The sequence below is a fragment of the Kogia breviceps genome, chromosome 6 (assembly GCF_026419965.1).
Source record: "Kogia breviceps isolate mKogBre1 chromosome 6, mKogBre1 haplotype 1, whole genome shotgun sequence".
NCBI lineage: Eukaryota > Metazoa > Chordata > Mammalia > Artiodactyla > Physeteridae > Kogia > Kogia breviceps.
Window position 1 is genome coordinate 42,388,728 of NC_081315.1, and position 72,089 is coordinate 42,460,816.

The window sequence follows — 72,089 nt, forward strand, 5'->3', positions numbered from 1 at the left end:
CATCTATAAAATCAGACAAATAATAGTGTTAGATGTGCAGAATAGATTTCTAAATTTAAGGAGGTGCCTGTCCTATGCTAAATACATTGTAAGATTTTATGCTATTATTATGCTATACCACAATGCCAAGAGTTCTATGTAATGCACAGACAAAATTTTACCAATAATGGAAATAAAAAAGAACATAAATATCCACAATTTCAATATTCCAACAAAATGGGATATTTCTACTTTTTCATGTTTTTCCAGTTCTTCTTTACATCATGGAGAATTTTGATAGTATTACAATCTAAAGCTTTATAGTTATATAGCTTAACGTTATATTAGAAGCATTTTCTATATTTCCTCCTAATAGCCATACCTGTGTTTAATGGATATAACATTTCACCCAGTATAATACAGTCAAAATATTTCATCATTGTTTGAAATTCAGGTTTTACATATATGTAATGAGATTATCATAGTGTGGGAGACAAAAAAACTCAGTGAATGTTAACCATTAATTTTATTATATTATCACTATTAATAATACATTGTACTTATTAAAATAATAATAAATATATTTATTTTTCATTTCTTCATATTATTGCCTTATATAAACTAATAAGACTGTGATTATTATGTCAAATAATAACATTTTTAAGAAGCCTGATATACATTGCCACACTGTTTTTTAGAAGAGTTTTACTCATTCAGATGTCAAAAGGAATATATGTGTGTATGTTTCATATAACTCCCAGAATTGGGTTTAACATTGATTTATCATGAATTTTAATTTTTGATAATTTATAAATAAAATATGATAATATTTTATTGTACCTACACTCAGAAATTATTAAACTTGCTTTTAAAAAATAATTAATAGACTTTATTTCTTAGATTTTAGGTTTACATGAAACTTGAACAGAAAACACAGAAAGTTCTAATATAGTTCCTACCTTACCAACAGTTTCCCCTATTTTTAACATCTTGCATTGGTGTGGTACATTCGTCATAGCTGAGGAACCAATATTGATGCATTATTATTGAGTCCATGATTTATATTACTGTTCACTCATTTTGTTGTACAGTTCTGTGGGTTTTGCTAAATGCAATGGTAAGTATCTACCATTATCTTACCTTACAGAATAGTTGCACTGTCCTAAAAATTTAATGTTCCACTTCCCTTCCCTCCCCCCAACCCCTGCCCACCAGTGATATTTTACTGTCCCATATGTATTTATATATATGGCTCTCTTCTTTGGGTTATTATTTTTGTTTTTGTCTTATGGTATTTCATATGTAGTTTCCTCAATGATATTGTTATTTTTAAACAACTTAATATAAAAAGTATATACTGTAAAATTCACCCATTTAAGTGTACAATTAAGTGATTTTTAGTAAATTTAGCAAGTTGTGCAGCCATCACCAACATTCAGTTTTAGAACATTTCAACAACCCAAATGCTTGTTTACAATGAAACTTGCCTGGCCTTTCCCACTCCAGGCAACCATTATCTGTCTCTTTAGATTTGCCTTTTCCAGACATTTCATATGAATTTAATTATACAATATATGTTATTTCATATCTGGCTTCTTTCATTTGGTATGATATCTCAGAGGTTTGCCCTTTGTCCATGTGGCAACATGTATGACTATTCCATTTATTTTTATTGCTGAATAGTATTTCCTTGTATAGATATCCATTCACCATTTGGATTGTTGTTTTTTTCTATTATGGCAAATGCTGTTATGACTATTTAATTATTTTTACACAAGTTTTTGTACAGTGAAGATTAAATTGGGTTTTGGTAAAATAAATAAGAACCACAGTAAGACAACTTTAAAAAATGGTGATTGTATATAATAAGTTATGATTTGTTCAGGTATTTATTCATGGGCTGGATGTCTACTATATGACTATGATGCTACTCAAACACGTTTATTAACTATGCAAGTTTATAGGTAAAAAAAATGTGCTATTTTGGTAGGAATCAAGAAAATGATGAGAAAAATTTCCTTTCCTTAAAAGTTGTTGATAGAAGTTTACAAATCATAAGAAGCAATATTTTGTAAACTTTCCATACTCACCTTGTGAGAATATACACTTACCAATTGCTGGAAGGCAGCATTTCTTATATTACCTAATCCATCAAAACAAGGTGGGAGAGATAAAAGGAATAGAGAAATATTTTCTTGTTTATGTCATTTGAATGGAAGAGAAGTTGAGGAGGCTAGTTAAGGTGCTGAGACTTTTAATGATACTTATGTTATTGAACACTATACATGTGAAAATATATATTTCAGATATAGTCTAAAATTTTTATTCCATTTTTCTTATAACCTTTAGTCTTTTGTGTGGAAAGCATCAACAATAAAACTGTACTTTAAAGGAATGAAATAGCATACATAGTATTTTTCCATACAAAAAATATTATTACATATGTTTATGTTGTTGCAAAATAAAAACCAACACACACACAAACAAAAAATCTTCATACTACTGAAATATCCTAGTGGAGTATTGCAGAAAACATAAAATATTAATAGCTCTTATTTTTGTTTTCAATTTCAGAGACCATCTTTGTTCTGGGAATTTATGAGCTTTTATATTAATTACTTTCCAGGTAATTTTCATAACTACTCTTTAAAAGGACTCAAAAAAGACCAATTACATTGTGAACTTTTAAGAAATATTTCTTCACTAATACAGTTCATGACTTTGTGATCGTTAAGTGTGAAGTAAATATCACTCATGGTATCTAAGACCCGAATAACTGTGGAGGTTTGTATGCTGTTATTACCCCGTATATATAGTTGTTTGCCCTCAATTTCAACTAGCTAAGAAATTAAAAGTACATCTTTAGGTAGATACTCGTTCCTACACACAACTTCTACACTTAAACATAGTTTAAGAGCCCAGATGGAATATGTTCTAATGTGTGGAAGCATAACCTCCAAATATCAGTGGCTTCAAGTACATATTTTCTTTCTGCTCTTGCTAGATGGCTTAGAAGTCTGCACTACACACTCATGGATCCTGGCAAAAATGCTCTGACATCTTAATTTGTGCCTGAGGTGTCCATACAGAAGGGGGAGTGAGAATTGGAAATGTCCTCACAGTCACACTTCATGGCCATAACTTTCTAGGTGGCCACAAACAAATTCAAATGGTGGGGAAGTTGAATCCTTTATGTACACAGAAACAGAGGGAAACTGAATAATGATGAATATCATTAATTTTATTCCTCCTAATTGACAAACTATACCTTTATTTTCTACAATTGGATTTGTGTGATATTATTAAGAGAAAAAAATAAGAAATTGATGACTTCATGCTTGTCAAGTCACTCCAAGTGGTAAACAAAATTTAATTGTGCTGCCATTTGTAGCCACCTCATTTACTAAATTCTCATTCTCTCAACTTATGCTTTAGTATTTACTACATAGTGACTGAAATTTATTAGCAAGTATGACAAGCACAAAACTTATGCCAACTATTTCTAATCACCCTTTGCAATTAAAGTGGATTTTGAAACAAATATAACATATGTTCTAAAAATCACGTGTTAAAAAGCATGATGTATTCATTAAGTCCTTTCTTCAGTCTTCAACAATATATTAGCAAGTATCTATTCTAGTAACTATATTGTAAGATGCTGACAAAACAAAGATGTGAAGAAATCAGATGTTATCTTTGTCACTAATGGACTACATGAGTGAGGGAAAGGTTGGAATTAATCAAATAACCACACATTGAATGCAGTGGAATGGAGACCAGAAGAGACCTCCTGAAGAAATATTTGTTAGTATCTAGTGTATGATGAGAAATTAACCAGAGAAAGAAGGTGGGAGAAAGATTTTCTTTGACCCTGTTGCAGAAATAAATACTATGAATTTAATAAAAATGGAAAAAACCATTGTGGGTGGAGGGTAGAGAGCAAAAGGATTTTGGAGCTTAAGCTAAGTTGAAAATGGTTAGAATGGAAAAGTGATTGGATTCCAAAGACTTGGTAATAATTGAACTGGGGGCTAAAAGCCAAGAATCATTCCTAGGTGTAGTGGAAAGTGAATTGGTCTTAGATTCAGATAGACTTTGCTCCACGATTTTCTAGGTCTTTTACCCTAAACAAATGTACCAACCTCTGGAGCACCAATTTTCTCATGGACGTGACAGTGATGACATTTACCTTATATGACTATTGTTAACATGACAGAGAATGTCTGATGTGCGCAGCCCATTCCAGACTGAGTTAATTTGAGATCTCCAAAATACAGGCACCAAAGTGAGATATGACTTACAAGAAATGTATGGAGGAAGATATTGGTGAATGATAAAGGGGAGCGAGATAATAAAGACAGAGAGAGACTGCAGACTATGATGTCTAACACATATGCAGGAGAAAGGGAAAAAAGGAGAACTGAGTAGAAAGAATCTCAGACTACAATGCAGTTCCAAGAAACATTCAGCCAGATTGTTGGTAGTCCTGGAGCCAATGTTTCCCCGTAGAGGAGTCCATGACTTGTGGGAATAGACTTGCATTAGCACCTTCACAGTAGCTGTGGTCTTATCTCAAATATGAGGATGAATCCACAGAAGCAGGAGCTTGGACGTCATTCAAGCATGGTATCTACAACAGGAGATTTGAATTACTCTTTTCATGGCTGTCACTATCCATTCCTTGCCCCACATAGATTTAATTTACTCCACAAGTTTAGGGAGTTGCTTCTCTATGGTTCCCATGAGCTTCTCTTTTGAAGGAGAAGTCTAGAAGACTAAGGTCTGTAGGACAAAATACTCCTCTCTTTGCTAAAGTTGGTCACAAGGCCCCAACTGGTACTCATTTATCTCTCCTTCATTATCTGTTTCTAAATCTTTCACACCTTAACCCTTAGCTATCTCCTTGGCAGAATTTGATGGCTTACATGGTCCTGTGACTCAAACCTTCATTACTTAAGTGTCTGAGCTGTTGGAAATATGTGTTTTTCAAACCAATGTTGCTGCACATGTCTTTTCACAGTTCCAGTTGGGTAAGGCAATATGAAGAGGTACCCATGGGAATCACATGGGTTCCATATTTATTCTTTGTTGTCCCCATTGTGTAAAATTATTCACACCTTCTCCTTGTGATCAAGGTCCATTACTCTTGTCATGATGGAAACTCTTCCTACTTGTCCCTGGACACAAGGACTCTAAAGTGTTTTAGCAACAGCTATAGATTGCAGTCTACTGGAGCATTTGCTGTGTTCCCTGGCAAAAGTACATTCTTCTGGGGACCAGGAGTTTCAACCATGTAAAGTTGAGAGCAAGAAGTACACACCCCTCTGTAGGTCATTATGAGTGACGGTAAGTGGAGCCACTTCTGCTTCCACTCATTGGTTGCTGGACGCACGTATATTTGTACTTTGTGGATAACATCATAGGCAAGTCTCTAAGTTAATGCATCACACTGTATCCAGAAGTATGTCATCCCATTCTTTCAGAAAGTTGTCTCTGAGTTGGCACTTTAGCTGTGCCATTCTGGTTCTCTGTAAAGCCAACCATTTCTGGATGGTACAATATTTTATTCTACTGACAGATACCATGATCCAACGGTCGTGGATGCACTCACCTTCTTCAGCATGAAGTATTATCTGACCAGATGCTACGTTTTGTTCATTACATCCTGTGGAGCAGACATCTCATAAGGCCACAAACAGTGCTGCTGGTTAAGGATCTGTGGGCAGGAAAGGGAAAGGCATTCAATACACAGAATAGTCATCCATTCTCTGTATATTAACTGTTGGCCCTCCTAGTACAGAATGTGTCCTACAATAGCCCTATTTTCTGCCACCATGACCACTTTGCTCATGTGCTCACTGTGCCAGTCCAGAGTAAAAAATTGTGATGGCTTGCTAGTATTTATGAGTCAAGTCGTTTTGCTAACTTCATTATTCAATGGCTCTTGTTTTCTGAGTGATTCTTGGTGGCCATCAACGTATGACAAAAATGTTTACTCTTTGTGCCCAATGCTAATGTCCATCTACATACTTCAGTCCTAGACATCCTTATTGTCAGTATTCCATGCTTTTTGCTTTCAGGCCCTGATCTGACAATCAAGCAATTGACCATTGCCCAAGAATCTATATCTATATCTATATCTATATCTATATCTATATCTATATCTATCTATATCTATCTATATCTATATCATCTTTATCTATCATGTCCTCTCATTGAAATACTTCTCATCCTAAATAAAGTAAATGAACAATGCAATGCTTGCAGCTCCACCTACTGGGAAGATTACCATTCTCCATTATCTTTTTAAAAAAAAATAATTAATTTAATTAATTTTTTTCGGCACTGGGTGTTCGTTGCTGCATGAGGGCTTTCTCCAGTTGTGGCAAACGGGGGCTACTCTTCGCTGCGGTGCTCTGGCTTCTCAGTGTGGTGGCTTCTCTTGTTGCAGAGCACAGGCTCTAGGCGTGCGGGCTTCAGTAGTCATGGTTCACGGGCTTTATAGCGCAGGTTCAGTAGTTGTGGCGTATGAGCTTAGTTGCTCTGCGGTATGTTGGATCTTCCCGGACCAGGGATCTAACCCATGTCCCCTGCATTGGCAGGTGGATTCCCAACCACTACACCACCAGGGAAGTCCCTCCATTATCTTTCAAGAGTACTATTCTTTTTTAAATTTGCACCCACATAGCAAGCTACACCATCTGTAACCAATTTTGTTCATTTCTCTCTCCTTTGGCTGTTTATACTGAGATACTACTAACTGCAGTAGTCCTCACTTATTCTTCAGATCCCTCCACCTCTACAGAGACCAAATTGAAAAATAAATGTAGGTATGATAAGTTTTAGTATCTGTGCATCATTGACATCTTTAGTCATAACACTAAATTCCACCATCTTTCTCCTTCCAGGATACTTCACTATTTTGGATTTGCTGTCTCAGCCAATGTGTGAGGGGGTACAGTTTCAGAGGTTTCTATGTGGGCTTACCTGCTATGATAGCTTTTACCCATAGGCCAATAACCAAGGTGGTTACTTACTCCAACTGCCAAGTGTATCAATTCCACTTATTCACTAAAGACTGGAGAAATATCCATTAGGTGGGTCCCTGGATGCAGCAGGCCTAAACACCATGCTTTATATATCATGTCAAGGTGCCTGCCAATTGTACATCTAATTGGGAATGTAATAAATTTAAGAACTTTCATTAAATGAGGTCATTCGTGCCTGACAAATTGTAGGCTCTCAAAAATTATTGGCTTTTTTTCCTGTGAGTAGAAATTTAGTTAATATGCCATTTCAGTAGGAGGATAATTTGATGTTTTGGGGCTTCAGTTGTCATACCCTCTGTCCTTTAGTGTTTGTAATGTCTGGGTATTGTCTTTTGCCCACTGTAAAGTCACTTGGGTATGGGTAAATGACCATAGGTCCCTTTGGGGGAGACTAGAGGGATTATTTTACTATTTGCTTGCAGTTGTGTTGCAGGGCCTTTCCTCCTAGGGGCCCAGATACTTCTTCAGTCAGAATTTTTGACATAAAAATGGGCCTGGTCTAGGTACTTAGCAAGGGATTATGACTTTTCATTGACAGAACTGCCTTCATCCTCCTGAAATTCTATTTGTGCATTGTTCTGGTTGTAGATGCTAAACTCCACACTTGCTGGCTGGCCATCTATTTTGTCCCCACTGACACCATGCTCTATTTTCCATTTACACAATTCACTGTGTATCAAGCTTCCCTGAATATCCCTCTACCATGCTGATATTTAAGGTAAATACAGACTCCTGGTTTTGACAAGTTAGAACTGTCAATTCTGCCCCCTGGCTTCTATTCCTTTAGGGCTATATTAATCCCTATCAATATCATCAGGGTTCTCTGGCTGCTCTCTTAACCTCAGGATTAACTTGCATAGTCACCATTGAACTTCTGAGTGATGCTAGTACTCCACTAATCTGTGGATTCTTGTAGTCTTGATGAATAGATTGTCCTCTGGGATCTCCTGTGAAAGATTATCTTCAGTGAGTCTTCTGTCCTCATATTCTACATCTATCTCAGCATTTCTACGACTCTCAGTTCTTTATTTATTACTCTACCACCTGCCATGACAACTGATTATACTTCGTTCAGTATTGCCTATCACTTTCTCCACACTTCTATGGGCCACTCCAACAGCGACTTTGCCCTACTTATTGGGGTTCTTATCTGTCGAAGTCTGGTATCCCAAGAAAATGCCTTCTAATCAATGACTTCTTGTGTATCCAATCTTACATTCTAGTCTAGGAAATCCAGTATACACTAAATCAGTCTCAGGGATACCCTTGGCTCCTTATTTAGTCATAAGGAGCTCTTTTGGTATATAATTTCTTCCTTCCCTTATCAGGCCCTGCAAGTTCACAGCTGATTTTTCCTGGGATTTAGCCTTAGTCAGCCTGGAAACTAAGAGAGGAGCTGGAGACAACTCCTGAGCTGAGCGCTTGGTGACTTTGGGAGAAAGTCTTCCGTAGTTTCTTGCAGGATGGGGGTAATGCTGGAAGAAGTGGGAAGGCCATGTCTGTGAGCCTGTGGATTTAAAAGTCTCTTTCTCCTAGAGTGTCTCATCCAGTATTACTAGGGCCCAGGTTTTAACACTAAGGGTCTGACTTTAGCATAATAACATACTTCGGTTGGAGATCGTCACATGAGCTCTGTGATTCTATCTGGTGCTCAGCCTGCTGCTCAGCTGTGTCTACTTATCCATTCGGGGAGAAAAGTGCCTCTTTGTAAGTTACTAATGAGACCCCTATGACTTTCATAGGTAGCCTTTAACAGCTTGTTAATGACCTTCAGTTTCTCATTATTCCTCTGCAACGTGTTATCACAACTCATCTGTAACCCTGAGATAACTACTATCCCTATAGGCATTGCTCCCCCTTGTGATATTGTGATTAATAATAAGAAATATATATTTGGTCTTCATCCCAGTTTCTAGCAGAGTTCCTAAAACCACTGGAATTCCCTAAGTGCTGAGAACTATGGAGGTATCTTTTGTTATGTTAATGAGGTGACTTTTGGGCTCCACCTAAGCATGTGGACAGTTTGCCAGAGGAGCCAACCACATGATTAGAGGACTGGAACTTTCAGTACCAACCTCTTGACCTCCAGAAAGGCGAGAAGGGCTGGCAATTGAGTTTGATCAGCAGTGGCCAATGATTTAATCAGCCACACCTATGTAATGAAGCCTCCATAAAAACCCAAAAGGATGGGTTTTGTAGAGCTTCCGGGTTGGTAAACATGTGAAGACTTGGGGAGAGTCATGCACTTGGAGAGAGAGGACATGGAAGCTCCGAGGCCCTTTCCCATACCCTGCCCTATGCACCTCTTCCACCTGGCTGTTATCCAGTAAGTAAAATGTTTCTCTGTGTTATGTGAGCTGCTCTAGCAATTTAATCAAACCAAGCAGGGGGGTTTGGGGAACTCTGCAATTTATAGCTAATCAGTCAGAAACACGTGCTTACGACTGGCATCTGAAGTGCAGGCAGTCTTGTGGGACTGAGCCCTTAACCTGTGGAATGTGACACTATTTCCAGGTAGATAGTGTCAGAATTGAATTGTGGGGCACCGAGTTGATGGCAGAGAATTGTTTGGTGGCATGGAGAAATCCCCCACATCCACACACATTGGAAAGTGGGGTCAGAACCCATTTACCCCCATATCTTTAAAATCTGGCATCATTGTACCTACAAGGCAATTTCCCTTTGGTATCCTTGGATATCCCTGGAATATCTTTGCAGTTCACCAACAGCGAAATCTTTAGTAATTAGAACATCACCAGCTGGGACCTTGCCAACTTTTTGTTATCCTGCCTGTTTTCTCAGATCACTACTGGCAATGCTTCTGTTTGTAGGGTTCCTCTGAGAAACATATGCCAAGACAGAATTAGATATATGAGTGAATTATTGCAGAAAATGCAGGTTAAAAATAAAAAGGAGGGAAATGAAGAAGGTGCAGAGAACCTTTAGCTGGAAAGATGCTGAAAAAGAGCAGGGAAAAGTAGGAGGTTTGAAGAGGAATAGTCTCAGACTTTGCAGCGCACATTCAAGAAAGATTTGGCAAGGTCAACTGGGAGTCCTAGAGCCAAAGTCGCTCATCACAGAAGTCCTGCATGTCAAAGCAATGGTCTTCATTTGCACCCCCAGAGTGTTCACATATTGGCTGGAAGCAGTCCACGACAGGCATTCCCTGGGAGTGATTGTGGTGGGAATCTAGAGGGACAGCAGATGGATTCCTCAGCCAATTATGCAGGGCATCTAAGTGGGGCATTTTCCAGTCTGCCACAGAGTCTCTCAATGCACAATAGATATTAAGTTCTTAAAATTAAGCATTCTCAGGTGCAGCAATTTATGAGGTCCTTTGGAAGCAAAATTAGCATATTGACCCACGGGTATATAGTAATTTAAGTAAGCCTCAATGGTGAAGTGGAGTTCAGCTTTTGACATGTTTAATCAGTACAACTGCTTCAAATATTTTGATCAAAAGCCTATTCATGACTATATACAATAGTAAGAAAACATTTATTGTTATAAAATGTTGGTACTGTTGAGTAGAAAATCACATAGGTCCTTTAGCAAAACAATTGAATTTGCAACTGTGCACATACCTGACTGAGGTCAAATATCAAATAGTTCTTAGTGGTACTTATTTACGTGAATAAACACTATTCAGTGACTCAGAAATTAATGTGACAACCCATTTTTTTCTTAGAAATATCTCATACTCTGTACTTAAAACACACATTTCCATTAAAAAATATATATATAAACTTCTGGCGTTAATGGATCACATATTTCTTTTGGTCTATAATCCATAGCAGTAGTGGATAGACATTAACTACTGTGGCCCAACTTTGAGGATAATTATATAATAGAGACCAAAGGATTTCTTCCTCAATGACTTGTGTGGCCATTTTAGTTGGCTAATAAATAGTTGTAAATCATAATCATCCTGCTGATCACTCAGAGGCTGACCCTTCCTGGTTTAATTAAGGCATAATCAAAACCATCATCATAAGTCATATATTCAGCACCATTATATATGGTTTAGATACTACAAAAGCTTCTAATCACTTCCTTTCCTCTCTGACATATCTCTTACAATGCTCCATATTGCAGCCATATTTTTAAATTAGAATCTGATTATGCTCCATCTATTCTTAAAATATTTGAGATTCCTAGTCTCGTGTGATGAAGGCTAAAGTTCTTGTCATTGCCTTCATGGTCTGATGCTGTGTGCTTCTGCCTGTTTCTCTAGGTTCATCTCACTCCACTTTGTCTCTCCTTCCCTATGCATCAATTGCACTGGTCTTCTTTTTGTTCCTACAAAATGTGTCAGGCAGTGTTCTGCAATCCAACACGGTCCACCCTCTCTGGTACATCCGTATAGAGCAGGAAGCATGCTTGCTTTGTGGAATCAATTTGTCACTGGTCATTATTGTCCTACAAGGAATTAGGTTAGTTTCTTTATTTATCTCAACCTTTCCACAAATAATACATTTAGGCTATAGTGAACCAAAAAGACTGAATCTTTTATTTCAATTACTGGGAGGCAATTATAAAGTAGAAAGAAAACTAAGCCTGGCAGGGGAAGCTGTGGTTTTAATCTCTGCCTCTCCCTCTTCCTAACTGTGTGTGACTGAATCCTTTGTTTCTTCAATTGCACATTTACTAAAAATAAAAGTTTACAGAGTTGTAAAGGTGAAATGGTTTCTTTTAACATAATTTGTAAATTATTAATAGAGTTCAAAAAGCTCTTGTTATCCTATTATTCAGGATAGGACCGGCATTCAGTAAGTATGTATTGAAATGATCTAAATGTTCCATTCAAATGCACTCATGTAGAAAAATGATCGACCTGATTAAAATAACCAGAAATTTCACTTTATGTTACACATAAGGCATTCTTTGATTTAGCCTATAAATCAGATGGTTATGTGCACTGTGGTTTCATTGCACAAATATTTAAAAGACAGCAGTTATTTAAATAATTATACTTCAATCTAATATTTAAGCATATTATTTTATTATAAAATATCTAAAGTATAAGAATAATGAACAGAATCTTTCTGAATTTTCCTGTGACAGGCATTCTGTATTTTGCTCTATTTCCTTCTGGTTATTTTCCTTTAATGTGTATGAGTATGTACAGTATTCATACATTATTTTGGAATTATTCTGTGTATTTCAATCCATTATCTCTAAAAAAAGAATCCTTTTTGTATGAACCATATTGTGCCACCACATTCTGAAGACACTCAAATGCATTTCCTCTATGTCCTCTGAAATTTTGAAGATGAGATTATGATATTTCAAATAATATCACCTAAATATAGGGTGACATGTCAGAGTATCATCCTCTCTAGCTGCAGTTGTTGCCTGGCATTGTATCTTTCCAAAAGTAGTCTGTTAGGAATAAGATTAAATCATCAATAGCCTAATATAATTTCCTGATAATCTTACTTCCCCCATGACGATGGCATACTGGATTTCCTGGAAAAAAATCCATTGCTCTACATGACAAAGATTGAACATTTTGAACTTGTTTTGTGATAAATGCAGCTGTCGTGTTCTATTCAATAGTTCTTTGATTCAGTTATATTTTCAAGAGTGTGTTCTGCTAAGAGGATCAGAATTTTCATTTCTTTAGAGAATAACTTCCCCCCAGGAGATTCAGGTGGCCTACTCTTTGTCTGAGAACCACCTAGCAAATTGGTTCCTGACATCATTTTGTAAATACCTTACTTTTCTCACCAAATCATGTTAATTCATTCGAGTGGAGCTAAGTCTTCTCACCTACTTCTGTACATCCTAAAGAAAGGTATGTCAATAGAAAAATGGGTTGTCAATCATAAGTGGTAAAAATAGGTGCTATGTGCGTGCCTTTCTTTTTTATAGAAAATATAAGAACATTTTAAAACAAAGCTAAAACATGCTGGTATCTAGAATGAGTTGGGCCTCCTTCTGCTTTCATTCATGTATATCTTGACTTCATCAGGAATAATAGACACATAAATAAAAACAGAATTTGGTCCAGTGATTTTAAAATCACTTTAAACCCTCTGATCTCCCTTCAAGAAGCAGAGTTAATTCACTTTTCTTCCTATCATCACACATGAATCATTTTAAAAAAATGTTTGCATTCCTCAACAATGTCCAGAGGAGGGACCAGTTTATACACTGCTGGCTCTCATTCCACGCTAACAGCCAGTGACCTCATCTAGGTTTTAGGTTAAGTGCAGTGGATAGCTTTATCTGCTGGTATCAGGGGTGATTGCTCTAAGAATAAGAAAACAAAGCCAGGATTCTGTGAATGCTGCCTACGATTCACAGCAGGTAGTCAACCAACTGATATGAACATTGCCTTTTCTCACATGGTAACAACATTTAACAGTGAGCAAATGGGAATGCAGAGATTCTTTTTCCACTGTATGAAACCTATATTTATAGCATTAACGTTTGGTGCAGCCAAACCTTTTGAAAAAAGGCGATGCCATCAAACAAATCTGAACTGACTGGAAAAATTAAACCTTAGGAAACAGTGCAGTCCTGTCTTTCCTGGTTTAAACTTTTGAGAATCAGAATAACTTGTTAAGGGTAATTTTTTGGTTAGAGTAGAGTGATAACAATTTTAACATCCTAATTCCTAAAACAACATTTGGTAAGTATTTTAGTAGAATCCCTAAACATCATCCGGTCCTTGGCAAAACTATTGTGGACAGTGGTCATAAAATATTTCCTGGAACCATAATAACAGTATAAAAATATCAATTAAAATATGCCAGCAAGGAAATAGTTAAGACTTTGATCTTTTGTGGGTTTTCTGTATAGAAATTAAAAGCCATTATTTAATTTTACTCCTTGTAACAACATTTAAAACACAGCTGTGAAATACAAAGTGCTTACCTTAGGAAACTTCTTTTTTCTTTCTCTTTCTGTGCATCTGAAATCCAAATTAGATCCACTTCATTGATTAAAAATATTGCTTCTAGTGATTTGCCAAAAACGGTTTCTGAAATTTAAATGAGGTTAAGTATTTTGTAGCAGACTGCCATAATAATTTTCCAAAGCACTAAAATTAGTTATCAGAATTAATGATACATAAAATTCATTTTATGATTTTACTTACATTACCTTGTATCTCTCTTTTTTTCTATTTTCAAATGAACTCCTGTAACTCTCTAATGTGCATCTATACTACCCAACAACCTTGGCTGTGGCAGAGAGGACAATGGGATTCAATATTTTTTTTTAAATATGTTCTCGTTTGTGTTCAGAAATTGTGTGGAACATATACAGGAAATAGACTTGATAGCCCCCTATCTCTGCAAATATGAAACCCCCCCTTAAGTGGCAGTTACCCTGTAAGTGGCTTTCTCTGGGGCTATCAATGATGGAGTAACTGGCATTACCTGCTGAGTGAATGGAGCAGCTGCCACTTGAAAAATCAAGGCATGGACCCCTGTAGTTTAATGACTCTCTCCATGCAACTGCTGAGGACATAGGTTTCCCTTCTCTCCTTGTTAGACTGTGATGACAAGTAAAATCTTTTTTACTTAAACTATTCAGTCCATCATTCATTCTGTCATTTAGCCAATCAGTTCTTTCCTAATTAAGCAGGTACAGAGAACCAGCTGTGTATAGGCACAGTGCCATGGATTAAAGCTACAGAAACAGAGAGCTGGTCTCTGTTTTCATGGATCATGTCTTATGAGGAGACAGACACATGACCCATAAGGAAGGAATTAAGTTCTACAGTAGCACAAATTAAGAAGTTAATAAGTCTACTTAAAGTGTTCACTGAGGACATCCCTCCAAGATTCATGAAAGAGTAGATTTTAGATGCCTAGTGGCTTTGGCATTCACTCATTGCTGAGAATGTATAACAGAAAAAAAATTTTAAATCCAGTTGATAATTGTTCAAAACTACCTTAACACATTCAACTTCCTTACTAAAGATTCCATCTAGGTCAAGTGACTGTAGCTCCAGAATGTGTAATTTTATTTTGCCTGAGCTGAGTAGCCTATCATGAACATCTGAGAATGATCCAGGATCATCATGTATCTATTCTAAAGACAACAAGCCAAAGAGCAATCAAAGCAGCACATCTGTCCTGCGTTTTCAATCCATCCTCCACCACTGCTGTGCTGACCTTTCAAGTCTATCTCCTTTTTAACCTGCCATTCCTTTTAGCACTTTACATCTCATTTCAACCTTCTCATTCTGTTTCAATACCCCCAAAATTATATAGAGCGGTGATTCTTAATGTTATTATACCATTAATATCGACACCTAAAGATCTTTTGAAGTGCATATTCAGAGTATGTCTGGAGATTATCCATCTTAAGCGAATTCCCAGATAATAATGATTCACATGCTGCCACAGTTCAAGTGGCAAATATGCATCCAGTTTATACTCATTTTGCCCATCATACATAAATAGAACACTTTATTTTTATTTGGTTGGAATGGTGAAGATTTCTATGCATATTTTTCAGGCTTCTGGTAGAGAATGTTTTAAATGTACAATGGGAATGATATGAAAATGATGTGTGTTTACTATAGTAAAAATAGTTCATAGCAAACTGTGGGCAAAATACATTGAGATAAAATGAGCGTCATGTATACAAGTGAATGAATGTTTTTAAATCTCTATCAGTAGGTCACTAATTCCTTAGCTAAGAGTAAGACTCTGATGTAACAGAGACAGTGTTTTGTAACACTGTATGTAACAGACAATGTTTTGGTGATAGAAACCTGGATAGGAAAAAGGCCAAGAATATGATAAAAAATATAATGTGCTTCTAGGGATGACAGATTGATATTTCTACATATAGATAGATGAATATTTAATCTGATGGTCATGAAAATATTGCTTTTCTATGGGAGCAGAGAGATAGATGGGTAGAATATATGTCATAAACATTAAACTTTAAATATTAAAATGGGGGGTTTTTGAGGACTCATTTGAATACTTCATCATTTTGCCTAAATGGGTGAATAAGCATTGTGCATACCTCACATTAGTAATCAGAGAATAGTGTAACTCACACATTCATTCAAGGTATAAATCCTATAATGATAAAAGTATGTAGATTTTATTATTTAAATTGCCTGATTCTACAATGCTTGTCTTAGGTGATGTAGACTATGCTACAGTCAATTTTTTTTTTTTTTGACAGAATGATACAGCTTCTATTAAATCCTAGGGGGCAGTGGCCATGTCTGACACAGCTATGTATTCTTAGTACTTATCCCTGTAACCGAAGCCTTGGAGGTTATAGAATATGTTGTTCATAGATGGATGAATGAATGAGCTATTTCCATAAACATTGTAGGTTAGAACTTGTGACATAATGAAGCCTCTAAATATGACTAAAGAATGAGTGTTGCTTTTAGAATACATAGTCTAGGAGGAAAATGTTTCTCTTTGTTCAGGGTCTGGCTGGACAAACTTTTAAAGATATTCCTAAATAAAATATGTCAGTTATTCTTTTACTCATTAAATGTCTTAATTGGAAACACATTAAAATTATACCTTGGGACAAGCACACATTCATTATATTTTACTAATTTTCTCCTGAAATATTGTACAATTATGAATCCTTAAATATAACATACATACATTTTGATAGACTACAGAAATGTAGAATAACATAACTAATTAAATATTTTAAATTTTTTTTTGTATTCAAATACAGTGAAAATGAAGTACACAATAATTTTAATGAGCTGTAATTCTATCCAAAGTAATAATTACTTTTGGTGGAAATGTTTTTCAATTAAGATTTTTATGGGTGTCTATTCTGGAATTTATAAGAAAAGTTTAGCTGTGCATTTCTTTACCTAGACATTTTGATTCTAAGTGTTTAGAAAATAATCTGATAAGTGAAAAAAAGTATTTGCTGGATTTTTAATGCCTCTCAATTTAATTGTTTACTAAGGGAAAATTAAGTAATGAAATAAAATATGCCATTCAATGGATTCCTTTGCATTTGTAAAAAAGAAATAAATTGTTCTCTATAAGCTGACATAGAAGGATGTCCAAGGTATATTGTTAAATGACATATATATTAGAATCATATGGCATCATTTAATTTCTGTTAAAGTAATTAACCAACAATTGTAATTTTTCATTTAAGAAACAAGAATACTTTTTATATTTCTCTTTTAGAATATATATCCTAACAGCAATATCAAAATTATAGCTATATTTAGAACATTGGTTATATCAACTGTGTCAAAATGACTTTTGATAAATGCTCTGTATTTTTTTTTCTAAATTTGGTTTGATTACTTAAGAAGAATTAGTAACTGAAGTATAAATTCATAAACAGAAAAAAATAAATTTAATGCAAAAAAAAAGAATTTGTACCTACGTGTGATGTGATTAATGTGCCATATTTTCTAACTTTTGGCGTTTCCTTCCATGTGGAGGGAGTTTCAAAGGCACATTACTAGCCTCTGCTCCCCACCTCCCGCAACTCATTCCTTTTTCAAAGATTAGTGACTTATTTAGCTACTGAGTTTAAGAGCAGGACCTGATGTGCATATATGGCTTGTTATCTCTTCTCTTTTCTCATAGGAGCTAAGCTATCCACAGAAATAGCCATACTTTTCTAACTCCATGTGATGAGTTTTACAAGAACAAGCATATTAGAAGTGGTCAAACATTACCTATGACTGGGAGGGGGTATATCAGATTTTGAAGTTCAGTGTTAAAAAATCAACTAACCTGCAGATACTAGCTTTATTTGTAACAAGATGTATTTTGATCTCACATTTTCTGTATTATTTTTGTCATAGTTCTCATTTAGTTCAAACTTTAGGTGGGAGAGACAAATGTTATTTATTATTTCTCTAAGACCACAATTGTCTGATTGGATTCTGGAAATTGAAAGCATAACTCAAATTTCTACCCAAAAGTCTTGTTGTTACCTTGTTTTGTTTTTATCTAATTACAAAGCTAAAATACATTACTGGAAATTTAATAAGAATAAAAGAAAAGAAATGTAATAAACATAGTAAAATATAAAAGAATAAAATAGAAGAAATACAATAGATTAATCCAACACACAGAAGTAACTATAGCTCATATGCTGTCATAGTATATTGGGTTCTTAATGACTATTTTAAACATTTGTGATTATGCCAAAAATATAATTTGTATATTGGTGAATCAATAAACAAACATGTTATAAACATTTTCTTTGCTCATAAGATGCCCAAGAAGCTTAATTTTAGTTATCCCATTATTGTCTATTATTGAGACGCATCTTATTTTAAATCTCCTTTGTACTGGGGATTTAATTTGGTTCCAGTTTTTCACCATTGTGCATAGTGTTGTCATGAATATCTTTGTGCCTAAATCATTGTTTGCATTTCCTTGCATATAGACCTCATACGAGGAAATTGCTGAATGGAAATTTACACAGCAAACTCAATTTCCAAAAAAGTAACAGGAATTTAAATTCTTTCAGAAGTGAAAACTTAAATGTTTGCCTGATTTTTATTAAAAAATGAAAGTAATAAATGTTTGTTATAGAAAAATGGAGATGATATTGGGCTTTCAGAAAATATATATGAACTTATAAAACTTTTGTATGTTTTTAGTCTTAATATAAACTTGAGCACCCTACTCATCTTTCCTATAGATATAATGCAGTGCTTTAAATGGATTAACTTCAATTTCCTAATCAATATTTATTCAAGATTGATTATTGGGACATACACATTTCACATCGAATCCTTCAAAGCATTCATCTTACCTAATAACACACAACTGTGCCTGAAGGTGCACTAGATTAAAAAAAAAAGGAGTCCAAAATAACAGTTGCAAAATCCAAATTATCTGGCTTTACAATCACTCCCTCTCTAGAATGTTTTCCTTTTCCATTCCCTAACTCAAACATCTCAGATAATTCATGGAGACATTCCTGATAATTCCAGGGTACTGTCTAGCATCCCTTGAGTTGAATTCCTAGGCGAAGTCAGAGAGCATGTATCTTCCTCCCTTGGTCTGGTGCATTCACTGATGTCAGTTGGCACTGCTCTTATCCCACTAAAGCATTAGCTATAATCCCAATGCCTAACAGATATTCAACCATCACTGCTGCTTCACATCTATTAAGTATTTAAAATTAAATATTTTAAAAACAGATCTCTATTTCTTTTACCCTATAAACATATTTCTTAGATAGCATCTGCCATCTCAGGGTGGGGCTCCACCCTTCACCCAGGTGCTAAAGTCAAATCCAAGAGGTCATCCTTGGTTTCTCTAGTTTTCTCACTGTTGACCTTCACTCCACATCATATCTTATCAGTTTGTCTCCAAAACATATTCTACATATTTCCACTCTCTCCAGCTTCTCTGTATTTCTAGTCTAAGCCCCAAGCACATCTCATGTATACTTTTCTAATAGCACCTGTCTGGCCTTCTTGTTTCTACCTCTACCCCAGAAATCTCTTATTTGCACTGCAGCCCCGGGGGGGTGGGGGGTGGGGTGGTATCTTTCCAAATGTAAACCATGTCAAGTAACTCCTCTGCTCAAAATCTTTCAGTGGCTAACCATTGCAAAGAGATTAAAATTTCTATCTCTTACTCTAGCTTGTAGGGCACCTGCCTGAATCTTTGATCTCATCTCATAATACTCATGAATTAAGCTGTCCTGTTCTACTTCTGTCAGATACTTGAATGGCTGGCTCCCTGTCATTCACATCTCATCTCAAATGACAATTTAAGGAAAAAAATATGTTAATGTATTTGCACTATGATTTCTTTCCTACTTGATGATGCTTTATAACCTATACTAATTTCATAATTGACTTGAGTATAGTAGCAAATATTTTTTTGAAGATATAGGTATGGTAAATTTTCTGAGCAGTTGCTTCTCTGTGAATAACTTTAAGTTGCATTTAAAAATAAATTATCCATATTGTAAATTCCTGGGGAATTTTTTCTTCAAAAATATATAGATTCCATAAGTTCTTTTAGTATTTCAGAGACATATGAATAATTTTGCTTTCTTTTTAAAATAAACCTGTGTTTTTCTTTTTTAATATGAAGAAATGTAAGATATTTCTTAAGGATTAAGTTTCTAAAATGTTATAGTGCATGCATCAACTTTCATAGATTTTTGATAAAGTTCAGCACTTTCAAATAGCATACTCTGAGAATTCATGACACTAGAAAGCCTTAATATATTATTATTATTTTTTAATTTTGTTTTTCTCTCTTCAATCCTAATCAACTAATAGAGACAGAGGAAGCACATGCCTTGGTCTGCAGGTCCATGGTTTAGTTTCGAAAATAATTCCTAGAAATTCAGGTTTGAGGGTGTCAGTTTAGTATTCTAAAACATACTTTGAGTTCAATCAATTGATAAACCTAATTCTACTTAAAGTAGGTAGAAATAATTTTGTTATTTGTAACTTATTAGGTTTTGTTTAGTAATTCTTACCAAAAGAGAATGCAAGTGACAAAACAGACTCTAAAGGAAATGGGAATTGGGGATGTTTATCTAACATGTTTGAGGTAGAAGGCAGCAAAAAGACTATTACCATTAAAGAAAGAATAACTGATAGAACGAATGCAGATATAGAGCACTTACCTATTTGATGAAAGCACACCATTGTTGAGTCAACGTACCACTGCTGAAAACCACTAACTAGCACAGGAATGGTTTAAGCCACAGCCTTATCAGGTCTCTTTTATGAAAAGTAATGTATTGATTGGTAAACAGAGAGATCCCAATATTGTAATTGAGACATTTTGGTGGATTTAAATAGATCTTTATAACCCAAACGCCCTAACTTCATGAGCGTCTTCTGACAGCACAAGCCACCTTCTTACAAGTTCAATGAAGTAGTTTATGCTCTGAAAAACATGTAATAACATCACTTGAACGATTTACATTGCCATTTTCCTCATGTCCCATTCCTCTCATCATTCTACAATTACCTCTCAATTTATAACTAGGTCAGATCCTAGCTTTCACAGGGGATTGTATACAATTTTTAACTCGAAAGGAAAAGCCTTATATGCCAAAAGAATTTCAAGATTTTATGTCAGTGTAAATCTTGAGATGATGTGTAGAAATGGATTCAGAGAGTGCTCTATGAGAGAAGTTGGCTTTAAATCAAGATTGCTTTATCAGTATGGGTGTATTAATAATTCTGTATCAAAGGTGCTAACTCTTGGTTGGTTGACCAACATCTAGACTCAATGTTGGTTAATGCAAAATACAGTTGAGTTGCTGGAAATTGTTCAGTGTAACATTATAAGAAGGAATCCTGGAAGTAAGACATGAATTTTTGGCTTACATATTTGATTAGTAAAAATTAAGTAGCATGTCAAACCTTATTGTAATCATGGTAATTCCTTAGCAAACTCACTAATGACATTTACTAGTTGGATTGGCTCCATGGAAAATGTCACTTAAACTATATAACTATTGGAGTATAAGAGCTATTTCATGACCAAAATAGCTTCCTTTTGAGTAACACACATCACTCAGGGACCTCCTATGTTAAATCTGGCCCAAGAATCATCCTAACATGAAAATCCAGGACCTGGAGAGTGGTTTCAGTAGCCCAGATGTCTCCACATTTCATTCGGGTCTCACCATGACCTGCATCCTTTAAAGTATTAGCACAATTTGATACAGAGTAAGACCACTGATTCTGATTGTTAGCCTGATGCTTCATATTATCTTGACACCATTGGCCATAACTTGAACATATGGGTCACTGCTATTTGAAAGAGAGGCTGGAAAAATGTAGTCTGAACTCTGCATAGTCAGATTATCTCACTAGAAATAGAGGATTTACTTACAGTGGAAGAAGGGGAGTCTGGATACTTGAGGCAATCAGCATCTTCTAACAGAGAAGGTAAAGAGAAAGAAATCAGATCCCTTTTTAGGGACTTCTGAATAAGGCTAATCATGGTGGATCAGAGTGATTTGTCAGAATGAACAAAGCTGGATCATAGATGGACTCCTGGCCTGAGTTTGTGTTCTGGTTGTGAGCTGCCATCTTCCCTCATCTGCTTCAGTCACTATTAGGGCAGTAGTTCTGTAACTCACTTTGTTCAGCTGCCACAACAGACAGAACAACTTTGCAGTGCCTGTTTTCCAGCATATTTAACCATTTGTTTTCAGTCAGATTTCTGAAAAGTGAAAGGTAGTTGTGACTGTAGAAATGTCTCCTTGTGCCCAGAAAGGCTTTGGTTTTGTTGGTATAGATTTTCAGAAAATTTAATTCCTTCTGTATAATAAAATGTTTACTTTTAATACCAGTTAGGTTTCAAAAAGAGTTTCTTCAATTTCATTCTTTATCCTTAGCATATCTTTTAATATACCTCAAAGTAGCTCTGTTAGATATTAGGCTCCATTTACAAATTTGATTATATGAAAGAAAAAAATGCATGAAGAAACTCGAAAGTGTTGATATAAATCTGTGCAAGAACATGTCTTAAGCATGTTTATACAACCATTAATTTGTCCATTTATTAAACTATTAGGGGATTTTATGATATTTTCTATCAAATCAAGACCAAAAACATTTTACAAAATTATCAAGTTTTTCTTATCACATTATATTTGTAGTTAAACCTCCATATCAAACCCAGACCACACCATTATTAAATTCTTAAACATTTGGAGAACTAATGAGGTGGATTGCCAGGGTTTATATAGATGGAGTACCAAAGAGCCTGCAAGAAATTAATTTACCCTACAAGATAAGAAAAAGACTAAACCCCAAGAAAAATGTCTTCAGGAACCAAACAGGGAAACATATTAGGATGGAAGGTAATAATTAACAATAAGTCTGTAGTCAGTTGAAATTAGAGACCCCACTTAAAGGCATAAAAATTATATTAATAAACAAGAAATACTGCCCACCACCAATACGAGTTTATAATCTCTATTCTGGACATAAAGATTTGGTTAAAGGACCATCAGTTGACCACTGTGTTTGTTCCAGGAGAATGCTAGAGCACTATACAGTAAAACAGCAAGTAAAAAGATGAGCTGTTTGACTAAGGTCTCTGTGGGACAGGGAGGGTACCGCAGCATCAGCAGCCTCAGAGCCAGCAGCCACTGCACGGATGGAGGCAGTGCCAAGAGCAAGCAGGTCCTCAGAGCACACATCGGTGCTCACAGCAACAGGACTTAGCATCTTTCCTGACAAAGATACCTCTGGGTATTGTTGGGACACAGTGCCATGGCAGTAAATTTGGTGGAACCTGTGGCCAAACAACTGGCATTAACTCTCTGTAACACCAGAAGTTTTCGTTGATGATGATCATACAAAAGATGTTTGGGATCTTTCTGTGCCACACTGTTTCCGAGGGCTTACACGTTTTGATTGACTAAATCCTGTGACCTTGGCCCTCTTGTTCAAAACTGCACATAATATATGCCTAGCCAAAATTCAAACTCAAAATCTGTGCTTTTAAACACTAAGCTATGCTGACAGAGTGTATAATTAAAGGAACACATTAGAGATTTCCAGGGAATCCCAGAATGAGTTGTAAACTTTAGAAGTCGGCAGGAATGTGGTTAGCACAGAGGAGGTAGCACAACCAGAGAGAGTTTGGGGTCTTTGATGTAACTTGATTTTCTCTCTTATAATAGATCTTGGGAAACTTATGTTACAGATTATTAGATAAAATGGATTCTTTTAAGTAATTCAAAGATGAATTGTATGCCTATGAAGATAATCTTGACCAAATTTCAATTATAAAATGGAAATATTTCACTTTAATTTTTACATTATATCCACAGGAAAGATAGACAGGGAGCCCAGATTAACACAGAGTGGCATTACAACAGTTTGTAGTTAAAGAATCTCAAAATAAGGTACATTATCTGGAAATCAAAACATTTATTTATGTAAATAACATTGCAATCATGGCCTCAGGAATAGATTTTTTTCACAATATAACAGATGATAATCAGTTTTGTCAGATATTAATTTCATGGGAATTACATAATAAATGTAAATAACCCCAATTTGCAGATTATATAATTTAAATGTTTTACTTTAAAAATTGTGAAATTTATAGACTGTACACTAGATTTAGGTTGAAGTCCTTATTAGTCAATTAAAAATAGATTAAATTGAATCCATTCTCATTAAAACCCTCATTAAATGTCTTATCTCCTAGAGTAGTGGTATTCAAACTTTCAAAAATAATTATAAATCCTGCTTACTAAATAATTATTAACCACTATTCCAAAATATAAATATTTTAAAATAAATTCAATATAGGAGTGACTATCCTCATATGCTACAAGTTTTATAAAAATAATCAGAATACTCACAATATGTCTTTAAAAGGAAATAAAGATGAAATAAATTTTTGTAACTATATTTCTAATCACAAGAACTTCAGCACATTCTTAACTCATAAATTAAACCACAAGATAGAGTACTGTTTATTTTTAAATATAATGGGTGTAAATCCCTTTTTCCAATAATCTGATATTTCCCATCTTTTGCCAACTTTTTATCAGATATGATTAAAATCATTATTGTTTTGTCTTCTGATGCAACAGACAAAAAGCTTTAACTGGGATATATTAAATATAATATCCACTTTTTCTCATTGTATTTGAGTCATTGGTGCTATTTTTAATAAGCTGTTTCCTTACAGGAATATTTTAAGGTCATTATCCATTTTTGAGATTTATTTAAACTAGCCATTATAAACGATAAATCATATTAATCTGGCATATGTGCACTGTACTTTGTCAAAATGCATTGAAAGAAAAGAAGCTATTGAGAGTGCCATTTTCACCTACTGCCTCATGGAACTTTACTCGTCCTTAAGGATATATCCTATTCTGTACATCACCCATGACCTTCTGATATGGCCTTAGAGAAGATGCCAGAACCAGTCTAAATATTAAATATTAGTAAAGCATAATTTTTTTAAATTCAAACTTTGTTTTAAATGCATACTTCTCATCTTTGATAAATGCTCTTTAGATCATTGATATATAATTATTTTAAACTATCAGTCATTTATAGTAGAAAGAAACAAAAAATATACATCTATATATTAAATACATCTTTTGAAGTATTTTGAAACAGTGTATATTCTATAAGCTATGTGGTCCAGTCACTCTGAAAAAGTCTTTCAGGTCTTCTGCCTAAGTAAAAACCAATAATTAACAACATATAGTCTCCCTTTAAAATTCTCTGAAGGCAGACATAAAACATCAGCAAGGTATAAAAAGATTTGCAAAAACAGTTGATTTTTAAAGAAACCATATTCTTTGTGTTCTAATGAAGAAATATCTAAAAATATAAACAGTCATCCATAGTGGCAGCCAGGTAATCTGTTTTCAAAAGAGAATATGTGTCCTAGACAAGAGGCTGACTTCCATAATTGCAAGATATTTACCAATATTCACTGATAAATATATTTTATACTTTAAAGATAAGACATTAATATTACATTTTATTGTTAATATTTATCTCTTTAATGATAAAAACCTTTTACCCACCCACCATCTGATTGTGTGTTATGCTCAACGTCTAGTGAATGATTGCTTCTATCTCTTAAATCAGGAATAATTTGATCTCAGACAAAAAGAGATATTCTTAACACCTATCATTTAAACTCATGTTTTATGTCTGTTAAGACACAACTTTCTTTTCCTTCCTTTCTCTCTCTCTCCCCCCTTACTTCCTTCCTTTTTATGTAAGTAATGCAAAGTGATAAAATCAAATCTTTTGATTCTTAATAATAAACTTTCATTCAGAATATACAAGGTATGACAATTTAAAAAGCATATTCTTCTTCTCCCCATTGTGAGTAATTGGCTAACTCTGTCACAGACACTCCAAAGGATTCACTGATAGCTGATAGATGAGATTTTTACCTGGAGAACATCATGTATTTTCTCAAATGGCACACATTTTATCCAAAATTCTGCTATATCTGACAGTGTTCCTTTAATCCAAAAGGTAAATACGACTGATGTCATTCTCTAAGATTTTATAGCTTAAATATGTCGGTAATGCAAATTTACACAAAGATGCTTTTCTATAGTAATTTCAACCATTGAAAATCTATGGCTTATAAGAGGCAAATAAATTATGATTTGAAAGATAAAAGATGTAATATGGCAAAGATGTATTTACTGATTTAACCATTTTTTGTTAACCATTGTTAATCTTCAGGGTGTGGAAAGAAATTTGGCATGATACTGAACAGTCTTTTTTGGAATACTTGAAGGGCACAGAGTAAATTAAAATCTGTTGAATGATCTAATGCATAATATAATTAGTAATTTAGAAATGAGGTTTCTGGTGTTGACGCTTGATTTCCTGATAAAAATGCACTTGATTTTTTTTTTTTCTTGAGTGTGAGGTTTTCCAGTGATGAATTGGACATTCAATACCAGTTTCCCTCCTTTTCCCACATCTGAGTTATATTTCTTGAATTTACCTGTATCTTCTTAGGTTACATATTGCATGCCATCTAACAGTAAGGAATTCTGCTTCTTTGAAGGTAATATACTTTCAATTTTCACCATGTTAAAGTAGTTTTTATTTCAATTTTATAAAGGAAGTAATTAAATCACAGGAATTTTAAAGCCTCATTGATACACTCCTGAGACTCTAAACTGGGCCACATTTTCCACCGGAAATTCAAATAACAACTTTGGAGAAGATGGCGGAAGAGTAAGACGCGGAGATCACCTTCCTCCCCACAGATACATCAGAAATACATCTACACTTGGAACTGCTCCTATAGAACACCTACTGAGTGCTGGCGGAAGACCTCGGACCTCCCAAAAGGCAAGAAACTCCCCACATACCTGGGTAGGGCAAAAGAAAAAAAAAAAAAAAAAAAGACACAAAAGAATAGGAATGGAACCTGCACCTCTGGGAGGGAGCTGTGAAGGAGGAAAGGTTTCCACACACTAGGAAGGCCCTTCGCGGGCAGAAACTGTGGGTGGTGGAGGGGGGAGCTTCGGGGCCGTGGAGGAGAGCACAGCAACAGGGGTGCGGAGGGCAAAACGGAGAGATTCCCACAGAGGATCGGTGCCAACAAGCAATCACCAGCCCGAGAGGCTTGTCTGCTCATCGCTGGGGCAGGCGTGGGCCGGGAGCTGAGGCTCGGGCATTGGTCCGATCGCAGGGAGAGGACTCGGGTTGCCGGCGTGAACACAGCATGAAGGGTGCTAGTGCGCCAAGGCTAGCCTGGAGGGAGTCCGGGAAATAGTCTGGACCTGCCAAAGAGGCAAGAGACTTTTTCTTCCTTCTTTGTTTCCTGGTGTGCGAGGAGAGGGGATTCAGAGCGCAGCTTAAAGGAGCTCCAGAGATGGGCGCAAGACGCTAAGGCTGCTGCTGCAGCCACCAAGAAGCCTGTCTGCAAGCAGAGGTCACCGTCCACACCTCTCCTCCCAGGAGCCCGTGCAGCCTGCCACTGCCAGGGACACGTGATCCAGGGACAACTTCCCCGGGAGAACGCATGGTGCGCCTCAGGCTGGTGCAATGCCATGCCGGCCTATGCAGCCGCAAGCTCGCCATGCATTCCATACCCCTCCTTCCACCAAGCATGAGTGAGCCAGAGCCCCCGAATCAGCTGCTGCTTTAACCCTGTCCTGTCTGAGGGAAGAACAGACACCCTCAGGCCACCTACACGCAGAGGTAGGGCCAAATACAAAGCTGAACCCCGGGAGCTGTGCAAACAAAGAAGAGAAAGGAAATCCCTCCCAGCAGCCTCGGGAGCAGCAGATTAAAACTCCACAATCGGGCTTCCCTGGTGGCGCAGTGGTTGAGAATCCGCCTGCCGATGCAGGAGACACGGGTTCGTGCCCTGGTCCGGGAAGATCCCACATGCCGCGGAGCAACTAAGCCCGTGAGCCATGGCCGCTAGGCCTGTGCGTCCGGAGCCTGTGCTCCACAACGGGAGAGGCCACAACAGTGAGAGGCCCGCATACCGCAAAAAAAAAAAAGAAAAAAAAAAAAACTCCACAATCAACTTGATGTACCCTGCATCTGTGGAATACCTGAATAGACAAAAAAATCACTCCAAATTGAGGAGGTAGACGTTGAGAGCAAGATATATTATTTTTTCCCCTTTTCCTCTTTTTGTGAGTCTGTATGTCTATGCTTCTGTGTGAGATTTTGTCTGTATTGCTTTGCTTTCAAAATTTGTCCTAGGATTCTGTCCATCTGTTCTTTCTTTTTTCCTTTTTACAATTGTTTTGATTATTTTTTATTTTAATAACTTTATTTTCTCTTACATTATTTTATTTTATTTTATTTTATCCTGTTTCTTTCTTTCTTTCTTTTTTTTCCCCCTTTTGTTCTGAGCCGTGTGGATGAAAGGCTCTTGATGCTACAGCCAGGAGTCAGGGCTGTGTCTCTGAGGTGGGAGAGACAACTTCAGGACACTGGTCCACAAGAGACCTCCCAGCTCCACATAATATCAAACGGTGAAAACCTCCCAGAGATCTCCATCTCAACACCAAGACCCAGCTTCACTCAACAAACAGCAAGCTACAGTGCTGGACACCCTATTCCAAACAACTAGCAAGACAGGAACACAGACTCACCCATTAGCAGAGAGGCTGCCTAAAATCATAATAAGGTCACAGACACCCCAAAACACACCATAGTATGTGGTCCAGCCCACCAGAAAGACAAGATCCAGCCTCATCCACCAGAACACACACACTAGTCCCCTCCACCAGGAAACCTACACAACCCACTGAACCAACCTTACCACTGGAGACAGACAGCAAAAGCAATGGGAACTATGAACCTGCAGCTTGAGAAAAGGAGACCCCCAAAACAGTAAGATAAGCAAAATGAGAAGACAGAAAAACACACAGCAGATGAAGGAGCAAGGTAAAAACCCACTAGACCTAACAAATGAAGAGTAAATAGGCAGTCTACCTGAAATAGACTTCAGAATAATGATACTAAAGATGATAAAAATCTTGGAAATATAATAGATAAAATGCAACAAACATTTAACTAGGACCTAAAAGAACTAAAGAGGAAACAAGCAATGATGAACAACACAATAAATGAAATTAGAAATACTCTAGAAGGGATCAATAGCAGAATAACTGAGGCAGAAGAACAGATAAGTGACCTGGAAGATAAAATAGTGGAAATAACTACTGCAATGCAGAATAAAGAAAGAAGAATGAAAAGAACTGAGGACAGTCTCACAGACATCTGGGACAACATTAAACTCACTAACATTCAAATTATAGGGGTCCCAGAAGAAGAAGAGAAAAAGAAAGGAATTGAGAAAATATTTGAAGAGATTATAGTTGAAAACTTCCCTAATATGGGAAAGGAAATAGTTAATCAAGTCCAGGAAGCACAGAGAGTTCCATACAGCATAAATCCAAGGAGAAACATGCCAAGACACATATAAATCAAACTATCAAAAATTAAATACAAAGAAAACATATTAAAAGCAGCAAGGGAAAAACAACAAATAACACACAAGGGAATTCCCATAAGGTTAACATCTGATCATTCAGCAGAAACTCTGCAAGCCAGAAGGGAGTGGCAGGACATATTTAAAGTGATGAAAGAGAAAAACCTCTACAACCAACATTACTCTACCGGGGCTCCCCTGGTGGCACAGTGGTTGAGAGTCCACCTGCTGATGCAGGGAACACGTGTCTGTGCCCAGGTCTGGGAAGAACCCACATGCCGCAGAGCAGCTAGGCCCATGAGCCATGGCCTCTGAGCCTGCACGTTCTGAGCCTGTGCTCCGCAGCGGGAGAGGCCACAACAGTGAGAGACCCATGTAACACACACACACAAAAAAAAAAACAAAACAAACAAACAAAAAAATTACTCTACCCAGCAAGGATCTCATTCAGATTTGATGGAGAAATTAAAGCCTTTACAGACAAGCAAAAGCTGAGAGAGTTCAGCACCACCAAATCAGCTTTCCAACAAAAGCTAAAGGAACTTCTCTACACAAGAAACACAAGAGAAGGGAAAGACCTACAATAACAAACCCAAAACAATTAAGAATATGGGAATAGGAACATACATATCAATAATTATCTTAAAAGTAAATGGATTAAAGGCTCCCACCAAAAGACACAGACTGGCTTAATGGATACAAAAACAAGACCCATATATATGCTGTCTAAAAGAGACCCACTTCAGACCTAGGGACACATACAGACTGAAAATTAGTGGATGGAAAAAGATATTCCATGCAAATGGAAATCAGAAGAAAGCTGGAGTAGCAATTCTCAAATCAGACAAAATAGACTTTAAAACAAAGACTATGACAAGAGACAAAGAAGGACACTACATAATGATCAAGGGATTGATCCATGAAGAAGATATAACAACTGTAAATATTCATGCACCCAACATAGGAGCACCTCAATACATAAGGAAAATACTAACAGCCACAAAAGGGGAAATCAACAGTAACACAATCATAGTAGGGGACTTTAACACCCCACATTCATCAATGGACAGATCATCCAAAATGAAAATAAATAAGGCAACACGAGCTTTAAATGATACATTAAACAAGATGGACTTAATTGATATTTATAGGACATTCCATCCAATAACAACAGAATACACATTTTTCTCAAGTGCTCATGGAACATTCTCCAGGATAGATCGTATCTTGGGTCACAAATCAAGCCTTGGCAAATTTAAGAAAATTGAAATTTTATCAAGTATCTTTTCCGAACACAACGTTATGAGACTAGATATCAATTATAGGAAAATATATGTAAAATATACAAAAACATGGAGGATACACAATACACTTAATAACCAAGAGATCACTGAAGAAGTCAAAGAGGAAAGCAAAAAATACCTAGAAACAAATGACGATGAAAACACAACAACCCAAAACCTATGGGATGCAGCAAAAGCAGTTCTAGGAAGGAAGTTTATAGCAATACAATCCTACCTTAAGAAACAGGAAACATCTCAAATAAACAACCAAACGTTTCACCTAAAGCAATTAGAGAAAGAAGAACAAAACAACCCCAAAGTTAGCAGAAGGAAAGAAATCATAAAGATCAGATCAGAACTAAATGAAAAAGAAATGAAGGAAATGATAGCAAAAATCAATAAAACTAAAAGCTGCTTCTTGCAGAAGATAAACAAAATTGATAAAACATTAGCCAGACTCATCAAGAAAAAAAGGGAGAAGACTCAAACCAATAGAATTAGAAATGAAAAAGGAGAAGTAACAACTGACAATGGACAACCTGGAAGAAATGGACAAATTCTTAGAAATGCACAACCTACCGAGACTGAACCAGGAAGAAATAGAAAATATGAACAGACCAATCACAAGCACTGAAATTGAAACTGTGATTAAATATCTTCCAACAAACAGAAGCCCGGGACCAGATGGCTTCACAGGCGAATTCTATCAAATATTTAAAGAACAGCTAACACTTATCCTTCTCAAACTCTTCCAAAATATAGCAGAGGGAGCAACATCCCAAACTCATTCTATGAGGTCACCATCACCCCAATACCAAAACCAGAAAAAGTTGTCACAAAGTAAGAAAACTACAGGCCAATATCACTGATGAACATAGATGCAAAAATGCTCAACAAAATACTAGCAAACAGAATCCAACAGCACATTAAAAGGATCATACACCAAGATCAAGTGTAGTTTATACCAGGAATGCAAGGATTCTTCAATATATGCAAATCAGTCAACGTGATACACCATATTAACAAAATGAAGGAGCAAAACCATATGATTATCTCAATAGATGCAGAGAAAGCTTTCGAGAAAATTCAACACCCATTTATGATAAAAACCCTGCAGAAAGTAGGCATAGAGGGAATTTTCCTCAACATAATAAAGGCCATATATGACAAACCCACAGCCAACATTGTCCTCAATGGTGAAAAGTTGAAACCATTTCCACTAAGATCAGGAACAAGACAATGTTGCCCACTCTCACCGTTTTAGCCACAGCAATCAGAGAAAAAAAAAAAAAAAAGAAATAAAAGGAATCCAAACCAGAAAAGAAGTAAAGCGGTCACTGTTTGCAGATGACATGATATGATACTTAGAGAATTCTAAAGATGCTACCAGAAAACTACTAGAGCTAATTAATGAATTTGGTAAAGTAGCAGGATACAAAATTAATGCACAGAAATCTCTGGCATTCCTATACACTAATGATGAAAAATCTGAAAGTGAAATTAAGAAAACACTCCCATTTACCATTGCAACAAAAAGAATAAAAAACCTAGGAATAAACCTACCTAAGGAGACAAAAGACCTGTATGCAGAAAATTATAAGACACTGATGAAAGAAATTAAAGATGATACAAATAGATGGAGAGATATACCATGTTCTTGGATTGGAAGAAGCAACATTGTAAAAAGTGACTCTACTACCCAAAGCAATCTACAGATTCAATGCAATCCCTATCAAACTACCACTGGCATTTTTCACAAAATTAGAACAAAAATTTTTACAGTTTGTATGGAAATACAAAAGATCCTGAATAGCCAAAGCAATCTTGAGAATGAAACATGGAGCTGGAGGAATCATGCCCTGACTTCAGACTGTACTACAAGGCTACAGTAATCAAGACAGTATGGTACTGGCACAAAGACAGAAATATAGATCAGTGGAACAGGATAGAAAGCCCAGAGATAACCCCACGCACATACAGTCACCTTATCTTTGATAAAGGAGACAAGAATATACAGTGGAGAAAAGACAGCCTCTTCAATAAGTGGTGCTGAGAAAACTGGACAGGTACATGTGAAAGAATGAAATAAGAATATTCCCCGACACCATACAGAAAAATAAACTCAAAATAGATTAAAGACCTAAATGTAAGGCCAGACACTATGGAACTCTTAGAGGAAAACATAGGCAGAACCGTCTATGACGTAAATCACAGCAAGATCCTTTTTGACCCATCTCCCAGAGAAATGGAAATAAAAACAATAAACAAATGGGACTTAATGAAATTTAAAAGCTTTTTCACAGCAAAGGGAAACATAAACAAGACCAAAAGACAACCCTCAGAATGAGAGAAAATATTTGCAAATGAAGCAACTGACAAAGGATTAATCTCCAAAATTTACAAGCAGATCATGCAGCTCAATATCAAAAAAAAAAAAAAAAACCCAGTCCAAAAATGGGCAGAAGACCTAAATAGACATTTTTCCAAAGAAGATATAACAACAAGCACCTGAAAGAATGCTCAACATTATTAATCATTAGAGAAATGCAAATCAAACCTACAATGAGATATCACCTCACATCAGTCAGAATGGCCATCATCAAAAAATCTAGAAACAATAAATGCTGGAGTGGGTGTGAGAAAAGGGAACCCTCTTGCACTGTTGGTGGGAATGTACATTGATTTAGCCACTATGGAGAACAGTATGGAGGTTCCTTAAAAACTAAATATAGAATTACCATAAGACCCAGCAATCCCACTACTGGGCATATACCCTGAGAAAACCATAATTCAAAAAGAGTCATGTACCAAAATGGTCATTGCATCTCTATTTACAATAGCCAGGACATGGAAGCAACCTCAGTGTCCGTTAGTAGATGAATGGATAAAGAAGATGTGGCACATATATACAGTGGAATATTACTCAGCCATAAAAAGAAACAAAGTTGAGTTATTTGTAGTGAGGTGGATGGACCTAGAGTCTGTCATACAGAGTGAAGTAAGTCAGAAAGTGAAAGATAAATACCGTATGCTAACACATATATATGGAATCTAAGAAAAAAAAATAGGTCATGAAGAACATAGGGGTAAGAGGGGAATAAAGACACAGACCTACTAGAGAATGTACTTGAGGATATGGGGAGGGGGAAGGGTAAACTGTGACAAAGTGAGAGCATGGCATGAACATATATACACTACCAAATGTAAAAAAAAATAGCTAGTGGGAAGCAGCTGCATAGCACAGGGAGATCAGCTATGTGGTTTGTGACCACCTAGAGGGGTGAGATGGGGAGGGTGAGAGGGAGGGAGACACAAGAGGGAAGAGATATGGGAACATATGTATATGTATAACTGATTCACTTTGTTATACAGCAGAAACTAACACACCATTGTAAAGCAATTATACTCCAATAAAGATGTTAAAAAAATTAAAATAACAATTACTGTGTGCAATTTTCTGGGTTTGTGAGTTCATAATAGTCATCCTATGACAGCTAAAGATGTCATATTCATAATAAATTCACACACAATCACCTGCCAATGCACTCATTTTCAAGTACTTTGTACATGATGATAGAGGTGTTTTGCATGTCTTATGCTGAGAAAGCTCCCCCTTTTGCAGAGAACTAAGTTCTTTAGCAGGGAAATTTGTTAGGGAACATGAGGGCTTCATGATTTGAGTGGAAGGAGAGTGAAGAAGTGCTTCCTATTTATGCTTGATGCTCAGTAAGAAAAATAGAGTTCCTTCAAAGGAAGGAACTTTTCCTTCTCCTTAGATAGTAGGATAGTTAACCTCTTCTGAAGAGAAATAATAAGCTTTTATCATGCTATAGGCCTTAATATAGTAGTTCAATTGCTGTGTTATCTAGTCCACTGGCCGTGCCTCTTCTAACAGTTTATCTGTGAATGCAGGGACTTGCCCTGTACCACTTTCTCAGAGAAATGAGCTTCTGTTGTAAAAAGGGCAAAGGGAAGAAATTCCTTAGTGAGCAATAAAACTTACTATTAATTATTATTAAAAGATAGTATTTGCTGAGAGAAAAGACTAGAGCCCCTATATAGCCTAAATAAATTGGGCAACATCCCGGAAAATCTGTACCTAAGGCCTCCAATTCCAATATGTTGCTTCTGAAAGGCAGATAAGAGGGGACCTAACATGAGGGAATGTCTCTACCCAGATTGTGTTTCTTAACAGGTGAAGATCTATAACTCATGGTCATCAGCTTCCGAGTCATGTAGGATCCATCTCATTGCAAGAAACAGATACCTTACTTGAAGTATGTTAAATAATAGAAATTTACATTTCCACGTAACAAGTAGTCCACACTGGGAAATTCCAGACCTGACATAGCAGTTGAACAAGTCAGGACTCCAGGTTCACTTCTCTGGTATATTCTTGGTTTCCTCCTTTTGGTTATAAAAAAACTGCAGTAGCCTCTGAGCATCATTTCTTCATTTCAGTGACTTGAATAGGAAGGGGCAAGGACTGTTTATCTGTTTTGCTCAGAGAGGAAAACTATGCCTGGAAGACCCTCACCCTACTTCTCATAATTAAATGCCAGGAATGTGTCATATGCTCACTCTTAAGTTAATTACTGGCAAGTGAGAATGAAATACCACAACTGACATAGAGCAAATATGACTCATCCCCTGGCACATGCAACATTGCCACTCCCAAATGAAAAAGAGACAAGGACAAAGTGGGCCTTTGTTAAAGGGTAACTAATCCACATTATCTGACCCATTATTTTTTTTTATCTTTTTTCTCCCTCGCTCTCTTTGTACCTTGGGATTAACAAAAATTATCTCACGGGCTTTCATGCATTGTTTCATTAAACACCAATGGAGTCTGTGTGCTGGACACTGCAAATATAAACCTTGTTATGAAACAGAGCTTAGTAGCAGATTCACCTTACCTAGTCTGGAAGGCAAGATATAATAAACAACAAAAAACGGCTTTCAGTATGAGGGGTCTGAGTTATAAAGCAGAGTAAATACCATCCATGTGAAGGAAAGGTGAAGAGGAAAGGACAGGTGAAGAGCAATGGCAGGAGCAAAATTATGAAGGACACAAGTGACAAATAGCCAGTATTGCCTAGAGGAACTATAAGCAGGTTCGTTTTTCTGGAGAGTGTAGGTTAAAGCTAGGGTTTGCTAGACATGAGGTAGTAGATTGCCTTTCTAAAATTAACATTGTAGAGTTATGGATTAATAAATGATTATGGACTGAATGTTTCTCTCCTTTCCAAAATCCATAATTTGAAGGCCTAACCCCAAATGTGATGGCATTTGTAGATGGAACTTTGAGGCGGTAATTAGATTTAGATGAAATCATGAAGGTGGGGTCCTGATGATAGAATTAGTGCCCTTATAAAGCGAGATTAGAGAGCTTGTTCTCTCTCTCAAAGGTACATCAAGAAGCCAGCCATCTGCAAGCCTGCAAAAGAGCCCTTACCAGGAACCAATTTGCCAACATCTTGGTTTTAGACTCCCTAGCCTCCAGAACTGTGAGAAATAAATTTCTGTTGTTTAAGCCACCCAATCTATGGTATTTTGGGATAACAGCCAGAGCTAAGACATGAATATACAAAATCATTGGAATACTTATATAATGCAGATAAACTTGAAGAAACTAATGATTCAACTGAGAGCAGAGTCATAGACAAGAAGCGCAGCACAGAAGTCATTTAGCATCAACAAATGTCTTAAGGACAGAAGAATGAAGGGGATCTAAAGCCTGTTATGAACAGGAAAGCAAAATATGTTTATCTAAGCATCATATTGTGGCAAAGAACTCTGAGATAACTACACTTGAGAAATAGTATTCCAGAGACAGTGACAGAGGCCGTGCCGGTTTCCTGGAGATTGTAGCAATAAGGACTAAGAGGGTGACTTAACATCTCCTGGTGGGTGTTGTTGTGTGTAATTTGTGAGGAAAAAAGTCACTGCTAAGAGATCTGCTGGGGAGTCATTGGCCTTTGGGAACAGATGAGTTATAGTTAGAGCAGTCAGGTGATGGGTAGGTTCAGAGAAGTAGTCTCCCTACAATGTGTTCCCCATATTTTATCTATAAATCACAGGTCTGTATCAAAACCAAATCAGTTTTATTCAGATGTGGAAATATGTTAAAACAAATGGTTTATTTTTATCGATACAGTTATACATTCATTTATTTTACTTACACAGAATCACTTGGTATTTACTTTGATTTTATTGTTTTGTTTTAATTTACCTATTCTTTATAAATATATTGCTTTATTCAACTTGGCATAAATTGGTATTTTAAAAATAATGCCATTAAATGCATTAAGTAGTGTAGAATATACTATTTTCTTAGAGTAAACAACCCTTTTATAAAGCACCTCTTAATATTTTTAATAGACTATTTTAGAGCAGTTTTAGGTTCACAGCTAAATTGAGCAGAAGGTACAGAAATTTCTTGTCCATTCCTTGTTCCAGCTCATGCATAGCCTCCTCCTCCTCCTCCTCCCCCCACGCTGGTGGGGGATGGTCAACATCCCCCACCAGCGTGGTTCTTTTGTTACAATTGATGACCCTATATTGACACATCATTATCACTCAAAGTCCGTAGCTTATATTAGGGATCACTCTTTGTGTTGTATATTCTCTGGGTTTGGATAAATGTAGTATGGCATGTATTCACCATTATAATATCACAAAGAGTAGTTTCACTGCCCTAAATCCTCTTAATATTTTGATTTACAAAATAAGATGTGTTTATGCATTTTGTCTCATTAGTATAATTCCACTTTACTGTGTTTTTGCTCTCCCCAAATAAAACAAATTAAAAGATTATCATGCCTTTCCACAGTGGGTAGAAACAAATTCAGAAGACTTTGTTGTTTATCTCACCATCATTGAAAACATTTCTTCCCCTAAAGGAATAGTTAACTCAGAAGAGGGAACAGATGGTGGGAGAGACATAAACAGAATAGAACTGATTCGTGCAGGATTGCACCTGGGCAAATCACTCCTTTGACCCTATCCCGGAGAACAGGAGAAAGGAGTTCCAGGAAACATTTTCTCTCTTTCTTGTTTCCTGTCACAGCATTATTAATCATCTTTAAATCCCATAAATTAACTCTAGTCAGTTTTAGAAAGATAGTCTTTATCTTGTAACTTAGGCCATGTAAATGTCACCAGGTCAAAATCATGCTCATAATCACTCTATAAAATTATAAAGTCTGGGTCTTTACTGTGAAAGCCCTTTTCACTTGTCAAGGTGATAGGTGACCTGATTAATTAAAGTTAGGTCTTTAGGACAAAGGCTTCTGACTTCCTTCATTGCTTTAAGCCTTGATTTAATAGCTGTCAACCTTAAAAAATCAGTTTTCTATATCTATAAAATAATATGTTAGACATATATCTGGTAATAATATTAGAGCTGGTGAAAGTTACATGGGAGTGACTTTAAAAAATTAGAAATATTTTTGAAATGTTGAATAAAAATCTGATGGCTAGTGTAAACCATATTTTTCTGTCAATTTATATTATGTCAAAAGAAGTTTCTGGGTCTAACAATACATTAAAAATTAGTAACATGGAAAACATCTTTTCCCAAACAAGGGGAGAATTTGTTTTGTTTTTCTTTAAAGAAATGGAAACAATATAATTTTGTATAATATTTTAAGACTACCAACGGATGTGTCAAGAAAACTAAGCTATGTTTAAGAAAATCGAAATCTTGAAATTTTATGTAAATTTTCAGGTTTCTTTCAATATCCAAGATTTTTTTTTTTTTTTTTTTTTTTGCCGTACGCGGGCCTCTCACTGCTGTGGCCTCTCCCGTTGCGGAGCACAGGCTCCGGACTTGCAGGCCCAGCGGCCATGGGTCACGGGCCCAGCCGCTCTGTGGCATGTGGGATCCTCCCAGACCGGGGCATGAACCCGTGTCCCCTGCATCGGCAGGTGGACTCTCAACCACTGCGCCACCAGGGAAGCCCAGGGAAGCCTAATATCCAATATTTAAAATCATCTTACATCTCCTTAATGACCCCTAAAAATGAAGGAGTAAACAGATGCCAAGAGAGAATTTTCTGTGTAAGCTGACTTTTGCAGCCACAAAATGGAAGTACTTGAACTGTGTTTTCTTTTTTAATATGTTTATAGTTACGTTTGCAGTAAAAAAGGTGGCATTCTGTTGGAGAAAACATATCAACATCGAGCTCTTTACTCACCATGACACTATTTATTTGTTTGTTCATTTGTTTTTGCTATTGTGATTTCCTAGATGAATATATGGTGTCCGCTTTCTCTCTTCAGACTTTCATTGTCTTTATTACATAGATGTGAGCAAGACCTTCCTACAGAGAGTATCTGAACACTGAGCAAAGAAAATATGAAATTTCTATTGTTTTAACACTTCCTGCTTTTTGATTTTTTGAACAGGATTTGGTTAATAAGCTATTATATGCATCTACCTCTAGTTCACTTCCCACAAAGTGAATAAAAAAAGTACTTTTCAAGATATAATCCAGAATTATTTTGTTACAACTGAAATAACAGTTCATTTAACTGGCAATCTGAAGGCTGGTTATGTCAGAAAACGTAGATGATTAAGAAATATATAAATGAATGTCATCAATCTAACACAAACTCTATTTGAGGGCTAAACCCTAAGTAATCAGTTATATAGTCTGCCTTTTCTGTAGAGTTAGTTTCTCCTTTCTCTGAAATTCTATGCAACTGTGCTAGCTTTTCTCCCAGTATTACAGTTGTCACCTTTGCCAGGCAGCCTTCCCAGTAGACTGTGCCTCTAGGTCACGAGCTATGTCTTGTTCTTTGTAGACGTCCCAGTGCCTGGATAGTGAATGATTGAATAAAGATATGAACACGTGAATAAATAACATCAGGAAGAAACTGAAATCTAATTTGGGGTACATGATTATTCACATTTAAAAGAATATATTTATAATTATAAATTTTAAAATGATATATAAGTAGTAAAATGTGTGGGTTTTTAAAATATTTAGTTGTATGAGATGAAAGAAATTAATAATTATTGGATGTTTTGTTAGGATTTTTGGATGGAAATTGAACTGATCTAATTGGTCAAAGAAGGAGGGAGGAGAGAGAGAGAGAATATAAGGATACTAGTAATCAAATCTTATCAATTAGGGTTTGAATTTTAACCATAAAAACCTATCTAGCTTGTACATTCAATAAACCTGGAAATCAGCTTTCTGTCATATCCACTATGGACTTGTTTTTTTTTTTAAAGTAATCTCTGTTATTTTATGTAACAGCACCACAAGGCAGCCTGCATTCTCGTATCTATTTCTTGACAGATAACCTGAAAAATGAACTTGTTCTCGCTTCTGTATAAAGTGTCCAAAGTAGAAATAAGCTGATCCCTAAGACAGCCTAAAACAGATTCCTAAGACTAAGCTCTATTTAGTGAACTATATAATTCTTGTAATAAAGGATAATTACCTTTCCTGCACCCATTATGTAAAATATTCTCATGGTTGTAATCTGACATTAAAGGGTTACATTAGGTGATAGCTGGTGGGAAACACACTGAGGAAAAACTCGTTTTTAAATAAATGCTAGAGAACTTCTGTTGCTGAAACTTTGACCCTTGGAATTCTTCATAGAATAATGCATAGTAATTGTTAAAGCTTACTGAGCATAATCCAAGGGTACTTTTACTTATAAACAGATCATTTTTAATAAATTAATGAAATGTAACATAATTTTTACATATTCATAGGTGCTAGAACTATTCATTTCAAACCCTGGCTTTGCTACTTGCATGTTATTTGATCTTGAGAAAATTACTGTTTCCTCTAAAAAAGTCCCACTTTATATATAAGGTAAGGATATATATGATTAATGCATAATGTTGTCATGAGACTTATTTGAGAAAAGATATATAAAATGCCTACCACAGTGCCTGGCTCAGAGTAAATGTTCTATGAATAGTATGTATGTACTCACCCACATAAATGTCTAGAGGTTTTAAACCATTGGCTCAAACCATGCATCTTATAGGTTAAGCTTTTGACTCGTGTCAGATAATAAAGTCTTCTTCTGTCTCTATAGACTGTTTTCCACTACTCTCCACAGGCTTCTCTAATATATGCGTTTGAAAAGTAACAAACCAGAAAATGAAATTTAGGCAAGCTCCCTATCTCTTAGCAACAGGAATTATTTTAGCCACTTCAGGTAATTACAGGTTATATAAGAATGATAAATAATATCTGTCTTTAAAAAAGAATGAAAATTCTCAGCAAATTACATTCTCTAGTTGCTTGTACTTTCTACTTGAGTTTTATTTTTCCAATTCTTAAATTATTATTATTGACCAAGTAGGAAGACAATTATCAAATGTAATTGTGTCTTCTTAGAAGGAACACCTTAAAATGCTCCTTTTAAAGAAACAATTGCAATTTTAAATTCTCAAATGACTGCATTCATTGTCTTTTTTACTTCTATTTAATGGGGGGAGGAGGGAGGTTTTAATTTTTCTTCTTAGAGAATTTTGCTCAGTATTTCAATTTGTTCAGTATTTCCTGGGAATAAAATGTTGTAGTTTGGGATAGGAGAAGGTAGAGAAGCTATACCAAGTTCCCAGATTATAAACACCACCAGTAAAACAAAGAAGAAAGAAAGAGAGCATTTGTGTTACCTTTTATTCATTTCAGATGTTCCATAATAAGATATAGAGTAATAATAACAGTATTTTCTATCACAGGTGATAATTCTGAATAGCTGTAGAACTATACTTTTCCTAATCAGAGTTCTGTCATATAGTTAGATAGGTATATTTTCTCATTGTCTTTTTGATCACGAAGAAAAATGCTGCTAGTAAATTTGAAGAATCAAAGGATTCAATTACCATACAAACAGTAAGAGAAAATAAAGGATAATATACAGCTCACCTATTATTATAAGATAGAAATTGCTTCTATAATGCATTGTAAATCAGACCAACTAATCTTATTTACTAAAGCAATAGTAACTTGATTTGCATTAAGTCAGATAAGAGACCTAAATGGTACAAATACAAGGAATGAAATTATAATCTAACATCAAAGGACTTTTCTTTTAAAAATATTAAGTTGGGTAATCAAGAATTTTTTACTTCATCTTTAACACTTCTATTATATATGAACTTATGAATAGATACATTTCAAAAAATAATTTTAAAAATAGGAAAAATGAAAGGATACAAACATTATAATATTTATTCCCATTAATAATTTTCAATAAATAATTTACAGTTAATTTAACATCACTGGGGCATAATAAGGTCACGCATTTTCTAATGTGTCAGTGTTACTGACAATCTGATAAAGGTTCTCAGAGATTTGCAAATTCCTGACTCATTGTTAACATTTTGGTGATAAAGTTTATTGTCCTCATTATTACTGTCAGCATTTTTTTTCTATTTCCATTCATTTACATAAAGCCTAGCTGTTTGACTACAGAGGATACAAAAAATCTTCTGTCTATAATCTGTTATGTCTGAACACAATTATTCATCTCACAGAAATGTGATCAATTTCCTAAGTGCCTGAAAGATCACTGAGAAGCAAAGCAAGCTTGGTGTATGGGACCATGAGAATAGCTGGTTTTATATTGTTTCCCGTTACACTCTGTCCCTTCATTTTTAAAGAATCTGTTAAAAAGTTGTTTGGCTGCTCTGTAGGGATTATCCCTGTGAACACAAGACAGAAGGATAGGGGTACCATGAACGTGGGATAAACTGACACATCTCTCTGGAATCTCTCATTTACCCTAAAATTGGAAATGATATATGTATGATGAATAGTATCCACTATTAGACATATTGTGCATGATATTTTAATGATAATAAGTAAATGAATATGTAAAACTATTTGGATAGAAAATTGGATTTGTATGAAATTTTACCCCAGGCCTTGAAGATAGGTGTTTCTTTCCTCTGTACTTCAAAATATATTAATCCAAATTTTTGAGAATCTCAGATGAAGCATAGGTAATACATTATTTCCTTTTACATGAACCTCAAAAGGCATGCACATCCTTCAACCCCCTTTCCACCCCATGCTACACTGAAGTGGGGAGCTCTGGTGATTGAGGTATATAAAGAGGACCAAAGAAAAGAGATTATACATGAATAATTTTGCTAGGAAAAGTGTGGCACTTAAGTTGTCTCTATAATTCTTTTGAATTTTGGCAAATTTAGATGCTATTATATCATAGTTTCATAGTCTTTCTCAATTTTATTCCAATATTAAAAAACAGTATTACGGAAAGTGGTGTCCGGCTGCTCTCCCCTCTCTTTTTTTTTTTTGTGATATGCGGGCCTCTCACTGTTGTGGCCTCTCCCGTTGCGAAGCACAGGCTCCGAACACGCAGGCTCAGCGGCCATGGCTCACGGGCCCAGCCGCTGCGCGGCACGTGGGATCTTCGCGGACCGGGGCACGAACCCATGTCCCCTGCATCGGCAGGCGGGCTCTCAACCACTGTGCCACCAGGGAAGTCCTCCCCTCTAAGGATAGTAAAGAGACAAGGTTGGTGGAAAGGAAAGTTTGCTGTATTTTGGAGGCCTGCAGTGGAAGGGTGGGGGTGGGGGGAACTCCTGTCCAAAGCTCAACTCGCTCCACTGACAATTGGTAGGCAAGCACTTTTATAGACAGAGAGAGGGAGCTACATGCAGAGCAGCACAGTCATCTCTGACAGTCATCTTGAAACTGGTCATTGGTGGTCTGACCAGTATCATCTTGACGGTTTTAGGGTCGGTTTGTTTCCGTTTCTCTGAGGCCAATTCTAGGAATTGTGGCAGCTTGTGTCATGGCTACAGGCTGGTCATCATGTAGTTAACTTCTTCCACCTGGCAGGGGTTTCAGTATCTATAAGACAGCTCACAGGATATGGCTCAGAATATTATCTATAGCCCTTGAGGAGGAACTAAAAGCCCTGACTATGCTTAATGACTAAACTATCATTATTTGGTCTCCTTTGACTGTTTTCCTTTGTTTCTGTATTTTCTCACTTCTCTGATTAAACTTATTCTTTGGCTAAAGTTTTTCCACAGACAAAAGGCAAGCTGAGGACATGGGGAGAGCCAGGATCAAAGGTTCCTGCTCTGTTTCACTACCTAACTCATAGGGATGTCATGGGGATACATTAGAAAACTGTTGTGAAAGACTCTGGAATATAGTATACAACAACATCATGCATTTTCCGTTAATATAGGATGGAGATGTTTCCATATCAATGCATACACAACTATCCTATTCTTTTAGGTGGATATTTGGTGTTTCATTGTATTTTATCAAGTACCTAGTGATTAATATTTAATATGTTTCCAATTCATAGGCAATATACACAGTGTTGAAATGAGAATTTTTCATAAGCTGCCTTGTGCACATATGTAAGTGATTCTTTAAGGCAGGTCAGAAAGATTGGAATATTAGGTCAAGTGGTCCCCTACTTTAAATCATTGCAAATCATCATCAAAAAGCTGTGCAAAGGTAGACCACCATCAGTAGTACAGGAGTGTGTTTAAGGAAGTCTTGCAGACACCTTTGTCTCAGTGGTGGTCAGGAAGTGGAGGGGAGGACTGAGGAGCTATTGTTTAATGGGTACAAAGTTTCAGTTTTGGAAAATGAAAGATGTTTAGGAGATGGTGGTGATGTTTGCTCAATAATGTGAGTGTACTTAATGCCACTAAAGTGTACACACATTTCTTTAAATGGTAGAAAAGAGCTCTATATTTTCCTTGGAAGGCTGAGATAGGACAAAGCCCAAAGATAGAATTTCAAAATCCTACTATTTGAACTCTTACTATTTAATTTGTTTGATTATTTCATTATTTTGTAGAAATATCTGTATCAGTTTGGGAGCTTTCTTTACATCAATTTTAGTTAACAAAAATCTTGAAGTTATTTTGGCTCCATCCTTTTATCTTTATTTACTTGATTGCAAATTTTCAACTAATTTTAAACAAATTGCAACCAAAATGTACAGTACTCACAAAAAATGTAATGTCATTGTAGCAGAGTTAGGTTAATTTACAGAGTAGTTCTTCAAACATGTCCAAAATCTAATTGATAGCAGTCACCAGAGAGAAAACGTATTCTAACATGCAGAAATTTATATTTTATTTCAACATTTTTATATAACAAGTATACCGTGTGTATAATTTTTTTTTAAATTTGACACCTTTCACTTTTTACTTTAATATTATAACTTATTCAGATGCAACTTTTAATTTTATGTTCCTAATAAACAATTGCAAATATATTTACTCCATATTTTTCTCATTTACTAAGTGACATGTTTGTCAAGATCATGTGCTATTCCAAAATTTATACTTGTGTTATTACAAAAACAATTTGTCTTGAATGTTGAGCTTTTGAACTGAATTTATATTAATAATCCCAGTGATAGCAGATGTTTCATGTTTAACCAGAGTGAACTTCCAAAAGGCTTACTAATTGATTCCATGAATTAGATGAAAAAACTTAATCATTGTTGGAATGAATTCAGCTGATTTCTATTTGAAGAATATAATGTCAACAATATATAAGTTCTTTGTAGACTTCTGCTGCTGTAATGAAACCTACCAATTAACATCTATTTAATCACTTAAAGCACGTACAAATAAATAAGCAAGATTATTGCAGGAGAATAGTTATTTAAGTGAAAAGTCATGTTTCATAGAGATACATATGAACCTAACTTCTATAATTGCACTTGATAACAGTGTGTTCAAAGATGATGACTTAAATACCTAATTAGATGAAGCCCACATACTTTATGGGGGATAATCTGCTTTACTCCAACTCTGATTTAAATGTTAATCTCTTTCAAAAATAACCTTCATGGCAACATCCAGACCAGTGACTGACAAAATATCCAGGCACAGTGGCCTTGTCAAGTTGATACGTAAAATTAACCACCACAAGGCCACTGAATGAAGTAGAATTACTATAACAAATACAGAATGTATTTCCAAAAAACGTAATATGTTGATATTTATTTCTTTTTATGACTGCCTCTTCAACCAGGAAAGTAGTTGTAACTTGAGAAAATGGGAGGCTTGAGTCTTATTCTATTGTTTTGAGTAAGCATTAGCAAACTAGGTCTTGAGGATCAAATCCCCTTAGCCACCTCTTTTGTAAATAAAGTTTTATTGGAACAGCCATTTGCTTAAGCATTGTCCACAGCTGCTTTCATGCTACAAAGGCAGAGTCCAGTAGTTGTCACACAGACTGAATGACCCAAAGCCTAACATATTTACTATATTTTTATTTACAGAAAATGTTTGCCAATCCTTGGCTTAGAATCAAAACCTCCATGTATCACCTGAATTCCTAGAATTTAAAAATATGAAACAGATAAGGTCCAAGAGAAGTAAAGTTATAATATTTGAAGACATTTTCATTACGCTTTCACTCTGGCAAGCAATAGGAAATTACTTCAGTTGGTGTTAAATTTTTGCTGTCTGTAATTCTGATGTAATCATAGTGTGTGCTTTAATGAAATAGGCATGAGAATGTCTTATTACCTTTAGAAACTGCAACCAAGGTTTTCAAGGGACTACTTGTGTATTTGAGATGTTACTGCTCATTGCAAGAGCTTTACTAAATATTAAAAAAGCCGGAGTTACTACTCTCAAGACTTGTAAAATATATCCTTGGTACAAACTACTGAATTATGCAAACTGAGTGGGTTTTAAAGTGTGACCAGATAGGCTGTTAGGAAATTAACTCTCAACTAGTTTTCCAGTTGGAGGCAACTTAAGCGTTTTAATCGCAAATTCGCCACATCCCACTATATTTTGCATAGAGAATAATGCTTTCAATAAATTGGCTTCAAAGGCTAATGTGATCATGAAAATTCTGTGTTTGTAGCCACTCAAACTAATTGTTCCATTGAAAATATAATGAAGAAGCCATAAAGGAATTTCATAGATTTTTCAAAGTGCTGGAGCAATAAATGATCCCTTGTGGTTCCTCTTTGAAACATTATTTTCTGTGCTTCACAGCTCTTACTAACAGAATGAGAAATATACGGGATGCATTTATGCATTAAAGGAATATGGACATTCCTGGCCAAGGCACAGATGGCGAGAATTTAGGTTCATTCCCAGGGACAGGATTCAATATAAGAATACAGAGATGCTGATAAATGATTTAAAAAGGAGAAGTTTACTGTAGAGTGTGAAATCTTTCTAAGAAACATGTGAAGCTATTACAGTATTACCAGGTGGTTCTCCACATGTGTTTTCATAGATCTCTTTAAAGATTACTTTTTTTTTTTTTTTTTTTTTTTCAGTACACGGGCCTCTTACTGTTGTGGTCTCTCCCGTTGCGGAGCACAGGCTCCGGACGCGCAGGCTCAGCGGCCATGGCTCACGGGCCTAGCTGCTCGGCGGCATGTGGGATCTTCCCGGACCAGGGCACGAAACCATGTGCCCTGCATCGGTAGGCGGACTCTCAACTACTGCGCCACCAGGTAAGCCCCTACATTTATTTTTAAGATATAACATTTTTAAGCTTTGTTTATGCCATTGGGAAAGTAATAGACAAAATATTTATACCAATATGGATCAGGAAAAATGAAGTTACTTACATTAAAATAAAAGGTCATATTATATCTGGTATTTTGGCTAAACTGCTGTTGTTAAAGCCAAATATTATCTCCCTCCATTAAATCAAGCTAGTTGTTTAGAAACATCTAGTCAGTGTTCAGATCATCAGTATTTTGGTGGCCATACTGAGGCTTAGGCATGAATTTTGTTATTTTCTGTCTGTTTCTTAATTATCACCAAAATTAATTTGCTAATTCTTACATAAAATAATGTAACATTTATAATCTATTTTTTAAATGTTTTTTATAAGTATATGTTACTTGCCAGCTATGTATGTAGGGCATTGGCTTTGCAAAGGAAAAATAATACAGAATTCTAGGATGACCCCCAATGGCCAAAACCATTGAATAACCCTTGCATTTTTTGTAATCAGGACCTCTGAATATGATGGGATATCACTTCCATGATTAAGTTATGTTATATGGCACACAAAAAAGTAACCTGACATTTTGAGAGAACAGAGGAAAATTAAGTAATCAAAAAAATATCATTAGGCAATTTTCTTAATCCAGAAGAAAAATAAAGTAATATAAAATCTGTAAGTTATTCTTTTCATAAAATTATTATTTAATTTAGCTATAATGTATAAGATAAATTGTTGGGACTGGCTATTGATAAAGAAATGAAGAAAAATTTTAAAAACTACATCAACCCAACTGTTGCTCCATTTTCAGTAAAAGTTTAAAAGGAATACCCTGAGGGTGCTGAAATTGCTTTAGATTTTTTTCTTTTGTTCTCATTCATATACTTTGTTAGATTGGTTTCTCCTATGAATGATAATAAAATAAAACAACTGTTTCACTATGGAGTGTCAGTGGCTGTATCATTGCCATCAATCCAACATAGATAAATTAACAAATAAGAAGCAAACTCATAGCTTAAAACTTTATTTATCAAAACGCATAATGTTCAAAGTGTGCCGATACACCTTAAATATGTATAATTTCATTTCACTTATGGTATTTTATTTATTTACGTTGCAGAAGATCATATAGTTGTGAATATAAAGCCATTTTCTATATTTATTGCCTATGTGTTTATTTTTAATATACATTTTTATGATACGATTGTAATGTATTTATTGAAATGTAATTTTGATAGTAAAAATTGGGGTTTATAATTTGAGTATATTTTTTGAAATTTTATTTTCTAGTTGTTAGTTTGCTTGTGTACTTTATAGAAGAAAAATCCATGAAAGACTGGTTGAAAAAATCTGGCTTTTTTTAATGGATCGTTTGAGAAGCAATATCCTAGACTCTGGCACAAATTTTTTTAAAGTTATATGCAGAATATATTTATATATTTTTAAAGTTACACCTGGATAGGACCCTTGAATATAGGGCTGCCTCAAGGACTAGGATAAGATTGAGGTGTTAATAGTGGTTCATGCATAGATTTAGTTGTAAAAAGCAAGTAAGAATGGAGATATGAGTTGTATTTGATATTTATTACAAATAACTTCAAAGGAAGATAAGAGTAATGAAAAGCTGGAGAAATAAATATCTTAAAATATATTCAAAAGCTATTTTGAATAAAGGTCAAAAGGGTGAGTATCTAAAGAAACTGCTGAGTTGCACAGGAAGTTCTCTGTTGATCTCCCTCCTCAAGGGCCATGTATAGCATCTGCAAGAAGAGATTCATACTTTTGCCTAAATACCAAAAGAAGCATAAAGCAATAAATCCAGAATATTCAATTAACATTACTTGGGTTTGGAAAAAACAGAGAAAACATCTGTAGATTTGAGGATCACCAAAACACTGGCCCCTAAGGGGTAAAAGATACTATTGTAAAATTCTTAGTGATCCATACTACCCTCAAGCCCAAGGAGCCCCTGCAGAATGGACATGAGGTAGCAGGAAAGGAAGCACTGATTTTGTTGCTAGACAATAAAGATGCACATTTCTTAGAATGTCTTGAAAATTTACATCTTCATTGTTAAAGAGTTTTTAACGAAAGCAACAGACAGTCTCAAAGGACACTGCAAAGCTTACCAAGCAGGAGTCATGATGATAATATCCCATGAAGATAGGAGATGGGAGGTTAGAATCGCACAGCTTGCATATGTACCAAGGATCAATAGCTGATGTGAATTTTAGAAGTGAAAAAATTCTCTGGTTAGAAATGTGACCTCAGATTTTTCATGTAAACCTGTACTAGTTGGAAGCCCTAGAGCATTTTTGACTCCAGGAATGTTCTTTTCTCAGTTTGCCTGCCAGCTTGTGGCAGAATAAGACATGGTCCAGCCTGTGCACAAAGTTCACTTGTCACAAAGTAAACTTGTCACAAAGTTCACAAGTGCTTTCTTTGCATGTGAAGCTCAAGGGCAAAACCAGGAGTCACAGTCAGGGGTACGCCAAAAATCAAATCAGAGGGCAAATGCCAAAGATGAGTCCAGTCCAAGGGAATATATGGCCAATAAGAGTCAAAGGAATGGACTAGAATTAGAAATAGGGAATTAGAGAAAGTAAGAAATTATTATATTAATAAGAAAATAACAATGATAACAATAATAGTACTGAGCATAAATTGATTACTTGTTCTAGGCACTGTCCTAGGCATTTTATGTATATTAATTCATTTAATTCTCTCTACATATTGAAGAGATGGACCTTGTTATTACCAATTTTTTTGTTTACAGATACAGATACTGAGGTAGAGTGAGGATAGAATTTGTTCATATTCAGGTAGAGAGAGAAATAACTAATGTGAAGTTGGCTTAGAGGTATCAACCATGGTTACTCTTGTGAAGGGATGCTAGATTCATTTAAAGGGTAAACAATGAAGCAGGCAGACCAGCTATTTGGATTTAGTTTGTAAAAATGTTTGAACAGCCTACTAAGTATTTTGGATTTCATTACATTTCTCTGCTCAAGTATCTCCATAACTCCTTCTTTGAAAAGCAATAAAGAATGGTCTAATAAATAGAGTTTTTAAAATGCCTTAGCCACCACAAGAATTCATGATTACTACACTGTGGAACATGTTCATGCAGAGTCTGGAAGTCTGTCAATGCTAGCTTTAGAGGAGAGTCCTACACTGGCTGAAATATTCTTAAGTTTAACCTCTAAGTCAGAGATCCTAAGATCCACTCTGATCCAAGGTACTTACTGTCTCTCAAACAAATAGATATTCCTCTAATTAAATATATGACTGATTAGAAAATTTTAAAAATATTACCCTATATTGTAATATAACATGCTATGTGGGATTTTACTCAAATTTTAGAATAAAAATCATCTACTCAGATACCCTCCCAACCTTCAATGTATTTTCACTTTGCTTAAAGGAACCTTTGCATAATAAAGGAATAATTACATTAAACTCCAGTTATGTGTGTGTGAAAGATATGTGAGAGGTAAGCTAATTGTGCTTTCTCATTTTCTAATCCAGACAGCTATTACTGATTGTTTAAAGTAGATGTATAACTTGAAAAATTCTTTTCATCTCTGGTTGTCAATGTGCCTTGGTATCTGTTTTTAAAATATTGTTGACATTCACTGAGATAGCAACCAGAATAGAGGAAGCATAAATTTAGGTTTGTCTGTTGGATAATAAGCAGACTTATGTTAGAGTGAGAGTGTTAGATATTGAGTTTAGTTTTGAGTTTGCTATGCCTGAAGGATAAAGGAGTAGGTGGTTTTCTTTGGTTTGTCTGAGGTTTCGTTTTATTTTCCATAGAAAATTATAAACAGTCTTAGGGAATGTTAGATTTTAGATGGAATTATATATTTGCAATGAGTCTGTGTATAGATGATAATTAAGGGAACAGAAGTGAGCTTTCCCAGAAAAAGAATGCAGAATGATTCGAAACCCCGGGAGTGAACATAAGGCACCGTGGGAAAAGGGATTAGTATCACCAGGGCCCTTCCTAAGCTGGAGAAGCAGAGGTGTGGTTTAGTTATACCATGGAATCCTGGGAGTTAGGAGATAAAGCTATTTGTCCCATGTCTGGTTATAGACTTATGGGATTTGAAAATAAGCAGGCCCAGATTAAATCCTAGTTTCACTATTTCAGTATACTCATTTTTATACCACTTATCTGTATGTCAACCTACTGCTCTTGTCTGAGCAATTTTCAGTTCTTCTCAAAGAGTACCCTCCCGTCCTTGCCACTTTTCACATACACTATCTGCTTTCCACATAAGAACTAACAGAATATTTTAAAATGTAACTTAGATTTTGTTATTAATCTTTCTTAAACACTCATAATAAATCCCAAAGTCCTCATGGTGTACCAACTCTACATGATCTGCCCACCTCCTCTGCCCTGCCTCCACACCTCAACAATCTCATCTCCTAATACTATTTTTTATATTTTTAATTTCTCTCACTGTATCTACCACACTGTCCTCCTCTGCTGTTCCTTATACCATCCAAACATATGCCTGCTGCAGCGCTTTTACAATGTTTTTTAATGTTCTTTCCCAGATGGCTCCATCTCTCCTCATTTCTATTAGGTTTTGCCTCAAGTCTTATCTATAATAAACAGCAGGCTCATCCATTCATCACCTTCTAAAACATTTATCTGCTTAATTTTTTTGATGGTACTTATGTTTACTTGATTCAGTACATATTTACTTGTTTAGGCATTGTCTGTCTTCTTCCACTGGAAAGTAAACTCCTTGAAAGCATTGACATTGTCCGTTCTATTCATGACTCTATCCACACTGTCTAGAACAGATCCTATAAACACTCAGTAAACATATTGAATGAGTAATGATAGCTAATGCTGATGTAGCATTAATCGTGTGCCTGACACTGTTCTCAGAGCCATATATATGTCACTTCATTCAATCCTCAAATGCAGATTGCATTGCATGTATGTATCATCATTATTCCCGTTTAAAAATAGGCACACTGTTGCACAAAACAGTAAAGAAATGCCTTCAAAAACACAGCTAGTTAGGGGCTGAGCCAGGGCTATAATCTAAGCAGCCTAGCTTCAGATTTTAAACTTGTCACAAATGCAGTAGGATGATGAATGAATGGATGGATAAATGGCTCATCCAAAAACAGCTACCTAACATATATACCCTCTCTAAGCCTCAGTTCCCTTGCCTGTAAAATGGGAATGCTTATACAATTACCTACTTCATACTGGTGTTATAAATGTCAGCTATTAAAATTATGATCAAAGGATATATTAATATTAGTACATCGATTTACCACTTTGAGACCAGGTTTTCCATCTTTAAAAAGGAATATTAGGCCAAATGAATAGTAAATTTCCCCTGTTGCACCAATAATGTAGTCTTAAGAGCATGGTCTCTGAGGACAGAATGCCAGGATTAAAATGCAGGTTCCAACACAGTGTAGGCTAGTGCTCCTTCATTTACAGCTGGACCTGGACAGATCTAGCCCTCTGGGGATGCCAGCATATCTGACTTTGACTGTTGGCTAATACAAGGGCAGTGAAATTTATGATGTGCTATTTAAAGTGGAAAACTCCCTTGGTGACACCCAGAGCTGGTTTGTTTATTATTGATGGTTTTCACCTGAACTAAGCAATTAGACTTCCTGGCTTGCCTAGCTGATCAGAGGGGCATGAAGAGACCCCATGGTAACTTCTGCCCTGAGCTATTCTGAAGACAGGATTCAGGACACAGATCTTGGTGGTTTAATGCAGACACAAAGCATGCCCATTTGTGCATAAGGACCTTGGTGAGATTTTGCCTGGATGTCTCTCACATCCTTCGTGCTTGCCTGCATGTTCTCATTCTGTACATTTAAATAAAAACCTTACTGTGCATATGCTCTGTTGAGTTTGGTAAGTCCTTTCAAATGTACAAGTTTATGAAATGTTTGCAAATAATAATTACCTGTGTTCTTGAACAAGTTAAGTTGCTTCCCTGGCCCTCAGTTCCTTCTCTACTAAACATAGAAACTAACAGTATCTTACATACAGGAATTATAAAGGCTTAATTTTATTACATATATTGCTCAGAAAAGTATGTGATACATAGTGAGGAATAAATGTTATTTTTATACACTTTGGTTATTTCAAAGTGAACCGTTTTACAAAGATTTGAATATGTTCTGAGAATAAAGATTATTTAAGGTCACACTTGCAGTCTAATCTTGACATGTCCAAAAGTACATTTGAATGTCATCATCTGATTGCATATTTTTGTTAAAGTTAAAAAATATGGTGAAGCATCACATACACATGGCCACTATTCTAGACTTATCTATAGCAATGTGTCATATTACCTAGGAAAAATGGACAATTTGGAAAATAACCAATTGTGAAAATGTCATGAGGAATAATTTTCTTTGGAAGTAATCTCTTCTTTTAAATGTAATTTAAAAAATAGGAATTGTAAAATAACAAATTGTTGAACTACCTCTTAAAATTTCATTTATTCAAATCCTGCCTAGTCACTTACCAATTATGACTGAGGAGAGTGGATTAACCTCTCTGTGGCTCAATTTTCTCCTTTGTAAAATTAGAGAAAGTAATAGTGCCAACTTCATAAATGTGAGAATTCAATGAGATAGTCTATATAACATTAAATGCTAAATAGATACTCTATATTTTCTTTTCATTTAAAATTGGTGATCTGAGAATTTCAGAACAATAAAATTAAAAAGCTTGTATTTAATGTGATAAGAAAAACTTATACTTTCTTAAAATTACCTATTTGTGTATTTTAAATAAAGATATAGTGAGAAAGTATCCATTATATTATACTTATTCTTCAATTATTTTCATTGCTTATTATGGGTCAGGTGGTCGGTTAGATGGTGGGAGTAAAATGGTGAAAGATAGTCAGAGTCCTTCCTCAGAGAGCTTACAATAAATCCGTAACTTAAAGAGTGATAAGTGTTAAGATAGGAGAAATGCCATGTAGCAGTGACATATGTAGAAACATATAAACTATCTTGGAGACTTCAGGAAATTAACCCAGAGAAAGCTGTTTCATTTGAGACCTGAAGGCTAAGTAGAAATTAATACTGTGACTTACAAAGCTAATAGCATTTATAGATGTCCAGACACTTAATACAGGTTTGTTCATTTCATGGATTGGGTAAGGTCCAGAACATCTGGAGAATCAATTAACCACTAATAGTTTCATAGCTAAACAAGAAACAGTTGATAGCATCTACTTAATATAAATAAGTAAATCAAGTTTTATGTCGTTAGAAAACATGTAAATATCCCACATTTTATACTATTTCCTTTATTACTGAAGAACTTCCATTAGAAATTATTTTAAAGCTATTCTGGTGACAAGAAATTTTCTTAGTTTTTCTTCATATGGCAATGTCTTTTTCCTTCATTTCTAAAGGATATTTTCACTAAATAAAGAATTGTGGGTTGCCCATCCTTTTCTTTCAGCATTTGAAAAATGTTATTTCCTTCCAACCTCCTGCTTTCTGATGAGAAATCCTCTGTTATTGAAGTTGTTGCTACCCTATAGATTATGTATCTTTTCTTTCTGGCTGCTTTTAAGATCTTTATCTTTGGTTTTAGGAAATTTGATTCTCATGTCTCTGGTTATTGATTTCTTTGGATTTATATTTCTCGGATTTAGCTTCTTGTAACTGTAGACTTAGGACTTTAACAAATCTAGGAAGTTTTCAACCATTCTTTCTTCAATTTTTTTCACCTGATCACTTTTCATTTTTCTTTTCCTGGATCACTAATGACACAAATGTTAGATCTTTTGTTTTTGTCATTCTACAAGACATGTGGAACATGTTTAAGTAATCTCGTTTTTCATCTAACTTTACAGTTCAGATTAGACAATTTTTATTGACCTTCAAGTTCATTGATTTTTTTCTTTTGTCATCACCATTATGCTAATGAGCTCCTCTAATGAGGGTTTTTTTTTTTGTATTTTCATGTTCTAAAATGTCCTTGCAGTTCTTTTAAAGATTTAATTGGTGTACATATATATATGCATATTTATATATATATGTTTTTCTATCTCTTGGCTAAGTTTTTTTATTTTTAATCTGAGTGTTAATAATTGCTTGTTGGAGCATTTAAAATAATGTGGCTTTAAAATACTAGTTTAATAATTCCAACAGCTATGCCATCTTGGCATTGACATCTGTTGATTATCTGTTCTTATTTAAATTGAGATTTTCTTGGTTATGATGATTAATTTTGGATTGTATCCTGGCAGTTTAACTATTGTTATAAGACTCTGGTTCATATTTAACTCTTCTAGCAAGGCAGGCTGTCAGCCTCTTCAGGTACAAAATGCCACATCTTTAGGTTTGTGGGTGATGTGTACATGTAAATTTAGTTTTCAAAATCTTGTCCCACTGTGTGCTAACCAGAACCAATTTGAAACCTGGGCAGTATTCTGTTACAACATTCAAATATTTGTTATATTTGCTCTGGTTAGTTCCATACATGGGTCACTCAGTGGTGTGTTCAGAACATTTCACTCTTCTTCATAATCCTTTACCAACTCCCTAACTGACCCCTAGTTTTTAGTACTTGGCAGAAATTTTCACAGGGCTTGTAACCCAGTCTCTGCACACAACCAAATAACAACAATAACAATGAGTGCATGTAAAAACTGATAAAATCTGGGTAACATCTATATTTTAATACTATTGTACTAATGTCAGTTACCTGATTTTTATAATGTACTGTAAGATGTTATCATTGAGGAAATCTGGGTTAAGGGTATAAGTGAACACTTTGTACTATTTTTGTAACTTCTTGTGATCCTGAAAACTAAATTTTTAAAAAATAAGTAAGAATATAGAAAAGATATATCTGTGTGTACACATACTATTAATGATATATAGAGATCATCATAATATAATGTTATATATACGTAACCAATAATAAAAGTTTAGCCATATACTTATATGAACACAATATTTAATATTATAAAAACAAAATTTGTACTAAATGATAATGTCAGATAAATGTGTAAATTTAGATGGTGTCAGATAAAGGAAGATTTTTCAAGTATACAGTTAATGTAATCTTTTTATTGCCTCTTTTATTAAAGTTAGGTTGAGATATAGTTGAGAAAAATGTTCCTGTTTTTGGTGTACTCTTCTGTGAATTTTGACAAAAGTATCATCGTGTAATAAACATCACAATCAAAATACAGAGCATTTCATCACTCATAAAAGTTACCTCTTTGCTTCTGTTCCCAAACTGGAAAGCACTGTTTACTGTCTCAATATGTGTGTGCTTTCTAGAACATCATTGAAATTCAATAAAAGATTATGTAATCTTCTGGGCCTGGCTTTGTTAATATAGCATAATGCGTTTAAGATTTATCCTCATTGCTTTATGCATAGGTAGTTCATTCCTTTTTGTTGCTCAGTAGTATTCCATTGTATGGATGTAGAGCTTCCCCTCCCCTCCCATTTACAGTTTGCTGAACAACTTAGTTGTTTCATGTTTTTGGTGACTGTAAATGAATCTGATATAAATATTCACATACAAGTTTGTGTTTAGACAGCTGATTTCATTACTATTGGGTGAATACCTAGTAGCGAGGCTGCTGAGTCATAAGGTAAAAATGTGTTTTACTGTACAAGAAATTGTCAACCTCTTCTGCAAAGTAGCTTTATCAATCTGAATTCTCATCAACAACACATGAGTATTCCAGCTGATCCTTTCAAACCCCTACTCTTAAAATTTTCAGCTATTTGTATACTTTATTAAGCCACTTTAATAAGCATATTATAACTCATTGTGGTTTTCGTTTCCATTTCCCTAATGACTAATGATACTAAGCATCTTTTCATGTGCTTAGTTGCCATCAACATATCTTCTTTGGTGATATGTCTATTCACCTTTCCACCTATTATTTTTTTTAATTTTATTTTATTTATGTTTTTTATACAGCAGGTTATTCTTAGTTATCTGTTTTATGCATATTAGTGTATATAGGTCAATCCCAATCTCCCAAATCATCCCACCAAATGCCCCACTGCCCCGCTTTCCCCCCTTGGGGTCCATATGTTTGTTCTCCACATCTGTGTCTCTAGTCTGCCTTGCAAAAATGGTTCATCTGTACCATTTTTCTAGATTCCATATATATGTGTTAATATACGAAATTTTTTTTCTCTTTCTGTATGACAGTCTCTAGGTCCATCCATGTCTCTGAAAATGACCCAATTTCATTCCTTTTTATTTTATTTTATTTTATTTTAATATCTTTATTGGAATATAATTGCTTTACAATGGTGTATTAGTTTCTGCTTTATAACAAAGTGAATCAGATATACATATACATATGTTCCCAAATCTCTTCCCTCTTGCATCTCCCTCCCTCTCAGCCTCCCCATCCCACCCTTCTAGGTGGTCACAAACCACCTAGCTGATCTCCCTGTGCTATGCAGCTGCTTCCCACTAGCTATCTATTTTGCATTTGGTAATGTATATATGTCAATGCCACTCTCTCATTTTGTCACATCTTCCCTTCCCCTCCCCATATCCTTATGTCCATGCTCTAGTAGGTCTGTGTCTTTATTCCCGTCTTACCCCTAGGTACTTCATGACCTTTATTTTTTTTCCTTAGATTCCATATATATGTGTTAGCATATGGTATTTGTTTTTCACTTTCTGATTTACTTCACTCTGTTTGACAGACTCTAGGTCCATCCACCTCACTACAAATAACTCAATTTCACTTCTTTTTATGGCTGAGTAATATTCCATTGTATATATGTGCCAAATCTTCTTTATCCATTCATCTGTTGATGGACACTTAGGTTGCTTCCATGTGCTGGCTATTGTAAATAGAGCTGCAATGAACATTTTGGTACATGACTCTTTTGGAATTATGGTTCTCTCAGGGTATATGCCCAGTAGTGGGATTGCAGGGTCGTATGGTAGTTCTATTTTTAGTTTTTAAGGAACCTCCATAATGTTCTCCATAGTGGCTGTATCAACTTACATTTCCATCAACAGTGCAAGAGTGTTCCCTTTTCTCCACACCTACTCCAGCATTTATTGTTTCTAGATTTTTTTGATGCTGGCCATTCTGACTGGTGTGAGATGATATCTCATTGTAGTTTTGATTTGCATTTCTCTAATGATTAATGATGTTGAGCATTCTTTAATGTATTTCTTGGCAATTTGTATAACTTCTTTGGAGAAATGTCTATTTAGGTCTTCTGCCCATTTTTGGATTGGGTTGTTTGCTTTTTTTTATTGAGCTGCATGAGCTGTTTGTAAACTTTGGAGATTAATCCTTTGTCAGTTGTTTCATTGGTAAATATTTTCTCCCATTCTGAGGGTTGTCTTTTGGTCTTGTTTATGGTTTCCTTTGCTGTGCAAAAGCTTTTAAGTTTCATTGGGTCCTATTTGTTTATTTTGTTTTTATTTCCATTTCTCTAGGAGGTGGGTCAAAAAGGATCTTGCTGTGATTTATGTCATAGAACGTTCTGCCTATGTTTTCCTCTAAGAGGTTGATAGTGTCTGGCCATATATTTAGGTCTGTAATCCATTTTGAGTTTATTTTTGTGTATGGTGTTACAGAGTGTTGTAATTTCATACATTTACATGTACCTGTCCAGTTTTCCCAGCACCACTTATTGAAGAGGCTGGCTTTTCTCCATTGTATATTCTTCCATCCTTTATCAAAGGTAAGGTGATGATATGTGCGTGGGTTTATCTCTGGGCTTTCTATCCTCTTCCATTGATCTATATTTCTGTTTCTGTGCCAGCACCATGCTGTCTTAATTACAGTAGCTTTGTAGTAGAGTCTGAAGTCAGGGAGTCTGATTCCCCCAGCTCCATTTTTCTTTCTCAAGATTGCTTTCACTATTCGGGGTCTTTTGTGTTTCCATACAAATTGTGAAATGTTTTGCTCTAGTTGTGTGAAAAATGCCAGTAGTAGTTTGATAGGGATTGCATTGAATCTGTAGATTGCGTTGGGTAGTAGAGTCATTTTAACAATGTTGCTTCTTCCAATCCAAGAACATGGTATATCTCTCCATCTATTTGTATCATCTTTAATTTCTTTCATCAGTGTCTTATAATTTTCTTCATACAGGTCTTTTGTCTCCTTAGGTAGGTTTATCCCTAGATATTTTATTGTTTTTGTTACAGTGGTAAATGGGAGTGTTTTTTAATTTCACTTTCAGATTTTTCATCATTAATGTACAGGAATGCAAGAGATTTCTGTGCATTAATTTTCTATCCTGCAAATTTACCAAATTCATTAATTAGCTCTAGTAGTTTTCTGGTAGCATGTTTAGGATTCTCTATGTATACTACCGTGTCATCTGCAAAGAATGACAACTTTACTTCTTCTTTTCTGATTTGAACTCCTTTTATTTCTTGTTCTTGTCTGGTTGCTGTGGCTAAAACTTCCAAAACTATGTTCAATAATATTGGTAAGAGTAGACAGCCTTGTCTTGTTCCTGATCTTAGAGGAAATGGTTTCAGTTTTTCACCATTGAGAACAATGTTGCCTATGGGTTTGTCATCTATGGGCTTTATTACGTTGAGGTAAGTTCCTTCTATGCCTACTTTCTGGAAGGTTTTTATCATAAATGGATGTTGAATTATTTTTAAATGCTTTTTCTGCATCTCTTGAGATGATCATATGATTTCTCTCCTTCAGTTTGTTAATATGGTGTATCACATTGATTGGTTTGTGTATATTGAAGAATCCTTGCATTCCTGGTATAAACTCAACTTGATCATGGTGTATGATCCTTTAATGTGTTGTTGGATTCTGTTTGCTAGTATTTTGTTGAGGATTTTTGCACCTCTGTTCATCAGTGATGTTGGCCTGTAGTTTTCTTTCTTTGTGACATCTTTGTCTGGTTGTGGTGTCAGGGTGTGGTGACCTCATAGAATGAGTTTGGGAGTGTTCCTCCTTCTGCTATATCTGCAAGAGTTTGAGGAAGATGGGTGTTAGCTGTTTTCTAAATGTCTGATAAAATTCGACTGTAAAGCCATCTGGTCCTAGGCTTCTGTTTGTTGGAAGATTTTTAATCACAGTTTCAATTTCAGTGCTTGTGATTGGTTTCTTGATATTTTCTATTTCTTCCTGGTTCAGTCTTGGCAGGTTGTACACTTCTTAGAATTTGTCCATTTCTTCCAGGTTGTCCATTTTATTGGCATAGAGTTGCTTGTAGTAATCTCTCATCATCCTTTGTATTTCTGCAGTGTCAGTTGTTACTTCTCCTTTTTTCATTTCTAATTCTATTGGTTTGAGTCTTCTCCCTTTTTTTCTTGATGAGTCTGGCTAATGTTTTATCAATTTTGTTTATCTTCTGCAAGAAGCAACTTTTAGTTTTATTGATTTTTGCTATCATTTCCTTCATTTCTTTTTCATTTAGTTCTGATCTGATCTTTATGATTTCTTTCCTTCTGCTAACTTTGGGATTGTTTTGTTCTTCTTTCTCTAATTGCTTTAGGTGAAACGTTTGGTTGTTTATTTGAGATGTTTCCTGTTTCTTAAGGTAGGATTGTATTGCTATAAACTTCCTTCCTAGAACTGCTTTTGCTGCATCCCATAGGTTTTGGGTTGTTGTGTTTTCATCGTCATTTGTTTCTAGGTATTTTTGGCTTTCCTTTTTGACTTCTTCAGTGATCTCTTGGTTATTAAGTGTATTGTGTATCCTCCATGTTTTTGTATATTTTACATATATTTTCCTCTAATTGATATCTAGTCTCATAACGTTGTGGTCGGAAAAGATACTTGATAAAATTTCAATTTTCTTAAATTTGCCAAGGCTTGATTTGTGACCCAAGATATGATCTATCCTGGAGAATGTTCCATGAGCACTTGAGAAAAATGTGTATTCTGTTGTTATTGGATGGAATGTCCTATAAATATCAATTAAGTCCATCTTGTTTAATGTATCATTTAAAGCTCGTGTTGCCTTATTTATTTTCATTTTGTATGATCTGTCCATTGATGAATGTGGGGTGTTAAAGTCCCCTACTATGATTGTGTTACTGTTGATTTCCCCTTTTGTGGCTGTTAGTATTTTCCTTATGTATTGAGGTGCTCCTATGTTGGGTGCATGAATATTTACAGTTGTTATATCTTCTTCATGGATCAATTCCTTGATCATTATGTAGTGTCCTTCTTTGTCTTTTGTCATAGTCTTTGTTTTAAAGTCTATTTTTGTCTGATATGAGAATTGCTACTCCAGTTTTCTTCTGATTTCCATTTGCATGGAATATCTTTTACCATCCCTTCGCTTTCAGTCTGTATGTGTCACTAGGTGTGAAGTGGGTCTCTTTTAGACAGCATATATATGGGTCTTGTTTTTGTATCCATTCAGCCAGTCTGTGTCTTTTGGTGGGAGCCTTTAATCCATTTACATTTAAGATAATTATTGATATGTATGTTCCTATTCCCATTTTCTTAATTGCTTTGTGTTTGTTATTGTAGGTTTTTTCCTTCTCTTGTGTTTCTTGCCTAGAGAAGTTCCTTTAGCATTTGTTGGAAAGCTGGTTTGGTGGTGCTGAACTCTCTCAGCTTTTGCTTGTCTTTAAAGCTTTTAATTTGTCCATCAAATCTGAATGTCATCCTTTCTGGTTTGAGTAGTATTGGTGGTAGGTTTTTCTCCTTCATCACTTTTAATATAGCCAGCCACTCCCTTCTGGCTTGCAGAGTTTCTGCTGAAAGATCAGCTGTTAACCTTATGGGGATTCCCTTGTGTGTTATTTGTTGTTTTTCCTCTGCTGCTTTTAATATGTTTTCTTTGTATTTAATTTTTGATTGTTTGATTAATATGTGTCTTGGTGTGTTTCTCCTTGGATTTATCCTGTATGGGACTCTCTGTGCTTCCTTGACTTGATTAACTATTTTCTTTCCCATATTAAGGAAGTTTTCAACTATAATCTCTTCAAATATTTTCTCAGTCTCTTTCTTTTTCTCTTCTTCTTCTGGGACTCCTATAATTTGAATGTTGGTGCATTTAATGTTGTCCCAGAGGTCTGTGAGACTGTCCTCAGTTCTTTTCAGTCTTTTTTCTTTATTCTGCTCTGCAGTAGTTATTTCCACTATTTTATCTTCTAGGTCACTTATCCTTTCTTCTGACTCAGTTATTCTGCTATTGATCCCTTGTAGAGTTTTTTAAATTTCATTTATTGTGTTGTTCAGCATTGCTTGTTTCCTCTTTCGTCCTTCTAGGTCCTTGTTAAATGTTTCTTGCATTTTCTCTATTCTATTTCCAAAATTTTGGATCATCTTTACTACCATTATTCTGAATTCTTTTCCAGGTAGTCTGCTATTTCCTGTTCATTTGTTAGGTCAGGTGGGTATTTATCTTGCTCCTTCATCTGCTGTGTTTTTTTTCTTTCTTCTCATTTTGCTTATCTTACTGTGTTTCGGGCCTCCTTTCTGCAGGCTGTACGTTCATAGTTCCCATTGTTTTTGGTGTCTTTCCCCAGTAGCTAAAGTTGTTTCAGTGAGTTGTGTAGGTTTCCTGGTGGAGGGAACTAGTGCATGTGTTCTGGTGGATGAAGCTGGATTTTGTCTTTCCGGTGGGCAGGTCCACATCTTGTGGTGTGTTTTGGGGGTATTTGTGGCCTCATTATGATTTTAAGTAGCCTCTCTGTTAATGGGTGGGGTTGTATTCCTGTCTTGCTAGTTGTTTGGCATAGGGTGTCCAGCACTGTAGCTTGCTGTTCGTTGAGTCAAGATGGTTCTTGGTGTTGAGATGGAGATCTCTGGGAGATTTTCACCATTTGATATTATGTGGAGCTGGGAGGTCTCTTGTGGACCAGTGTCCTGAAGTTTGAAGTTGGATCTCCCACCTCAGAGGCACAGCACTGACTCCTGGCTAGAGCACTAAGCTCCTTTCATCCATACGGCTCAGAATAAAAGGGAGAAAAATTAGAAAGAAAGAGAGAGAGAGAGAGAGAGAGAGAGAAGATAAAATAAGATAAAATAAAATAAAGTTATTAAAATAAAAAATAATTATTAAGAAAAAAAATTTTTTAAGTAAAACAACAGCAACCACTAAAAATGAATGGAGAGAACCCTAGGACAAATGGTGAATGCAAAGCTTCTAAGACAAAATCTCACACAGAAGCATACACATACACACTCACAAAAAGAGGAAAAGGGGAAAAAATAATATATCTTGCTCTCAGAGTCCACCTCCTCAATTTGGGATGATTTGTTGTCTATTCATGTATTCCACAGATGCAGCGTACATCAAGTGGATTGTGGAGATTTAATCCACTGCTCCAGAGGCTGCTGGGAGAGATTTCCCTTTCTCTTCTTTGTTCACACAGCTCCCAGTGTTCAGCTTTGGATTTGGCCCCCCCGCCTCTGCATGTAGGTCGCCTGAGGGTATCTGCTCTTCCCTCAGACAGGACGGGGTTAAAGGAGCAGCTGATTTGTGGGCTCTGGCTCACTCAAGCCGGGGGGAGGGTGGGGTGTGGTTACAGTGCGAGCCTGCAGCAGCAGAGGCCACCATGACTTTGCAACAGCCTGAGGTGCACCATGCGTTCTCTTGGGGAAGTTGTCCCTGGATCACGGGACCCTGGCAGTGGCAGGCTGCACAGGCTCCTGTGAGGGGAGGTGTGGATAGTGACCTGTGCTCACACACATGCTTCTTGGTGGCTGCAGTAGCAGCCTTAGCATCTCACGCCCATCTTGTTGTCTGTGCTGTTTTCTACTGCTCACACCTGTCTCTGCAGCTCCTTTAAGCAGTGCTCTTAATCCCCTCTCCTAGTGCACCAGGAAACAGAGAGGCAAGAAAAAGTCTCCTGCCTCTTTGGCAGTTGCAAACTTTTCCCGTCCTCCCTCCCGGCTAGCCATGGTGCACTAACCCGTTAAGTCTGTGTTCACACTGCCAACCCCAGTCCTCTCTCTGCGATCCGACCAAATCCTGAGCCTCAGCTCCCAGCCCCTGCCCACCCCAGCAGGTGATCAGAGAAGCCTCTCAGGCTGGTGAGCGCTGGTCAGCACCGATCCTCTGTGCGAGAATCTCTCCACTTTGCCCTCCGCACCCCTGTTGCTATGCTCTCCTCCATAACCCTGAATCTTCCCCTCTGCACCACCTGTGGTCTCCGCCTGCAAAGGGGCTTCCTAGTGTGTGGAAACCTTTCCTCCTTCACAGCTCCCTCCCACTGGTGCAGGTCCTGTCCCTATTCTTTTGTCTCTGTTTTTTCTTTTATCTTTTGCCCTACCCAGGTACGTGGGGAGTTTCTTGCCTTTTGGGGGTCTGAGGTCTTCTGCCAGTGTTCAGTAGGTGTTCTGTAGGGGTTGTTCCACATGTAGATGTATTTCTGATGTATCTGTGAGGAGGAAGGTGATCTCTGTGTCTTACTCTTCTGCCATCTTCCCCAACTTCCCTCGTTCCTTTTTATGGCTGAGTAATATTCCATTGTATATATGTACCACATCTTCTTTATCCATTCGTCTGTCAATTGGCATTTAGGTGGCTTCCATGACCTGGCTATTGTAAATAGTACTGCAATGAACATTGAGGTGCATGTCTTTTTGAATTATGGTTTTTCTGAGTATATGCTCAGTAGTGGGATTGCTGGGTCATATGGTAATTCTACTTTTAGTTTTTTAAGGAACCTCCATACTGTTCTCCATAGTGGATGTATCTATTTACATTCCACCAACAGTGTAAGAGGGTTCCCTTTTCTCTACACCCTCTCCAGCATTTATTGTTTTTAGTTTATCTGATGATGCCCATTCTAACTGGTGTGAGGTGATTGCTTGTTGTAGTTTTGATTTGCATTTATCTAATAAGTAGTGATGTTTAACAGCTTTTCCTGTGCCTCTTGACTATCTCTATGTCTTCTTTGGAGAAATGTCTATTTAGGTCTTCTGACCATATTTTGATTGGGTTGTTTGTTTTCTAAATATTGAGCTGCATGAGCTGTTTATATATTTTGGAGATTAGTCCTTTGTCTGTTGATAAGTTTGCAAATATTTTCTCCCATTCTGAGGGCTATCTTTCTGTCTGGTTCAAAGTTTTGTTTGTTTGTTTCTGTGCAAAAGCTTTTAGTTCTCATGAGGTACCATTTGTTTATTTTTGGTTTTTTTCCCATTACTCTAAGAGGTGGGTCATAAAAGATCTTACTGTGATTTATGTCATGGAGTGTTCTTCATGTGTTTGCCTCTAAGAGTTTAATATTTTTCAGTCTCACATTTAGGTCTTTAATCTGTTTTCAGTTTATTTTTGTGTATGGTGTTAGGGAGTGTTCTAATTTCATTCTTTTGACATGTAGCTGTCCAGTTATCCCATCACCACTTATTGAAGAGACTGTCTTTTCCCCATTATATATCCTTGCTTCTTTTGTCATAGATTAGTTGACCATAGGTACATGAGTTTATCTCTGACCTTTCTGTCCTGTTCCACTGAGCTATATTTCTGTTTTTCTGTCAGTACCATATTTTCTTGATTACTGTAGCTTTGTAGTATAGTCTGAAGTCAGGGAGTCTGATTCCTCCAGCTCTTTTTTTCCCTCAAGTTTGCTTTGGCTATTCAGTGCCTTGGTGTCTCCTTATAAATTGTAAGATTCTTTGCTCTAGTTCTGTAAAAAAAAAAAAAAAAAATGCCATTGGTAATTTGATAGGGATTGCACTGAATCTGTAGATTGCTTTCGGTAGTATAGTCTTTTTCACAATATTGATTCTTCCAATCCAAGAACATAGGATATCTCTCCATCTGTTTGTATCATCTTTGATTTCTTTCATCAGTGTCTTGTAGTTTTCTGAGTACAGGTCTTTTCCTCCTTAGGTAGGTTTATTCCTATGTATTTTATTATTTTTGTTGCAGTGGTGAATGGGATTGTTTCCTTAATTTCTCTTTCTGATCTTTTGTTGTCAGTGTGTAGGAATGCAAGAGATTTCTGTGTGTTAATTTTGTATCCTGCAACTTTACCAAACTCATTGATTAGCTTTAGTGGTTTTCTGGTTGCATCTTTAGGATTCTCTAGTATAGTATCATGCCATCTGCAAACAGTGACAATTTTACTTATTTTCCAATTCAGATTCCTTTTATATCTTTTTCTTCTCTGATTGTCATGGTTAGGATTTCAAAAACTATGTTGAATAATAGTGGTGAGAGTAGACATCCTTGTCTTATTCCTGATCTTAGAGGAATTGCTTTCAGTTTTTCACCATTGAGAATGATGTTTGCTGTAGGTTTGTCATATATGGCCTTTATTATGTTGAGATAGGTTCCCTCTATGCCCACTTTCTGGAGTGTTTTTATCATGAATGGGTATTGAATTTTGTCAAAATATTTTCTGCATCTATTGAGATGATCATATGGTTTTTATTCAGTTAGTTTATACGGTGTATTACATTGATTGATTTACATATATTGGGGTATCCTTGTATCCCTGGGTAAAACCCACTTGATCGTGGTGTATGATCCTTTTCATGTGTTGTTGGATTCCGTTTGCTAGTATTTTGTTGAAGATTTTTGCATCTATATTCATCAGTGATATTAGCCTGTAATTTTCTTTTTTTGTAGTATCTTTGTCTGGTTTTGGTATTAGGGTGATGGTGGTCTCAAGAATGAGCTTGGGAGTGTTCCTTCCTCTGCAATTTTTTGGAATAGTTTGAGAAGGATGGTTGTTAGCTCTTCTCTAAATGTTTGATAGAATTCAAACCTGAAGCCATCTGATCCTGGATTTTTGTTTGTTGGAAGATTTTAAATCACAATTTCAATTTTATTACTCATGATTTGTCTGTTCATATTTTCTACTTCTACCTGGTTCAGTCTTGGAAGGTTATACCTTTCTAAGAATTTGTCCATTTCTTCCATGTTGTCCATTTTATTGGCATAGAGTTGCTTGTAGTAGTCTCTTAGGATGCTTTGTATTTCTTTGGTGTCTGTTATAACTTTTCTTTTTTCATTTCTAATTTTATTGATTTGAGTCCTCTCCCTCTTTTTCTTGATGTGTCTGGCTAAAGTTTTATCAATTTTGTTTATCTTCCCAAAGAACCAGCTTTTAGTTTTGTTGATCTTTGCTATTGTTTTCTTTGTGTCTATTTTATTTATTTCTGGTCTGATCTTTATGATTTCTTTCATTCTACTATCTTTGGCTTTGTTTGTTCTTCTTTCTCTAGTGCCTTTAGGTGTAAGCTTAGATTGTTTATTTGAGTTTTTTCTTGTTTCTTGAGGTAGGATTTTATTGCTATAAACTTCCCTCTTAGAAATTCCCTCTGCTTTTGCTGCATCACACAGGTTTTGGAGCATCGTGTTGTTATCATTTGTCTCCAGGTATGTTTTGATTTCCTCTTTGATTTCTTCAGTGATCCCTCTGTTATTTAGTAACATATTGTTTAGCCTCCATATGTTTGTGTTTTTTAGGTTTTATTCCCGTAATTTATTTCTAATCTCATGGAGTTGTGGTCAGAAAAGACGCTTGATATGATTTCAATTTTCTTAAATTTACCTGGGCTTAATTTATGACCCAAGATGTGATCTACCCTGGTGAATGTTCCACATGCACTTGAGAAGAAATTGTAATCTGCTGTTTTTGGTTGGAATGTCCTATAAATATCAATTAAATCTATCTGGTCTATTGTGTCATTTAAAGCTTGTGTTTTCATATTAATTTTCTTTCTGGATGATCTGTCTATTGGTGTAAATGAAGTGTGAAAGTCCCCTACTATTATTGTGTTACTGTCAATTTCCTGTTTTATAGCTATTAGCATTTGCCTTATATATTGAGGTGCTCCTATGTTGGGTGCATACATATTTATATTTTTTATATCTTATTCTTGAATTGATCCCTTGATCATTGTGTAATGTCCTTCCTTGTCTCTTGTAACATACTTTATTTTAAAGTCTATTTTATTTAATATGAGTATTGCTACTCCGGCTTTATTTGATTTTCATTTACGTGGAATACCTTTTTCTATACCCTCACTTTCAGTCTGTTTTTGTCCCTAGGTCTGAAGTGGGTCTCTTGTAGACAGCATATATATGGGTCTTCTTTTGTATTCATTCAAAGAGCCTATGTTTTTTGGTTGTAGCATTTAATCCATTCGCATTTAAGATAATTATCAATATGCATGTTCCTATTACCATTTTCATCACCCATTTTTAAATCAGATTGTTTCATATAATTGAGTGTTGATAATTCTTTATGTGCAGAATATTTGTCATTTATGTGTGCTCTGTGTATAGGTGCTGTATAAATATTTCCTCCTTCTCTGTGCCTGTTCTTTTCATCCTACATTTTAGATTTTGACAGAGTCAAATTTATATTTTTCTCCATTTTTGTTTTCTGCTTTATTTGTATAATCTAAAAAAAAAAAATCTTTGACTAACCCAACATTTTGAAAACATTTTCTGACATTAATATTCATATACTTTATAGTTTTAGATATTATATTAGATTTGTGATCCATTCTGAATTGTGTTCAGTGTATGGTTCAAGACAGTACTCTTCTTAGACCTGGGCAAGTGGGGTACTTGTTCCACCTGTGGGCTGTCCCCCACAGTACCTTCTCTTTCCACTTTTTAGGGCTTTCTTCAAAATGTTCAAATTACCCCTTAGGTGCCTGCAACAATCCACATGAGTCTGAGTCAGTATTTCTCCCTTGTAGGTACTGTCCAACATTTTAACACATTGACTGGGTTAACCAAATGTCCTGAGGAGCTCTGGGATTTATGAATATGCAGTGATCCTGGGCCCTCAATAGATTAGCCTTGGTTCCAGAGGTCAGCTTAATGAGTGGATTACTCTCTATGACTTGCAAAGTATTTCTTTCACAGTTTTGGCTATGAATGATCTGCCAGGGTGTTGCTGACATCCTTATTTGGGCTGTTTCAAGTTGTTTATGCAGACAGAGGTCCTGGCCAAAATTTTTTTTAAAAAAATTGTGTTTTCTTTTCCTCAGTGCAGATATACACTGCATATACACTTTGTACAATATATAGTTTAAGGTTAATGTTTTTACCTGTGCCAGTCTAATTGTTCCAACACTATTGGTTGAAAAATCTATCAATTTACCATTGAATTACCTTTTTGAAAATCAGCTGAACATATGCAAGTAGGTCTATTTCTTGTCTCTATTCTATTTCACTGATCTATGAATTTATCCTTTCATCAATACTATACAGTCTTCATTACTATAAGTTTTTAGTAGGTCCTTAAATTATATGCACATGTACTCCAACTCTTTTCTTCTTTTTTAAAACATTTTGCTATTTTACTTCCTTCACTTCACAAAAACTTTAGATTCATATTGACAATTTCTATTAAAATATTATTGATTACAATTTTAAAAGTCTGCTAGTATTTTACTGCAATTGCATTTATTATAGAATTAAATTCATTGCATTTAATTTATAGCTTGATTAGAGGAGAATTGACATCTTTACACTATTGACCAATATGATCTATGAACAAAGAATACTGCTGCACTTATTTCGGTCCTCTTTAATTTACCATATAAATGTGTTATAGTTTCAGTAAAAAGTATGATTACTGTTTCATGTTTTTTGCAATATTACTGTATTTTAAATTTTTTTTTAATTTTCAGTTGTTCTTTTTTAATATAAAGAATAGTAATTGAATTCTGTAAATTAACCTTATATCTACTATCCTTGATAATGTAACATTTGGTAATAGATTTTTTGTAGAGTCTTTATAATGTTTTATATAGAAAATCATGTCACTTGTGAATGAAAGTAATTTTCCTCTCACTTTTTATTCTATATTTATTTTATTAAAATTTTCTTACCTTATTGCACTGGTAAGAACTTTCAGTATAAAGTTTATAAAGATTGATATCATTACCCTGCTCCTAATATTAAAGGGAACATATTCAGTGTTTCACCACAGGGGTCATGTTAATTATAGGTTCTTCAGTGGTGCTCTTTATCAGATTGGAAAAGTTCACATTAATTCCTACTCACTTTATAGATGTTTTTAAATTATAAATGGATGTTGAATTTTGTCAAATGCTTTTTCTTCATCAATTGAGATAATCATATTGTTTTCTTCTCCAGCCTGTGGTCTGAAGTACATTGATTGACTTTCAGATGTTGAACAACCTTAAATTTCTAAGATAAATTCCACTTTATCATCATATAGTATCAGCTTTTTTCCCTAGTGCCCTGAATATCCTCAGTACAGTCTTTTTGAAGAAAAACATCAAGATTTATATTTATCTGTATTTGATTTACTAATATTTTGTGGAAGATTTTTGCATTTATATTCATGAAGATTATTCTACAGTTTTATTGTAATTCCTTTGTTTGGTTTGAAATCAGGATAATTCTTACCTCAAAGAAATCAGTTGAGGGATGTATTCTCACCTCCTCTATCTTCCAGAAGAGATAATGTAAAATTGGAATTATTTCTTTCTTAAATAGTAAGTAGAAATAATGAGCAAGATTATCCAGGCTTAAGACACTCTTTGTGGGAAGATTTTTACATATAAATTTAATTCTTTAACAATAATACAATTTTGATTATTTATTTCTTCTTGAATTTGTATTGATACTTTTTATAATTCAAGCAATTTATACATTCGTACACATTGTCAAACATATTAGCATACTTTTTTTTTTAAAGAATCTATTTATTTATTTATTTTGGTTGTGTTGGGTCTTCGTTGCTGTGTGTGGGCTTTCTCTAGTTGTGGACAGGAGCTGCTCTTCACTGTGGTGGCTTCTCATTGTGGAGCATGGGCTCTAGGTGGACAGGTTTCAGTAGTTGTGGCACACAGGCTCAGTAATTGTGACACATGGGCTTAGTTGCTCTGCAGCATGTGGGATCTTCCTTGACCAGGGCTTGAACGGTGTCCCCTGCATTGGCAGGCAGATTCTTAACCACTGCACCACCAGAGAAGTACCTACATTTGTTTTTAATCTCCCCTTAGTTTTCTTTTAATATCTGTAAAATGTTTAGTGATGCCCTGAATTTTACTCCTAATATTTGTAATTTATTTCTTGATTTGTTTTAAATTTTGAAGTAATGTTAGATTTATAGAAAAGTTATAGGAGAGTTCCTGTATACTGTTCGGCTATCTTCCCCTAAAGTTAACATTTTACATGACCATAGCATGATTATCAAAATTAAGAAATCGACATTGGAAAAATACTATTAACTAAAATGTGAACTATATTTAGATGCATCTTTTTCTATTCCAGGATCTAATCCATAATCTCACTTGGTATTTAGTTGTCATGTCTCCTTGGTCTCCTCCCATCTATGGCAATCTTTGTTTCTCAATATTTGTTTTCATGACCTTGGCACATTTGTAAAGTCTTGGTCTGTTATTTTACAGACTATCCCTAAATTTAATTTGTCTGTTGTTTCTCACACTCATTGTGAGTTAATGCATTTTTGGCAAGAATACCACAAAAGTGATGTGCCCTTATTGGTGATTTGTATCAGAGGTATATGTTGTCAACATGGATTACTAATGATGTTCAGCCATGCCTGTAAATTTTTGCCACAGAGGGTGTCTTCTCCATTATCTTGCCCCTCCCTCAGTGTTAAGCTATTGCTTTTTGTTACTTAGTGCTTACCAGTATGGTTTTGGAGAGAGTATCCTTTCCTCATGGGTAGGGTTTTCTCAATGTTCCCTCCCCTCTTCCCCATGAGTGTCAATTTTTGAATCTCTGGTAGGTCTTATGTAGGAGAAAGTTTGTCCCCCTAGAAAAAGGAGATCTCTAATCATATTGATATAGGATCCTGAGCTCTGAAATATTTCTTGTTACTCCCCTAAATTTTTAAGGTGTTTTCTTTCATCTTTCTTCAACTCACAATCAGACTTTACTTGCACCTGGCAACAGCAGAGTTTGTTGCTATTCTCTCTGGTTAAGGCTTTTTCTCAGTATGAGATATGAATCCAAGAAGAGGGTAGA